This window comes from Gavia stellata, chromosome Z (genome assembly GCF_030936135.1).
Source record: "Gavia stellata isolate bGavSte3 chromosome Z, bGavSte3.hap2, whole genome shotgun sequence".
Lineage (NCBI taxonomy): Eukaryota > Metazoa > Chordata > Aves > Gaviiformes > Gaviidae > Gavia > Gavia stellata.
This window is the reverse complement of record NC_082637.1, coordinates 84,693,275-84,765,363: the sequence shown is the minus strand read 5'-3', so window position 1 is coordinate 84,765,363 and position 72,089 is coordinate 84,693,275. Positions and strand designations below refer to the sequence as shown.

The 72,089-nt window shown below is 39.6% G+C and overlaps 1 protein-coding gene across 1 annotated transcript; it reads left to right on the top strand.

The window, feature by feature from the left end:
• The first annotated feature begins 18,710 nt into the window (after nucleotides 1-18,710).
• Nucleotides 18,711-61,795, top strand: TMEM161B (transmembrane protein 161B). Its single transcript, XM_059833702.1, has 12 exons — nucleotides 18,711-18,722; nucleotides 31,078-31,181; nucleotides 37,238-37,318; nucleotides 41,998-42,095; nucleotides 43,838-43,994; nucleotides 50,556-50,707; nucleotides 51,235-51,295; nucleotides 52,971-53,111; nucleotides 56,448-56,561; nucleotides 57,685-57,859; nucleotides 60,083-60,179; nucleotides 61,052-61,795. The coding sequence occupies exons 1-12, from the start codon at nucleotides 18,720-18,722 to the stop codon at nucleotides 61,327-61,329; spliced, it is 1,461 nt and encodes a 486-aa protein (XP_059689685.1). The 5' UTR covers nucleotides 18,711-18,719; the 3' UTR covers nucleotides 61,330-61,795.
• The last annotated feature ends 10,294 nt before the right edge of the window (nucleotides 61,796-72,089 follow it).

The following is a 72,089-nucleotide window of genomic DNA, read 5'->3' as shown; positions in this document are numbered from 1 at the left end:
GCGCGGACAAACGATGCTTTTTGCCCGTTCCTGTACTGATACAGACTGGACGCTGCTTTATTTCGGGGGCGGGGGGGGGGGGAGCTGATAATGGTTTTCCTCCTAATCAGCATTTATTTCCCTGTTTAGAAATGGATCTCACCAATTGTCGCCTATAAAGCTTGTAGAAAAATTCCGCGAAAACAGGAGAAACAGAAGTTGGGCTTATGCTGTTTTGCAAGAGGATAAAGAAGATGGGATTTTTCCTTCCTTTTTTTTTTTTTTTTTGTGTGTGTGTGTGTGTGCGCGCGTGGGAGCGGATGCATGTATGGGGGTTATTATTCCGAGACACTAGAGTCACGAATTATCCGCGTCCTCAGCATCATTAATAACGCTCAGCACTTCCAACGCGCTCTGCATCGACAAAGAGCTGACGAAACGCACCCTAATTAGTGCTGCGATTTTATTTTGCATTTCGAGACTCCTTTTTTCTAAGGGCGAAAAGCTTTGCATTTTTTCCCGCAAGTTTTCAAACAGATTAAAACCCGCTACGTTCAAGTTACTGTTGAAAGTTTGTTAGTAAATTGCCATAGTGGCATAATCAATAACGTCTCTAACAGCTAATCCTGAACCGAACAATCTGCATGTTAATGATGGGGTTGCTGACGGCATTAATTTAATTGACAAATAGCTTCACAGCCTTATTCTCACGTTTTTGGTGGTAGAGTTTTGAACTTCGGAATTTAGCTTTCCTTCTCTAAAAAAGCTGTAAGAAGGCAGGAACTGTATAATGCTCGTTGGTGCAATTATTAAGTTACAGTAAGCAGACTGGGTTTTTTAGGGACATTTTATTTTTGACCCGATAGCTTTAAACTATACAATGCTTTTAGCACAAAGTTAAGAATTGCGCTAAGTATTTCTCTTGTTGAAATACGATCGACATAATGCAATAGAATCGACGTTAACAGGAACAAAAGCTATTTCCACGGAGATAATGTGAACGATTAAAACCGTAAACAGGTCTTTCAATAGATATCAGCAATATTAGCCAGAGCGAAGTTAATTTGGGAGAGGGAGCGTCCGGGAGATTTCCTATTTCATCATTCCTGAATGGTATACCAGCACGTTAGCGTGCAGACAAATTAATCTCGTTCGCAAGAGTAATATTTCGCTTACGTATTTGCTTTTTGTACACACATTGCCACCAAGAGCCACAGGACGCAAAAATTACGTTTCATTCATATGTATGAGTAAAGATACAGGCAGACGCAGTTTCCCTGTAACCACCAGACAGCGATTGCCTGAAGTGCCAAAGGGGAACGCAACTTTTCTGTAGTATAGGGAATGATGAAAATATCTTTTTGCCTATCAAGTACCATTCCCGAGGCTAATTAGGGTGAAAGGCAGTAAGACAGCAACGAGAAAGACTGGGTGGAAAAGAGCCAAGGAGGAAAAGTGCACTATGACACCCGCAAGATGGCTGCCGCCTATTCTTTATGATTACAGCCCAATTTCTGTAGGAAAAATTGATGGAAAACGTTCCTGAGCAGATCAGCCAGAGGAACTACAGTTGCGTTCTCTTATCGCGTAGGCAAACAGTAACAAACCCTATTAAAGGCAGTTAAGCTTAAGGAAACAGAGCAGAACATCATCTATGTCCGTCTGGAGGTGCCAGCCACCGCACTAATATCTACAGGTTTGGGTGCCTGAGAGGGACAGCAAGGTGCAGGCCAGTGTGTAAGATAAAAGGGGCCGCTTCAATATGAAGGGGGCAATTAGAGTAGACGTACGCAACAGCTACGTCGTTTTAGCAGATGAGAAAATGCAGCGCTTACTTGCAAGGAATACTTAAAGCATCTGTAGGCTTCCTTTAGGGAAGCTTCTCAAATTCGGGCAAAAAAAATATGCCTTTGTTTGAGCGCATTAACTCCTCTCCTCTTGGCCGAAACCTGCAGTTATTAAAAATTATGGCAATGAAATAAAGAGAACTTTCAACGTTGGACCAGGAGCTTAATAAAAAAAAGACCAAACTACATGACAAAACACGAGATACAATCCAACGATTTTAGACAAAAATAAGGCTTCCTGTGGACTGTAAATAGTTTGGATTTTAGTCCATTCAGCAAAAACTGTTAGGTTACAAGGTTACTATGTGGGCTGAGCACTACAGACGAAGAACAAAGCAAATGGTTCAGTTTCAATAGGAAATATAATAAAACCCCCTTTATCTAAAAGCCATCAGGGACAAGCACTCAATACAAGTTAACAAGCAGGAACTGATAAGATAACATTTATATGAGGTCAGAAGTCAAATGCCAGTCAAAGGCTTTTAACCTCTTGGGTCATAAACAGGAATAGTTAAAACACATAGCTAGTTATTTATCGGATTTTAAAGGTATCTGGTCATTGTGAGTGAATACCGCGATGATTTAACCAATTGGGATTTATAGAAGAGGAACTTTGTCGCCGTTAACATAAAATGCAAAGCTTCCAACCTACAGTTCTTAATTTTTTTTTTTATTTTTAAAATTCGCCTTTCTGTCTCTCGTAAATCTATAGACCAAAGCAGACAGGCGACCGATACGACAAACATCGTCTTAAAACAGGCGCGTACTCGGTCAGTGCCTGGATTGATCTGTGCAATCCAAGGCTTGTCTGGGGCTTCAATAGGCTAAATATTTACAGTCAACATACATAAAAGAACAATAACCACCCTCCCTATTGTGGTGTTAATGCTACTGGAGTTTTGTTTTGTTGCTTTTCTTCGAGTCCACTAAAGTAAAAAGAAATCTCGTTCCACAGTAAAAATGAAGGGATTTCCCTTCATAACCCCCCCAGCATCTGATATCAAAAAATTACCTAATTTTAAGTGCATAAATATTGCGGGTGGATTTATAAGAGCTTTCCTCACACTTCTAACCTAGCCGGGAACAGTAATTTCTCCTTTAAGTAGTTTTTATTTCCTCTTGCAGACTGGGTCTCCAAATTCTGCAACTTGCCTACATTTCTGTCCAAACGTGCGTTTTGAAGGTACTGCTAAAAAATTACCAAATACAATACAGTATCCACCCTCCTAGAGAGAAACAGGGATTGATAGAAGGCCTTTCTAGGCCCACTGTTTCTTTAAACAGAGTTCACAATACACTAGGCGAGCATTGTGGATTTAAAACGCTTTTAAATATTTATCAGAAGCATTTTATCACATATTCAAATGACACCTGGGGTGCACTCACCTTTATTGACAATCTCTGTTCTGAAAGTCCATTCGCTTCACGGAAGCCCCGCAAGCAGAACAACGAGGACTAACCGTTTTCATTCAGTTAATGTTTAGTAAAAAACCAAGCAACCTTAATCAGCATGCTGATTGCATCGTCAACTAACAAATAATTTACTACTCTGAGCATTGCATTCCATTAAAAGCTCATTAAATTTTCTGTTCTCCAATGGGAGCTTTAGCTTTTGAACTGCACGCTTTTGCTCCGAATTATGACTTTTTTTTTTTTTTTTTTCATTTTTTCCCCCAAAGCATAGGTGAGAATTTCAGTATCGAGATACACGAAAGCCACGGGAAAATAGATCTCAAATTTTGATTTCTGTTGTAAATTCAAGATCCTTGGGTGTGGGGAGCAGAGAGAAACTACTTTGCTAGATTCTCACTCGAGCAGTTTAACTTCGGTGAAACACCCCACTTCCACGGAGAGGAACGGTGCGTGATTTAGGTGTGGGTATACTTTGAACAATTGCGGGAGGGGGGAATATAACACGGTAACATTCTGTCCTGTAAGTTGGAAGCGATCGCTTAACGAAAAAGGAGAGGAAAAAAGGAAAAAAAAAAAAAAACCCAAGCCCCTTCTATTTTATTCGTGTAAACAATGAACAAAGAAAAAAACCCCACCCTTTGGGTTACGGAGTACAAAAGTTCTTGACTGTCCTAAATATCAGGGACTGTAGTTAGAATGCTCTGGGGGGCTCACAGGGGGAAGTAAAAAGCTCATCTTCCTCAGCCTTGCATACTAGGCTGCACATAATCGTTATATTTAATAAGTAAAACGCAAGAAAATGTCAGCCCCTAAATTAACATGCATCTTTGGATTGCTAATTGCTCTCATCGCAAATTTGGGTCATTTTGCATGAGTGACTCTGATGCAGGGCTGAGATTGCCATATAGCGCGGCGGATTCCTGATTCCCTGTGCTAATCCCGAACTCGGTGATTGTGTCAGGTGCAGTTCTGTATGCTCCAGCAGCTGGTTCATCCTCATCAATGCAAATGAGGCAACTCCTACAATCAAAGCCTCCCGAGTCTGAAGCCTGATTGCTGAGGGCAGGCTAAAGCGCTGCACAGGCTCGCTTTCAAATCACGCTAACTGACAAGACAACTGTAATGTCCCTCCGGTTCAAAACCAGCCTTTTTTTTTTTTTTCCCCAAACAAAACAAACCAAGAGCAGAAAAATAAATAAATAAAAAACACAGGGACACGCATCAGCTTGGGGGTGTACGGAATGGGTTTTCCGTGGTAGGTGGGTGAAATAAAATACATGTACGCACCCTCTGAACTTGAATAAAAGTCTGCAGTGGCGATAATTAACGCGATATTTGAATCCTTACGAGGAAGACGGGCAGCCAGGGATTATATGTAAAGGGCGGGCCGCCTCTTTTCCCAAGGACGTTTCCTCAGGACTCCCCCAAAGCGCCCGGGGCGCAGGGGGAAAACCCGGGCAAAACGCCCGTCCAGGGGCTGTAGCCCCCCGGCCCCCGCCCCGCCGCCGACCCCAAGGGGGGGCCGGGTTTGGGGTGTCCCTCACCTGCCGGCTCTCGGGGAAACCCTAAGGAGACCCCCCCACTACTGAAATGTCCCCTCTCCCTGCCCCCAAACTTCGGGTGCTCTCCCAGCTGCCTTTCCAGAAAGCCCTCAAACGTGAGCAAAAGGTGGCTTGAAAACGATTTAAGGGCGTGATAGAGACTGTAAAAACCCAAAGGCCACTCCAGCGGATCCGCGTCGACGTATATAATACGTGCATATACTATAACTATAATACATACAATGGTGTAAAGAGAAAACAGTGGTTTTTTTGCAGCAGGAGGTTACAAACCCTCATGGACAGGGGAAAGCGGAGACCTGCAGCCCCAGCAGCACCGCCCCGGGGCTGGAAATCCGTCGCAGGCAATATTTGGTGCTGGAAAGCCGCCCCAGGCAGCGGGAGCCGCGCAGCATCCCTCCCTCCTGCCCGCAGACTGGCATCAAGCGGGGATGCGGGGTTGCGGGGATGCAGGCGTCCGAGCCGAACCCCGGACAGGGAAGAGGGGGAAAACAAACGTCCCCTGCAAAATTTGAGGAAGAAAACACCAAATTTCCCTTTCCCCTTGCCCCTTCTCTCCGTGCCTCACCCCTCCTGCCGCACCCGTTCACAGGGTTTGGGGGGGGGGGGGGGGGGGGGGGGGGAGGGTAGCGCCAAAAGGTGCGACAAGTCAACCCGACCCCAAAATCCCGGATTTCCACGCCGGCTGCAGCTCCCGGTTCGCGCCCACTTGCGCCTCTCCCCCTCTCTTCCCCTAACAGGATTAACAGACATTTTCCTAAAAGCAAATCAGAATTTGTCAAATCGTGTGTGACAGTCGATTTGCTCACAATATCCACTTTCCTCCGGAACGCAGACAGCACCGTCCTCGGACAGTTTAATCCCGGTTGACACCGGGCATCTTTCAGGAAAACGTTTGCCTTGGCAAAGCACCCACACCCTCCTGAATTCTTCCCATCTCCTCCGAGCACCCCCGAGGGGGGGGTCCCGGAGCCTCGGGGACCCTGGCACCCTGATGATGCAACCCGTGCCCAGGATTATTGCCGTGAAAGGATCCCTCATGTTTTTTTGTAATCTGCTTTCTGCTCTGTCCCAGGTTCGATAATCCCTTTTGGGCTCCCCGACCCGTGCCGGCGGTGCCGGGGGGGTGTTCCTGGGGCGGCCCCCCGCCCATCCCCTCCCCAAAGACCCTCACACCCTATTGCACCGGTTTTCAGACACCGGTGCCACCGGCACACGCTGGAGGAGGAAAGCCCGTGTTCTGTTCTGCCCACCCAGAACGGGACATAATCCTACAAATTAAGTCCGGTTTTCAGGTGGTGCCCGCTCGAAATGCGGGGCAGCTGCCCCCTCCCCGGCCCTGGGCTAGCGATGGGGCTGCTCGGCTCGCCAAGGGCGCTGCCGGAGCCCGGCGGGCTCGGGGGAGATGCTCGGCTTCCTCCGGGTGCTGCAGCTAGGTCTCCGTCCTCTTGCAGGGGTCTTAAAAAGAAAAGCCCTCCTCCACTCCGAAATTCCCTTCACCTTAGGGGTTTCGGGTTTGTTTCTTTGATTTTTTTTTTTTTTGGTGGGTTTTTTATTATTCTTCTCCACCCGCCCCGATCAGGAAGACTTTCTGGCTCTCTTTTGGTAAATAGGTGCAGTTAGGCAGAAGGGAACCCCCAAAGACGTCTCTCTTACACAGAAGCCCACAAAAAGTCTCTTACCGCAGTTAACACTTACAGATAAAGTTTCTTAGGTTGTTCTGAGCTCTGATTTTGCTACAGGTGGTGAGGACAGAATGAGGAGTCTGCGATTATTTGACTTCCGATAACTATACATCTGTACCTCTATAATTTTGTGCTGTTTTCTCTGTTCTTTGCAGGTGAGGACATCAGATTTGAATCACAGGTTACTTGACTTTTCAGTAAGCTTCTTATTAACTAATTAGAACTGGGTGAAAATAACAGTCAAAATTATTTTAAAAGATAATTACTTTAAATTTTCCACCAGTCATACTCTATTCTAATGTCATTCTCCCTCCTGCTTTTAAAAGCATTTCCTTTATTTTCAACTGATAATCTTTGAAGAGTTGGGGGGATGACACACGTTACCAAAATGATACACTAACTTGTGAAACTTAAAAAAATAGTGAGCCACATACCCTCAATAATTCAGGGTGAGCTGATGGAGCAGTAGCTCCACAGTTAGCAGGTGTGAAGAACATGGCACAAAGGCTTTAACTGCGTAGAAAAAGAGGGAACAACCCTGCAGACGCAAATAATCTTTACAGCAAGGGAGTCCTCAGCCAGCAGCAACCTCCTAAATCCATTTGACCAGATACATAGGCAACTCTTCCCAACATAACCTGAGAGCTCTTTGGCTAACAAGCTTACCAGGACTAATCAACAGATTGCAAATTAGATAAATTCCTCCCCTTTTAGGAAGACTAAAAGCTACCTTACACTCATTTCTACAAGCCTTTGGGTGGGCTTGATAAGCTCATTGCAGCTTGAGCTGGCCTCCTGTCTTCTTCCTGACTAGAGCAGAAATAGAGATATGGAACCTTCCCTGTTTTTTTTTTTATAATATCAGCTAAGGATTTCTGACTTGTCCCACAGTAAGGGCCATATATTTCTTATTCATTGAGGGAAAAATTGTGGCAGAGGCTCATGCCCATTATAAACACACAAAAATACTTCAAGAGCCTGCTCCTGATCAGTGACTGTCCTTGAAAAGGTTATTTAGGTATCTACTGTTAACTGACCTATTTTAATACGACTCAGCCTTTGCTCACACTCCTTAGAGCCACCCTGTGTGGGTGATTCTGTAGCAAACGCTCACTGTGTATTACTGTGTTCTTATACTCCATGAGTTATTGGAGCCATTACATTTTAAGGGTCAGGATGTCCATCCAGTACAGGCTGAACAAACAAACAAGGTAGGCGAATAAAAAAAGCAACGTTGCTAAAAAAAGCTAATAATGAATACATGAAAATGATCTGATGTTGAAATGGCTCACTAAACCACACAATTTCCAGATAACAATTGCATATTCCATGGTAAGAGTCGCAGTTTTGGTCAACACAGGCAATTGACCCGACAGTGCCTGGAGTGAAACATCAGTCCTTAAGCTAAATCTAAGAAGTCATCTGCCATGGACAGAAATTGTACCAAACTCAGTTTTTCTTGTGGGTCAAGTGCAGAGAGGGATAGGTACCAGGGTACAAAGAAAGACATGGGTTGCAAGACAGCAGGGGAAAGAGAGAATGACCCGGGCTAGCAAGCAGGTGAGGAACCTCCCAGCAGAGCTGGTGGGGATAGGTGTGTAGGAGGGGATGCAAAGCTCGGTGCCAAGGGCTGCCTAAAAGCCTGTGTACGCCACACCATCTCTCAGCTAGCCACAAAAAATTCAGCCCTGTACAAAACAAGAGGGGAAAAAAGGGATGCCACAACGTAAGGTCGTTTTAGGTACATGCTGTAATCGTCAGCATTTATAATTTTATCTTTATTCTGGGTACCAACCTTAGTTTGAAAGCACAGCCATGACCCTTACTCATTCGCGCAACTATTGCGCTGTTCCAGGACATGTTCTCTACTGTCTTCAATTTATCTCGTTTCTACACCAAAATGCCTTAGCCAAAGTTCATATAAAAACTGGAAAATGATCATATAATTTTTAAAATGCCAACTCTGATCACTATGACAATACCCAAGATAGTCTGCTGGTAAACAAAGAGGAACAATTCTTGCTATGAAGGAGCAATGTGTCAAATCAGAGCTATCAAATCAATTTCATTTTCCATTATTTCCTGATTTTCTGCTCTTTCATTGCACAGACAACTAGTGAGTATTTAAAAGAACATGAGAGGGTGGAGCTGGTTGTAACGTGTTTACCCAAGTAAGTACTTGGGTGTAGTAATGAGTTTGTTTTAAAATATTCATATTATACAAATGTTAGTTGAAGTTGACAGTAAATATTGAACAGACATATCAAAAGGGCAGCATGTCATATTCACTTCTCCTATGTTGTCTAACATTCAGGCAGCTGTTTGCTCTGTTTGTATCCATTTTCTTGTGGAAAATTAATTTTTAAAAATTATAGCAAAATGATGATTGAGTACGACAGAAGAAGAAAGAAGGAGGGAGTTTAAAGATTGTGCTGCCCACAAGAGATTATGACCAAATTCCCAGGACTGCTGTTTGATTTGTATCAATAATTAGTACTTAGTTAATAGGTCTCTTTTTCAGGACATTAGAATGAAAGACACGTGGAAGAGTGAGGTCTAAAGCTATTGTAATTTTTCAGCACCAGGAAAGCATCAGGAAAGTGATCTTACTAAAAAAAACTTCTATCAGTTTTTTCTAAGAGATGCATGACAAATAAGTGTTTCATAAGCATTCAGGCAGATATGGCAAAGATCAAAAACACTCCCGAGACAGGGACAGAAAGAAGAAAATAGGACTAAAAGTGGTGTGAGAGAGTGTCTCAGCTACATGTTCCCCATCATGTCTAAAGGCAAAATGCTCCGATTCCCTCCTGCCTTTTACAATACGGTTTCTAAATATGGCATTACTTACCAAGAGAACTGATAGTGTTTACACCCTTTTTAAGCTAAAAAAATTCTCCCATGCCCAAAAGACCTCAGCCTAAATGTCTCCACAACACTTAAGCTCCTAAAGATGCTATGTACAAGAGTCTGAAACGCAGGATGGGTCTGCTGGACTCAAAATACTGCTTGTGTGATGTGAACAGAGATTTGAAGAGGGAAGAGGTAGCGCGATCTAATTCCCTCCTAATATAATATTGTCATAATCCTGTCTGCTACTTGTGGGTTACTGGGGGTGGAGGTCACATTCCTCGTGTCCCCTACAATCCTTCAGAATTTATATGGGTAGACTGTGATAAGCACGTGTAAATGCAAATGTATTCACAATTACGCTTCTTTGCTTTCATGACTAAAATATTTTTTGCTGTCTTTTGGGCTTGTTCGCACTTGCATATAACTCGTGTTACTATTTGCAAAGCACTTCTGAACCAATATCCCATTACGAATGCTTCCTTGTTCGGCAGCCAGGCTGAATTCATATATTTTTGCAGAGAACTTAGGTTTTGCGTTTTTTTTCTTTTTTTTTTTTCCTCCATAGACAACCAAACCAAAATGGTCTGAAATATTTATAAAACACCCACAAAGGGGGGAAAAAGCCTCAAATGGTTGCAGTGAACACAGAAGCATTTTGAAAGCCAAGGGGCTATTTAAGCATTGTCTTAGCTCTTCTTTTTCCCCTCACAGTCAGCAAAGTCTTTCTGCAGGAAAAAAAACTATCAGAAAGAAGCCTTCCCTGTTAAGCTGCCATGTGCAGTTTTGGTTAGAGAATCACTATTGTTTTTCAACAGTCTTACAGCAACAGAGGATGTAGATGCATGTAAGTGCCAGGAAATGGAGACACATGAAGCAAAAATTATTCTTCTTGGGAGGCTTTTGCTACCAGCATTTTCATAAGTTTGAAGTCTCAGATTTAACTTTCTCATTTGACATAGACATTCACAGCCTTTGGGCTGTAATTGAGAAAACACACTTTCTTTTGCAAGTGCTTTCATGCCACAGGTATGCTGGACTCATCTCTCCCAGCTTACATAAAGGTCCACTCCTCTACCTACCTGGAGTAGAGGAGGTGGAAGGGAAGGAGAGGGAAGGGAAGCACTTGCCTGATGCAATCCTTCTGCCTGAAGACCAATATTTGCACAAGAGCTACATAAACTCATTTTGATACATCCATTTCTTGGTCACCTAAGTGGCTCATTTTTCAAAGATACAACTCAGCAATATTCACTGGAGTCTAAGTGCAAAGTCCTAAATTGAGACGCCTATTCTCAAAATATTAACTAAGAAGGTGGTGACAGCATTTTGTCTTGTTTTCTGTAAATATAAACATATATTGTGTATAGAGACACACATATGTGTACATAAAGACACACATGGATATGTATCAGAGCTTTTCACACATACATATATATACACACACATACTTACATAGTATTTCTATCTCTATCTGTATATATGCACTTCTGAGTACCCGTAACGCCAGGTGCAGACATCCCTTTAAGATTTGTGAAGAACACTTCACAGGTTATTGCATAAAAGACAGTGCATGAATTCTAAAAAAGACTTTAAAACAGACAACTTTCTTTTCCAGGGTGCTATTAAATGACAGAATCAGGTTTGCCCGAGTACAAATATCACATCAGCGGTGGAGCTAATGAAGCCTGCTCTCCTTTGTATTTGTGTCTTGCGCTTGGATCTGCTAATGCCTGAATAAGATATGAGGGCCAGCTGATGCTTTGCCTGAATTTAGCATGCTCTTCCATGTAGATTTTAATAAGGGGTGAGTTCATGTTGTAGCGTTGCCCTTGCTGGTAGCAATACTGAGGGTCTCCTCTTGGCACGGGCTTCACATTTTCATCAGTCTTGGAAGAACTTAGCATCTTTCAGGCAGGTTTGGCAGGATTTGGATGACAAGCTCTAAAGTATCCAGATGAAATGATAACGAAACCATCATGTACACACTCACACACAAACACAGAGTGATCACAAACAGTTTAATTCCTTAGGAAACAGGCTGAAATGTTTAAGAATGAAAAATATGCTTACTTCCAGTATGTTTGAGTTTTTCCGTGCGCCATGGCATTACAGGCTGTTAAGAGAACCGTTTTAGAGGAGGTACCTCTGTAGCAGAGAGTTTGCCAGCAGAACTATTTTTATTTTTTGTAAATATTTTTCAACTGTTATTTTATTATTCCCTTTTAATCTCAGTGAACTAAAAGGGCGTGATTGAAAACATTCAGTTTTCTCAAACATGTCCCAAAACTCAAGGGTCCCGGCATTCAGAACTGTATAGTCCTGGTTAACACCGAAACACTGACTGTTTCAGCATCATTTACCTGAAGCCAGTTTATAAAACTCATTGATATCTCCTCTGCATACCGGAGAACGAATGCTAGCTCTGCCTCTGTGACACTTCACGTTACAGAAGGATGGCAGAGCTCCTCACATTTTTACCTCAGGGCAACGTTGGAATCACAATGAGGTGCACGAGGGCACAGCTGAAAGCACTCAACAGATGTGTTGTTCTGTTCCACTTTTTAATTCCAGCCTTGTATCTCAACTACATTTATTTTAGACATTTTTGACCCAGATCCATCCTTAGTGTAGCCGTGCTGAAATAAATGGATTTACATTGGGAATTAATCCAGCCCGTCATGCTAACATCCCTATTTATTTATAATCAGCCTGTATCAAGATGTTTTCAAGGCTTCCTTTATTTTAAACTGAGTGAAGAATCGCTCCTACAAATAACACTCTGATAGAGTTAGGGAGAGAGAGAGGAAAGAGAGAAAAAAATTACAGAGATGAATAAGTACAGGCAACAAATCTCCTTGATGGCTATTATTCTGTGATCACAGAGCATCATTTCCAGCTCATGCTACCTGAGCAACGCCAAGACTTTACTATTGGGTATGAACGACAAGTAATGAGCATCTATGGGACACTGGATAACTCCCATTAGTGAGGGAAGATCTTCATAACTCACATGTTGTTTTACCACTTCATTTTATTATCTCTCACTCATTAGATGGCAACGGTGCTTTCGGCTACGATGACAGCTAACTTCTTCAGGGCTCGCTGTGTGACGGGTTTCCTGGCGTTGGCCTTTTAGGGATTTTTCCGAAGAGAGAATCGCACACGTGATTTGCTTGGGTGTTGTTGGAAAGGTAGCCAGAGCCAACAGATCAAAAGAAGGGACTGTGTGGTTTTCCGTGCATGCGGCCCTTGCCGCTCTGTACACAGTCGACTGAGCCAGCCCCGTCTCCTTCCCAGCACAGACAAAGCAGAAAATTCATCACTGACCTTGATCTTCTCTTCTAGCAGAGGGACTGGGACGGGGGAAATCTTGTTGCCTGACCCTTGTCTCCCCTTCGAGAGCATGGGACTAGAACAAGGACATGTCATTGCCTGATCCTCACCCACTTGCGGTCCTTCTCCCTTCACGGTTTGGAGCTCTACAAATCATTGTTCTTGTGAGGAGCGCAGAGGCATGTGCTCGGAGTATCAACAGGACTCTCAGTCCCCAGCCTTGCAACCACTGCTTATTTCATCTGATTCATAGCAGTAAAGGAGAAGAATATTCTTGGAGCGTCAAGTTTTTGTTTACTTCTTTTTTCATTTTACAAACTGAATCAGCTGAAGCCTCATCATAGGGGGCCCAAGGAACGGAGATGCTGCATAGAGGCCCATGACACTTTCATCCAGTGTTTGAAGAATGCTCCTGTTCAGGTTGCTAAGTTGCTCCCAAGCCGCCAAACGTACCAGAGTTACTTTGTTCATTACACTGCTTCCCCGTGAAGCAAAGGATTGATTTTAAAATTCTCTTTCTGACCTGCAAGACTTCCAGCGGTCCAGTTCCTGCAAACCGGCACAAGCTCTTTTCCCCACTTGCACTGTGGGTTTGAGTGCGCTGTTCATCATCTGCTGCTAGCTCCAATACCAAAATACCAAAGAACTTCATTCACCTTGTTTTGCATGACACATCTGGAACACTTTGCCAATTCATAGTCTGCTCACTCATGGTTAAGATTTTTTACACACGAATGCTACTCCAGGAAACTGTGGCATATACGGGTCCATAGCTGATAGAATTACATTCTGACTGCTGCTGTTATGACTTCATTTTTCAAACACTTCAGTGTATATTAAAACAATGTAAATGAAACCTTAAGGTACAGTACAAAGAAGAAAACACCAAAACGCCTCAGTGCTTTTTAAAAGGAAATACTACTGTCAGAGACGTTTATTTTTAAATTCTTTTAACATGTAATGGTTAAGTGAAGTCACAACACACCACAGACCTTTCTAGCTCTACTGGACTGCTCCGCAAGAAGGCACCTGCTGCTCAGTAACTTGATTTTTTAGGAAAAAAAGGAAATGTGTGCTCACTATCAGAAAGTACACTTCAAGTTAGCTTAATCAAACAGAAGAGCAACCACTTCAGAAGTGACACACAGTAGATAAAATAAGTTTTTTGTTTTAAGCGGCAAATTTGGAGCCTACAGTTTGATTAGTCTGTTGCCCATTGCGTTCCCATTTGGAAGAGCATGTGTTTTAGATAACACAAGTTTTCTATACATATAAATATACAGATGTGTGTGAATGTGTGTGTACATGGCACAGCCATGGGAAACAATATAAAAAAGATGTACTTTCATACATAGTTAAAATAATTTGCTTGTAATTCCAAAAAAGAAACTAATGAGCCCTCTCTGGAAGAGGTTTTGATGGTTTTGCCACCGTTTTTCTTTAAGATCCTCTCATGTGTCGAGGCTTTAAGCGAGTGTCTTAATAGCTTTCACCTTACAAAAATGGAAAGTATCCTGAAAAATGGAAAGTTAAGAATAAATTGGAACACATTGCAGTGACATGTGTTCTCATTGTTCCCTTCATAAGTAACTCTGTATTCACATAGAACTGTAAATTTTCATGTATTTGCAGGGATCAATTCATCTATAGAGAAACCCAGTGATTTTAAAAGAACATAACATAACGGCCAGCCCTGGCTTTATCTCAGATTCCTGTTCACAAAACAATAGCAACTTCCCCTACCTGGTGGGTAAACTCTAATGCCAAATACGTGAGAGGTCCCCATGCTATGGTACTAGTAAAGGAGTGTAGCGCCTAATGGTGCATTCAGGGCCTTGACAGGACCAGGGAAAACAAGGGAAATTTTTCAGGTGGCCAAAATTGCACACAAGTTTCAGTGGGTGAGTAGGGGGCAGTCTGTTCAGTATCCGATTCAGATCTCTGACTGACTATCAGAGACAGTTAAACCTCTTCAATAATTAGCCAAGGAGACTCAGGAGGTATCTAGCCCATCCAAATGTGAAGCACAAGATTTATGGATATACTGTAAGTGATAAACCTGCTGTTACATTTCATACTAACTTTTATAAGTCTTACAGATGGCTCTGCTTCACTGTGTGGAACAAATTCTTCAGAGCAAGCAAAGATGCTCTTTAATTTTTCTCATAGATCCAACGAGAGGCAGAACTTCCACAACTCTAGGAACATAGACAGGAACAGTAATTTCTTCAAGCAGCTCTCGTTCATCCTTTGTGGAATAACAATGGTGCAGCTGGCAAAGGAGGTTCCTTAAATATGTCTCTGTGCTCGATTCAGAAGAACACAGGAAATTTCTGGTATGTTTTATGTTTTGGCTTATGCTAGACAACTCAAATCCCAGCATATCGTAGGAAGTGCAACTCTTATTCTTTCCTGCAACTTGCTCTAAAATGTTACTAAGTAACTGCATTCTGTGGTTTTTTTTTAATTTTATTAGGGGACTTGGCCTTTGTTGATCTAAACTTACCTTTTGCTTACCGTCCTGTCATTTAGGGACTGTAGATGGTATTATAATAAACTAAATATTCTCTTTTAAATTTTGTTTCAGCAGTTTGGTTGCCTCGTTTTAACATTACATTGCAGACTTCTCAAGTGTCTGAAAACATTTCAACTCATTCCAGGCTCGTTTTCCAGAGGAAGATTTCTTGGGCTTTTTGCCATGTGGGAAGCTGTGAGATAAAATGCATCTTCAAAAACGTTTATAACATTTTATCACTTTCAAATGATGAGGATCAGATGGAAGTCACTGAACACCCCCAACTCCTGACAGCAAAGTGCTGTCCCACAGAGAACCATGAGATTAGATCTCCTTAGCACTCGGCTTGAAAAAAGGGAATCTCCTTGATAGAAGTTTTCCTCCTCTCCATTTCCTTGAGATTCTGCCTTTGTCTGGAGCAAGACTGCTGCTGTATCAGAGAGTGTGAAGTTATTTCATAATGTAGTTGTGTTGGAGATCACAAACAGTTGCGCCACAGCCCTGTAACAGCTTCCTTTATAGCCCCAATGATGTAAAGATCTGCTGGATACAAAAATGAGGACAATCCTCGACAAGACGACAACTGCGACATCAGAGGAACTTCAAAGGCGGAGGACCCTGTTTAGATATTTTCTCACTAAATCTGATTAAGATGATGTCTCCCTCACTCTCTTTGCTGGAAGTCATTACCTGTGTGGCCACGGGAGCAGAATAAGACCCGTGGCACAGCCTTACTCTGGTCACACACACTTAAACCACTAACGAAACAGCTCGTCTTGAATCACAGCAGTGGAAATGCTCTTCATAAAGAAGGTGGGACAGTGATCAGCTCTAATATCAAGCTTAAGAAAGGAGCCCATAGAGATTGTAACAAAAACGTTCTTAGAGCTCATCAGCGTTGTGAGTCCTGCTCCTTCCCATGTGATAAATTTTTCTGAGCTCCCAATAACATGATCTCAGCATACATTTGGCAAAACTGGCAAGCTTACGTCTGCTTGGACCTAAAGTAGAGTTTAAATCATGCTAGTTGCCATATAACACGTAGCATGTTATGCAAAAAATGGATTTTTTCCCGTGGAGGTTAAAGAATACTTGGTGTGGGGGAGGAAATGGTGACCTGGAGGAAAAGGGAGTTTAACGATGTGGAATAAAGAGATTGGAGAGGCTGCCGAGACCACATTTGATAGTCTAGAAATAGCTAGGTATTTTGGGGGGAGCCTTGGCCGTTTCCTGAAGGATGAGGCATTTGTGTTCTGCTTAAGCCAGCCTTGTATCCAGGCGGCATGGGCAGCAAGGCTGTGTCTGCTCCAACAGGTTTCTTAACACTTGCCCGCTGTGCGAAACGGAGGGTCTAGGAGAGCACCAGCACAGGTGAGATGGTCTTTCTATCAGCAGCACAGGACAATCTTCTTTAGCTGGCTCACTGCAAAGGTCTAGCTCAGCCCAAAGAAACCCTTTCAAAAATCCATTTTCGCATAGTGATTACAACTGTGGCCTCGTTGTTGTGTGAATATTGCTTGGTTTTTTTAAACACCCTTTACACAATACTAGAATTAAAATACTAGTGCTCTGAAGTCACGCTTGTTAGAAGTGCAAGCCAACCAATACGTAATCCTTGTTTCAGTTAATGAAATAGCTCTGTTTGTTAATGATTTCGATTGCTTATCTTTCATAAAATGCCACCAAATTCTTATCAGCAATGAAATCTCATGCCAAAGAGTTCCACAGGGAAGTTATGAATTTCCTTTAAAAGACACACACTTTTGAGACTTACTTTTAGAAGTGTTAAACGTGTCTGAAATCGGTTGCTCTCCAAACACATCTGATCTCTTACTATTCCTACACCAACAACATCAATGCTTTTAACTTTGCTTTTTTAAGAACTTACTGGTTTTCTTCAGTATTCTTTATGCCAGGAACACGATTAATGGTGTGAACAGAATGCCTTGAGACTTTGTTGTTTTCTTAACCTGACAGTGCTCTTCTCTACCATGCTACATTTGCCACAAGCGCCACCAAATTAGCATTAATAAATTGGGAGGCCCAGGACTTGTTGACTAAATTGGAATGGTTTGAATTGGTCAAAACCATCATGTCTTTGTCCTTGGTAATATGAACTCTGCTATCTGAGAGGATTTCTTTTGAAGTCTGTTTACTCTATTCTTTTATTATTGAGTGGGTTTTGTTGGGTTTTTCTTTTAGCCACCACGTATTTCAAAGGAAGAATTAAAAATGTCAGAATGTCAGAGTGTCTAAGTCTCCGTGACAGTTGTTAAGATGTTACTGAATTATCTTTTCCCAAGTGTTTGTGTGTGAAGGGAGATTTAGATCCACCGTGAATCCCCCTCTTGGGATTCTCTGAAAGGCAGATGAAGTTCGTCAAAATACCAACAGATGTAGGTAAAATTTTCTATATAAATACTATTTATCCATTCAAGCACAATGCTTGCGCTTCAGTTTCCAGTTCACGCACAGAGGACCGCGGCGGTACATTTAAAGCAGCAGGATTTATGAGAAAGCTGTTTTGCTATTTCAGGCCCTCTTATGACAAGAACTACCCGGTAAGCGGACCAGATCAAAGGGCAGATATGGTTTTGCCTTGGAAGAGGTGCGGGAAGGCAGGCACACGATACATTTTCCTCAGGTCAAACGGCTCCGCGCTTCTTCCCGCCTCCGCAACACATCGCCGGGCCCGTGAGGCGGCGGTGGGCCCCACTCTCCTGAAAATCGCTTGCGGGTCCCTCCAGGCGGGCAGGACTTTTCGGAAAGCCTCACTACGGCCTCCCACCCCTCAGGGATCACCGTTAACCGCCGCTCTCTCCCGGCGCAGAGCCACCATCACGGGGAAGGGCGGGAGCGGCCCCGCCCCACTTCCGGCTTCGGGCTCCAGTTCTGCGCATGCGCCTTGGCGCTGCCAGCCCGGATGGGGGGAAACGACCAGGGCGCATGCGCGGATGCACTGCCGTACTCCCCCCCCCCCCCCCCGCTCTTCGCACCACAGCTGAATCTCCTTCTTCCCCCTCCCCGCCCTGTGCCCGCGTCGCCGTTTCTCTCCCGGTGGACACCGATTGCGCCGCCCCGCGGGGCCGAGTAGGGAAGTCCCCGCTCGGGAGACCTCCCGCGTCACGTGGTCAGGGTCGCGCCGGTGCCCTGCCTGGGGCCGGCTGCCCACGCAGCGCCTGACGGGCCTCACGCAACGGGACCGGCGGGTATTGTGCCCCGGCGGGCGCCTCCCCTCGCCGCCTTTACCTCCGCCCGTGGGGGCGGAACGGCAGGCGCGGGGTTGGCCGCTGAGGCGCGGTCTCCTCTCGCCGCGGCGCCGTCCGCGCAGGCAATTGGTTTGGACAGCTCAGGCGGGCCTCGGGCTGGCGGGGTCCTGGTGTGACCTCCGCGGCGAGGCGTGCGCCGGGAGGGAGCCGGCGCGGCGGGGCCTGGCGGGGCGGCGGGAGCGGCGCGGCGGATTTATGTGCTGGGAGCGGGGCCGGGCCGGGCGGCTGGAGCGGCGGCGGCGGCGGGCGGGGCCGGCTCGAGCACCATGGTGAGCGGGGCGGCGCGGGGGGTTCGGCGGCGGGACGGGACGGGACGGGGCGGCGGGGGGGCTGCGGGGTGAGGCCGCCCGTGCTGAGGCTGAGGGCCAGGGCTCGCTGCTCTCCGCTGGTGTGCTGCGGCTCGGGGCTGAGCTCCTGCCGCCCGCGGCCTGCCTCGGCTGCAGGAAGAGCTCGCGGGTTTGGGGACGTCTGGAGCGGGGGGGGAGACCCGTTGATCTCTGTTATTAGTACCCATTAGGGAAATAGCGTGCCGTTTGCTTCCCCACCGCGGCCTTACACCGACACGTTTTTACTTCCCGGTGGTTATTTCTCTCTTTGCTGCTTTTCCGCTGAGAAGTAGAGTGAGCCGCTACGCTTTATGGTCCGCATCAGGTTTAAGATGCGTTTCTATAGGTGTGTACAACAATCTAGTAACATTTCCTGTAGACCCTCTGTAAATAGATGAGTTAATTAGCTGTGATCCTGAATGTATCTAGAAACCTTTGCCAAACACTTTGGATTTCATTACTACTAGTTCATTTTCAGTGCTCTGGGTTACATCGCAGCTGTAGTACATACTGTGATAGCAGGCAAGTACATGGGGTTTATGAAAAATCCTGCCTCAGATTGCTTTTATCAACAGATGTTTTAGCGCAGACACAACTTACTGCACTCAGCATAATGCACAGTAAATGAACTTCTTGTAATACAGACACTAGCAGAAGAGCAAAGTTTGGCTGGTGTAATTGCTGCTGAAGACATAAGCCTGTTGGATATATGTAGTTTAATAGTGGAGGCAGAGTATTTCATGGCTGGACCTCCTTCACTATAAAGGTATGCCGAATTTTATATTTAGGCCTTAGCTACCATTTAAAACACCGGAGTTGATTGGTTCTGCTTTTAATATACTTATTTTACAGATAAGAGATATATGGAGCACTGTAGGGATATGTGAGTGCAGGTATAAAAACATATTTTGTACGTCCCATGAATACATATGTTTCTTTTCCATATGGATATGAATGCCAATATGTCATTTTAACTACGGCAACATAGTGTTTGTTCAAATGATGGAAGCCTTCCTTAGGGAATACACTTTAGAGTTATACTTTCAGTAAAACCTGACTTCTAACTGTTCTAATACTTAAAGGTTTAATCACCTGATTCTGCTAAGGTGTTTTTTAATTATGTATGTTTTGAAACCTGAAAAGAACTCTGTAGGTTTTCTTCTCGTTCTGTCTTTTCCTCCATTTCTTTTTCTTTTTATTATCTGTAGAGGTTAGAATATTTAATCAAAAGGTCTTGAGAGCCTCCTGTCTGCAGGAGTGCATGAGTAGCTGTTGTCTAGATCTGTATTTGAAGTGTAGGTCCTTATGTAAATAAACTGAGTGTTTGCTTCTGTGGCCTGATGGGCTTGAAAAATCAGGTCCAATTTTCTTTGCTACTTGCTGGCAGTGTGGACAAATAAGCTTTGTGTGTGATTCCATGACATAAGCAAAGTGAAAAGATCACAGTTCACTTTTACGCTGTTTGGAAGCTGTGTTCTCCAGTTCCAAAGCAAGAGGAGAATGAAATGTTCATCAGTTTATTTTGCATCAAGGGACTTATAAATCAAATCATCAAAACAATTTACTGGCAGCGCTCTGCCAAGTTGGGACCGCCAGAACTCATCTATGTAGTTGTGACGCCAGTTACGCTCACAACTTTAAACTCTGCACAAGTATCTTAATACTGTGTAAGGCTGTGGTGTTTTAGACTGGTCAGCAGAGACATTAAAGACTTCAATTTTTATACTTGGAGTGATTTCTGTAATGGCAAAGCCTGCTTAAAAAGCAAATGTTCTGGAGAGTGAGGCCTTCCATCGTTCCTACTTGTGTTAATTGGGGAAGTATGGGTAAACTAGATTTTAAATATCTTTGAATAGTAATAATAGAACATAACCTTGTTTTTTCCTTTGTAGTAGATCAGTTCTCTGAACTAGTTTTACTTGTAATTTAATAATACATTGGATATGTATTGGCATTCTGCACAACAGACATTCTGTATTGTTTTTTTCAGTAATAATGATAATTCTGTGATTTTATAAATGCCCTTGTTCTGTTCATGAGATTTCTATAGCAATAACCTGATTTTCCTAGTGATCACTAGTTCTGTTATCTTGGTGCTTAGAGACCCTCAGTGGAAAAAGAAGCAAGACTGTCAGGTAAAATGCAGTTCAGTCGGCTGACTGGAACGTAGTTTTGTTTTTAAACAAAACAGCTTGTTTCAAAGGGAATCATGCTGCTGGTGACTGCTTCTGTCCAGCAGTTTATGGCTCTCCTTTGAATATGTGGAAGGACACTGGTCAAGAATGAAGTGACCTTTTGGGTGGGAAAGACGCGCGAAGGTGAGCAGTGTCGTGGTAGTCCCAAATTCCTTGTATGTTCTTCATGCCACTTCATGCATCTTTTGTTCATCTCTGCTGTGTTATAAACAGTGGTAGGTGTAGGAAGATACGAATTCAGGGAAAACTTGGCCATGAAAAAAAGAAAAAAAAAAAACCAACCCCAAATTTTGAAGAGGTGTCTTGGCATAGATTTCTTTCCCAAAATTAGCTTTACGAATGTCTGATTTCTAGAAATGGTAAGATTTGAACTGCCTCAGATTGACGACTGTACAGGATATCATTCTGACGATAGGTATTTTGTGAAAGTAGTCTTTTTCACAGAAAGCATTCATTTTAAGACTTCGTACAGTGAGCTCACTTTTCTTTGGCCATCCCATATAATGTTTTCTACTGTTTAGCAAACAATTTTGAATTGCATTTATGTTTCAGTAGAGCACTGCCTTGCTTTTGTAAGCTGCAGCTTGAGCATGCATGTATACGTGTGGAGGAAATTTTGCATATGGAAAAGTCCCATCTAATACCAAAAGCAATAATGTGTCATCGATTAAATGGCATTTCAAATAGGTTGTATCGATTTCATTTCTAGGCTTCACAAATACCATTGCATTTCTGGAACTACAGAAGATAAGAGTATTTGTTATATCCTAGAGTTCTTGCTGCTCACTACTAACGTAAAAGCTTTTCTCCTTCTTACTTGAAAATTCACAACCTTGTTAGTATGTTTGTGTGCTACTGTTGAAAGAGTTTGATATGCCCTGAATTAACATCTGTAGAATACTCCAGTGCATTTGGTGTAAAAATCTTGTTTTTACAAGACTTGCCACTTCAGAAAGTAAGTAGCTGGCTTTGCATTTCTGAAGGTGAAGTCGTGAATTGGATTCTACTAGTTGCTTTTTCAGGCATGCAGCTGTATTGCTACTGCAGTCCTGGCGCATACGGCAGTTGGCTTCAGCTCAAGGCCCTTGTCTTGTGATGGAGGAGATAGTTATTGTTAAAGAATAAGTAGTTTCAAAGTCCTGTGCAAACCTAGGTGTTTGAATTATTCATAGTATCTAGGTATGTGGTAAGGGAAAAGAGAGGGGAAAAAACCTGACCTACAGGTGTGGGAGAATAACCTTGGGCAAGGTCAAAATGAGGAGACTGGGGTGGTGTTTTGGCATAAAACTATTAACCTTGGCAATCTTTGCTCTGCATGTTCTGTAAATCAATTCATGATGAAAAGAAAAATGTCCTTTAGGCAGAAGTACTTTTAAAAATTTGTTTGGGTTTTTTTTGGTTACTATTCTGAGATAGCTGTCGGTGTATGATAAGTACACTTAACTTGTAGATAAGAGTATTGTAACTTTATCTTAATTGCTTATTCTTACTTTTTGTTCTCCTAATTATCAGCAACTATGTCTCCAGGCGTGTAGTCTGAAAGATACAGGCTGTGAAAACCAAAGTCTAGGTTATACTTTATTCAACCTTATACTGTTGCCTTTTGGACCTGTCATCTTTTTTTCATGATTTCAAGAAATCTGGCAGTCTTCCCTTTAATGTAGCTGCTAACACTTCTCTTGTAGACCACATACGCATTCTTTGCTATGTTTTAATAAAGCTTTCTTGTAAAACATGTGTTGTACAAGCCAAAGTAAGAATGCCATACTTACTGAAGGTCCTGGAACTGAGCACAGTGCTCCAGACTTTTAAGACACATCTAGCCAAAGACCTTCCTCTGTCACAGAAACACAGCCAGGCTGCAGTTTATTAGGCAGTGTGTTTTCAGTCTCATCTTGGACCAGGAGGTTGCTTGCCAGCCTTTGTTTTGTAGAGAAACTGACTTAACTGTCTTATGTAGTCGTCTTTTCTTTGGGTTGAGTGCTTCTCGGTGTTATACAGATTGACAGAAATGTCTCTGACCAGCAAGATACTGACTTCTGTCTCCAGCGTCTTGAATTCAGATTTCAAATTCCAAGCTGCGAAGCTGAAGCATGATAGGCACATGGATGTACGTGGTATCAGAGAGTGCTGAAGATCTTATGAAATGGATTTAAATAATGTCATTTTCCATGAACTGTTCTGTAACTGCAGACACTTTATTTAATCTGTGCGGCAGTTCCTCATCTCCAAGAGGTGAATAATGCTTCTATTACTTTTGAGTCAAGCCTGTCAATGGTTGTGTGCTCTGTTACTTTATCACAGATCACATGGGTTGATGGGTTTCAGGTTTTGTTCACCAGAGGCCCTCAGAACCCCCATGTGATTGTGGACCTTGCCCTCCAGCATCTTCTCCCTCAAACATGTTATGCTCTATTAAGCAGGGCTAGATTTTTGTGTTTAAGTTGTGGATTTCTGGCTAAATCTAAATTCTGTGTCCTCTCATTTAGAGTATGGCAAGTAGAGGATATAAGATGTTCGTGGGAACCAACATCTAATCTTGATTCATGTTCCTGAAACGAGTGGTTTTGAATTTGAACTGATATTAGTGGTAATGGGAAGGCTTAAGTATGTGGGAGACATGATCTAGACAGAGCCTGAATTGGAATGAACCCTGTTTTTTGTTGTTTTGTGTGTGTGAAGATGTGTTCTAGTGTTGTAACATGAGATAGTTCAGGATGTTGTAGATTTTTCTAGGGTGTATTATGGTTGGACTTGATGATCTTACAGGTCTTTTCCAACATTAATGATTCTGTGATTCTGTAATGAACATATAAGTAGTGTGTAACCACGTACAGGCAAAAGAGTAGAGCTGGCAAAATGTTGTGCTCTGCACATAGCGTGTTATTTTGAATGGGCATATCACCTGCTGTATTCCTGTAATGTGTTCTTGGCTGATTGCTAGAAGATTAATGCAGTGGAATTTTTTAATTTCATGTCACAGCTTTACTCTGTTAACATACTGCTTGTGGTTCATTGCTAACCTTCATGAATCAAGAGAAAAATGCCCTGATCAAGTGAGTGGGTATATCCATTTTTTTAATTGCTTGTAGAAAAAGACCAGAAGGATATTTCTACCACAAGTCAGTTTTAAAATTAGTATTAGGGATATTATAATTAGTTTTTTTTTAATTTAATGGCTTAAAATTTGCTAGTTTGTTTTCAGTTGTAGCCTGAAATATTTTTGTAGGTATTTCTATTTTCAAGAAATACAGCAGTAACCTTTATGGGAGTGAGTACAGTGAACTTGTGCTGAAAGGGGGTGGGGAGGACGCAGAGCGACATTCAGTGGCTTAAGAAGAAATTATCTTCTTGCAGCCTTCACTTGAGTAAGGAAATGGATTTCTGCAGGTACATTTCTCAACAGTCTGAATTTTAGGTATTTTAGCTCAGCTAGCAGACCTGCTACCCTGAATAAAAAAGTAACTGCCTTGATTTGCATCATTTTCCTTCCTGTTATCTTGAGTTGAAGAGGCATTTTCTTTCCCTTACAAACAGGAAGCCCGAGGAGTAATTGAAGAGATACACTGGCATCTGATTAGGCAGTCCTCCTAATTAATATTTCTCTAGACTAAAGTTCATATGTGACTTTATATGAGATAGTGAACTCTGAGGATCATGGCTTAATAGGCAGGCTAGATGGAGGGACAGTAGTTTCTCTCTTACATTGTGTGGAAGTGGTTTAGGCTTATTAATGAGGTGGTCAGAATAAACATTTGATTTTAAAATGTCTGGTTTGTCTTGTAAACAAAGAGCATATACTTCCTGAGCAATTTAGTAATTTAAATATTTCAAATACATTATGCAGGCAGCTTGTTTTAATAACACTTCCTTTCATTTTAAGTCCACTTCCCTTCAGCTAGGGAATTGGTTTGAGTAATCTTATGCATGGGACTCCAAGATACAAAGAATCCCTAGTAAAGGTAGGATGTTTAAAATAATATATCACACAGCTTTCAATCCTGATCTTGATCCCTGGTCTTGGTGATAAAGGAGCATAAGCAAAAGTGAGGTCTTACTTTTTGAGGTAGCTCAAAGAACTGATGGCAGCAATAAAAAGGAGCGGTGGAAATTTCAAGGACAGAGGAGGGGTTAGCAAAGAGAGGCTTGAGTACTAAAGAAACTTCATGATATTTAAAAAAAAAAAACCCCAAAGGTGTTATTTCAAGTTATAAAAAAGTAACAAGTACTTCTGAATGAAGTTCTGAATGAAGCTGGTTGCATAGCGGGTGTTGACACCAGGGAATTGGCTTGTATGACCATAAGACCCTCTCTGGCGTTCGAGGACTGCTAGGAAGGGACAGCATCCACCTGACTGAGTGGGGCAAAAGCATCTTTGCCAACAGGCTGGCCAAACTGGTATGGAGAGCTTTGGACTAGGACTGTGAGAGGAAGGTGGTGATGACTCGTAAATGGAGAGGAAAAAGTGGTGGGCTGGGTTGGTAAGCAAAGGATGCAGGGCAATGTGGAGAGGAGTCCTTGAAAACAACTAACCGGGGCAGAAGGGGGCCCACACAAGTATATAAACAAACAAGGAAATACCTGTACACAGATAATGAGGCCAGCATTATGGGGGAGAATCTTTTATACCTCTTCTGGGAAACTGGCCCACTTGTGTGCATCTCTGACCTGCCTGTACACTAATGCATGCAGCATGAGGAGAAAATGGGAAAGTAGCTGGCTGTATGAAGTTGCAGAGCTACAATTTCATTTGGCTAACAAAGATGTGATAGGGTGGCTGATATGATTGAAGTGCTGCCATGGATGGATGCAGGCCCTCTAGAAGGACTGGCTGGGATAGTGAGGAGGGGGACTTGCTCTTAAGTGAAAGAGCAGTAGGGATGCATGGAGGTCTGCCATGGGATGAATAATGAACCATCTGAGAACTTACGGGTATGGATGAGAGGCAGAGCAACATAGGTGATGTTGTTGTAGGTGTCTGCTGTAGATAGCCTTAATCATGAAGAAATAGAAGATAAGGCCTTCTTCAGACAATGGGAAGAATCTTCAGGTTTCCAGGTGCTGGAGCTATAGGGTACTTCAGCTACCCCTGTATCTTCTGAAGAGACAACACAGCATGGCACAAGCAATCCAGGAGATTTTTTTGGTGTGCTTTGATGGCAGTTTCCTAACACATATGATTGAGGAGCTGATGAGGACAGGTCCTCTGCTGGACCTCAGACTTGCAAACAAGGAAGAACTGATTGGTGATTTGAAGGTCGTGCAGCCTTTGCTGTAGTGACCGTCAGACGGTAGAGTTCAGGATCCTGAGAGAAGGAAATGAGGCAAGTAGCAGGTTCACAATCCTAGACTACAGGAGAGCAAACTTCGACCTGATCAGGCCTCAGCTTGGAAGAATTCTATGGCATATGGTCTTGGAGAGAAGAGGGGTCTGGGAAAGCTGGTTGACTTTCAAGCTCAAGAACAATCCAACCTGACATACATGGATGAACACGGATCTCATGACTAAGCTCAAACATGGAAAGGAAGTATGCAAGAGGTGGCAGCAGGGTCAGGTCACCCAGGAAGAATATGGAGAAACTGTCTGAGCATGCAGGCGTGGGGTTAGGAAAGCCAAGGCCCACCTGGAGTTGAGTTTAGTGTGGAACATGAATGGCAACAAGAAGACCTTCTACAAGTATATCAAGAGCAAATTTATTATGACGGAAAACATGCGCCTGCTGCTGACTGGGACAGGAGACTTCATGGCAAAGGACATGTGAAAGGCCAAGATACTAATGCTGCCTTTGCCTTGGTCTTCACTGCTAAAGATTGTCTTCAGAAATCCCAGGCTCCTGAGACTGGTAGGAGAGTCTGGAACAACGAAGGCTTACCCTCCACGGAAGACTATCACGTTAGGGAACATTTAAACAAACTGTAGATACACAAGTCCATGGGTCCTGATGTTATGCACCCACCAGTGCTGAGGGAGCGGCCAATGTTGTTGTGAGGTCACTCTGTTTGGCCGCCCTCGCTCTTATCTTTGAAAGGTTGTGGCAATCAAGGGAGGTTGCTGAGGACTTCAGAAGTCAAGAGTTACTTCTGTCTTCAAGAGGTGACAATATGGGAACTAAAGGCTGGTCAACCTCCCCTTGATCCCTGAGGAGGTAATAAAGCAAATAAACCTGGAAACTAAATCCAAATGTATTAAAGACAAGATGGGTTTGGGAGTAGTCAGCTTGGATCTATGAAGGGAGGGTCATGTTTGACCAACTTGATAGCATTCTACAATGAAATGACTAGCTTGGTGGACAAGGGGAAGAGCGGACAATATTTATCTTCATTTTAGCAAGGCTTTCAGCACTGCCTGCCATAACATCCTCGTAGATAAATTGATTAAGTATGGACTAGGTAAGTGAGCAGTGAGGTGGACTAAAAACTGGCTGAGGTGCTGAGCTGTATTGGGTTTGCGTGGCAGCGCTTTGGTAGCAGGGGGGGCTACAGGGGTGGCTTCTGCGAGAAGCTGCTAGAAGCTTCTCCTATGTCTGATAGAGCCAATGCCAGCCGACTCCAAGACGGATCTGCCACTGGCTAAGGCTGAGCTAATCAGCAACAGTGGTAGCGCCTCTGTGATAACATATTTAAGAAGGGGGGAAAAACTGGGAAGAGGCAGCCAGAGAAGAGAGGAGTGAGAATATGTGAGAGAAACAACTCTGCAGACCCCAAGGTCAGTGAAGAAGGAGGGGGAGGAGAGGCTCCAGGCGCCGGAGCAGAGATTTCCCTGCAGCCTGTGGTGAAGACCATGGTGAAGCAGGTTGTCCCCCTGCAGCCCGTGGAGGTCTACGGTGGAGCAGATACTTACCTGCAGCCCGTGGAGGACCCCACGCTGGAGCAGGTGGATGCCTGAAGGAGGCTGTGATCCTGTGGGAAGCCCATGCTGGAGCAGGCTCCTGGCAGAACCTGTGGAGCCGTGGAGAGAGGAGCCCACGCTGGAGCAGGTTTTCTGGCAGGACTTGCGATCCCGAGGGGGACCCACGCTGGAGCAGTCTGTTCCTGAAGGACTGCACCCCGTGGGAAGGACCCATGCTGGAGCAGTTCGTGAAGAACTGCAGCCCGTGGGAAGAACCCACGTTGGAGAAGTTCGTGGAGAACTGTCTCCCGTGGGAGGGACCCCACGCTGGAGCAGGGGAAGAGTGTGAGGAGGAAGGAGCGGCAGAAACAACGTGTGATGAACTGACCGCAACCCCCATTCCCCATCCCCCTGTGCCGCTCGGGGGGGGGAAGAGGTTTGGGAGTGAAGTTGAGCCCGGGAAGAAGGGAGGGGTGGGGGGAAGGTGTTGTTTTTTTTAAGATTTGGTTTTACTTCTCATTATCCTACTCTGATTTTGATTGGTAATAAATTAAACTAATTTCCCCAAGTTAAGTCTGTTTTGCCCATGATGGTAATTGGTGAGTGATCTCCCTATGTCCTTATCTCGACCTACGAGCCTTTTCCTCATATTTTCTCTCTCCTGTCCAGCTGAGGAAGGGGAGTGAGTGAGCAGCTGTGTGGTGATTAGTCCGGCTGGGCTTAAACCACGACATGAGCTCAAAGTGTTGTGATTAGTGGCATGAAGTCCAGCTGGAGGCCGGTCACTAGTGATGTGTCTCAGGAGTTGATGCTGCTGCCAGTGTTATTTAGCATCTTCATTAATGACCTGGAAGACAGGAGAGAGTGCACCCTCAGCAGGCTTGCAGGTGGTACAAAACTTGGAGTGGCTGCTGTGTCAGGTAGTTGTGTTGCCATTCAGAGGGACCTCTACAGGTTGGAGAAACGGGTCAACAGGAATCTCATGCAGCTCAGCAAAGGGAAATGCCGATATTCCTGAGGAGGAATAAGCCCAGGCACCAGTACATGCTGGGGGCTGTCCACCTGGAAAACAGTTTGGCAGAAAAGAACCTGGGGGTCCTGGAGGTTGTTGAGTTGACCATAAGCCAGCAGTGAGCCCTTGTGGCAAAGATGGCCAACAGCAAGCTGGGCTGCATTATTCTGAGAATCACCAGCAGATTGACAAAGGTGCTGCATCTGGGTTTGGGTTCCCCAGTACGAGAGAGACATGGGCTTACTGGAGAGAGTGCAGCGCAGGGCCACAAATATGGTGAAGAAACTGGACTGCCTGTTGTAGGAGGAGAGGTTGAGAGAGCTGGGGCTGTTATGCCTAGAGAAGGTTCAGGAGGCATCTTATCTATGTGTATAAATACCTGATGGGGAGGAATAAAGATGGAAAAAGCAAGACCCCTCTCAGTGGTGCCTGGTGAAAGAACAAGAGGCAGTGGGCACAATACAGAATATTTTGTTTAAACATAAGAAAGAGAAAAAATTATTTAAGGTGAGGGTGGTCAAATGCTGGCATGGGTTACCCAGAGTGGTTATGGATTCTCTGTCCTCGGAGACATTCAAAACATGACTGAACACTCGGCTCTGAGCAGCCTGCTCTAGTTGACCCTGTTCTTAGCAGGGGAGGTTGGACTAGCTGATCTTCACAGGTCCTTTCCAACCTTGGCTGATTCACCATTCTGTAAGAATTGCTCTTTCCTTTCCCAGATTATCTTTACGTTGAGAAAAATTTCTGGTAAAAAGAACGTGGGGTTCAATTTCCTCCAAGAGAACAGGTATGCGAGGTGGGAGAGGTTGTGTTGAGTAATGGCAGTACTGCATGCTGTGCTGCTAGTGAGGTGTTCATGTTCTTGAGGGACAGATCTTCTTGCTTTGGGGAATTTTGGAGAAAAGGTTTCTCAAATGTATGAGCTAATCTGTGTTTTAGTTGCCAGTGGTTAATTGTGTACTGCTTCCTTGTGTAGAAATACTTTTGCCTCCTGACCTTCTATCACACATTGCATCAAGTCAAAGCTAGTGAGGTGTAATTCCCAACTTCTACAACTATAGAAGGAAATATTTTATCTTCAAAATACTCTTAGTAACTAGCAATATCCAAAAGTTGATATCTAAGAATGGAAGTGAATATGAACTTTCATGTGCCACCACTTAAATGTGGCATTTTGTGTGCTGATTGAAAAAAGTGCTGGTATTCCTTTAATTGAAAAAGTATTCTGAAAAATAGTTTAAAAGAGTGGAAATAGCTTATTTGGTTCATTCTTAGCATCTTTTCCCTTGCATGTTTTTGTAAATTTCCCTTGCATATCTGTGTTTGATACTTCTTACTATTGCTTGTGATGCTTTAAACATGAAAATATTGCATGTGCATAGGGGAAATATGGTGTACATGCTTCATGCTGGTTTTTAACATGGTGTTAGTATTAGTTGAAAGAATTTCATGTGCAGGATAATGCAATGATACGTAATAATAAACAACGATATGTAATAAAAAACAAACTTATCATTGCAGTAATACCATGCAACATTTCACCCATTGTTATTTAGCTTTAGAAGTTTAAAGTTGCATTATTAAAAAAAAACAAACAGCAAAACCAACAACCAGTAGTCTGAATTAAAACTTGCTGAGTGACTGGGAATGAGATTACTGCTGGCTCTGAAGTGCTAAATCCTGATCAAGAGTTGGACGTTAAACTGAAGCTATGCTGATGCCTGTGCACCCTCCCCTCCCTTCCCTACCTGTGCCTGGACTTCAGCGAGGAGCAAATGCACTGCACTAATCGAAGGCTGAAATTTCACTACGTGGGTGTTGTAAATTATTGTTAATTCCGGTGGGTTTATGTGGTGTCAGCTGTTAAATCGTGTCAGAACTGAAGAGACCACAAAAACCAAGATTGTAATCAGTGGTGTAGTTTTACGCCATAATGTCTTGTGAAATGCTGCATCCACATGTGGCCTTACAATCTGTGAAATGGGGTATGTAGTGTTACCAGCCTCGTGACCTGGCAATGTGTTTTCCCTTTGGTGAAGTATGTTACTGATTATAGCAAGTTTCAGGGGATTTCTTGAAAACTGATACGGTATGGTTTTTTTTTTCCCCCTCTAGTTTAAAAAAAAAAAAACCAACCACAAAAACCAAAAAATGTTATCTCTACCATACAAGGTGTTTTTAATTTTTTTATTTTTTTAAAGGTACTTCAGCACTTTTCTAAAACACATATTGACTTTTTATTAACTTATTCCTCTACAGGGTGTGATAGGCGTACAGTTGGTGGTTACCATGGTAATGGCTAGTGTCATACAGAAGATCATACCTCACTATTCTCTTGCTCGTTGGCTTCTCTGTAGTGGCAGGTAAGATAAGAAACAGTTGCTATACGGTGTGTGAATATGGTAATGCAATTATGCATTAGAGTAGTAACAGTAAAACATACTAATTTAGGTTGTTTTCTTGAAAAATAAATAATCTGCTGTTCTTAAATTTATTACCATAGCATTGTGACACCTGACTTACAGGCTCAAGGTATAAAGACAGTGTTACTGTAAAAGAAAAGACTTGTTTCTTGTATCAGTCATAAAGTTAGCTGTTGTCCAGCTGTTGTATGATTAAAGGGACAAGCTACACACTTTAATATTAAAAAGCTAAACTGAATACAAGACATTGAGGAATGGAAGGATTTTTTTCGCTGCACTGCCTCAGTGTTCTTGATAATCCACCTGCTGATTAGCCTTGCATATAAAGAGTGCTTAGGTATTTATTAAAAATTCTATTTTTTTAATACTTCATAGGATAGGATTAGTATAAATTTCAATACACTACTTCCTCATAACAATAGATCAAACAGACATAATGAGTTGCAAGGGGAGCATTCCCTGTGTGGCTGTATCCATAATAACAACGAAAGCCAGCAGCTGTTTTGAATATAAATCAGTATCTTAAATATTAAAAGAATCATAGACACTGTGTTTTTTCATTTGGGAAGAAAACCACTTTGTATGGTTAGAAGGTAGTGTGCTGTCTTTTGTAATTGTTAAAATTTTGAGAATACCAAATCTCTGCTGCCTGATTTCTGAAGGAGCATCCTTGAATAATAATGTGCTCCACAGGAGTCTTAACCAGTCTCGTATAATTTTCCATTGCCTTTTTTCCTCTGCATCTTAGAATTACCAACTGTTTTTCTTAATTTTCCCCATTTCATCACCCAAAGAGTTGCTAATGAAAAGTGACTTTAAATGTTGTTTACATGTGTGTTAGGTATCACTGGTTAGGTATAATGGAAAACAGTAATTGTCAGATGAATAATATGAACAGGAATTGTACTCTTAATTGTTGTGTGAAGTTTTGTTGTTGACCACATCTGCAGGGTATTAATCACCTTTTGCATCCTCTAAAAAGAGTATTACGTTAATAAATAAGAAATTGCATACCATATATTTTTAAGGTGTATTACTACCATAGTGTTATTATTGGCAATTATTCAAATGACATTTTCTACTCATAATATCCTATTTAAAAGATTTATTTAAATGTTTATTTCAAAATTTAAATATTTAATTGCTCTTTTTAAAGAATTGCTCAATATTATGTCCATATTCTTGGTTCTTGTGAGGTTTTCACTTTCTGTATCCTTGTTCTAAGGCATGCCTTGTGCCAGTGATAGGGAGGGGTTTGTTCACATATTTTTTTCATAATCTTTTTCTTTTATCTTTGCACACCTGCAGATTGATAAATGCATAAAGCAGGGTTTCTGCACTTGTGCTTATGGAATTCTGCTCCCGCTGAAGTCAATGGGAGTCTTATTAGTGCCTTTCATGTTAGTAGCCTTGAAAATCTCATTATTGCTTTTCAGTGTCCTTCTATTTATCTAGTAACTATTCTAGTGCATTGTAATTTCAGTCATGGTGAATAACCTCCTGAATACAACAATTTTGTAAAGAGCTAGGAATAATGCTGTGTTCCAGAAAGAAAAACAAGTCAGAAGCTTCACTGCCACAAGAATCTCAATTTTAGTGGCAGAAAGAAAAACAGTTCTCTTCTTAGTTTAGGTGACAAACTATCTTTTATGTTAACCTGTTTTCCTTAGTGCTGTCTTTTTGCCAACAGTGTTTTCTTTCACAGACCTGTGTGAGTGGGGTGGTGAAGGGTTATATACACACATAAGAGCATGTCTGCCTGTGCCTGTATACTTAAGCAGTCCAGCTTTCCTAGGAAAAGTTACCACCTGCTCCCCCTTCCCTTTGTCAGTATACTTCAACTAGTCTTTGGTGCCCAAAAGTGGTTTCTAAGTTATTTGGCTTAAGTGTCTTTCTTCCAAAGGGTTGGGAGGCTTTTCTAAGCAAGATAGACTGAAATGTCTACGGATAGTCCTTGCCAAGTGGGAGAGAGGATGAACATGTTACCAGGCAAGCCAGAAGCTCTTAAGTGACCGGTTGGTTTCCAGATGCCTGTATGTGTATGTTCAGAGTTCATTAAAAGGAAACACAGACGCTTCAAAATTTAAAAGAACTGTTAGAATAGATAGATGTAAGATAATTATTCGTTTACAGAATGAACAGCTGTCATTGACTGTTGGAAAAACAATTACTTAAATTACAGACTTTTTCAATCAATGCTGTTTTCAGAGCTTGAACAGAATTTGAATATTCGTATTTATTGAAGTCAATGAATTGGCAGCCTAAGTAGCTGCATAGGCCTTTGCATTTTTAATTAAAAAAACATTGTCTACCAAAATGTTGCTTTTAAGTTGCTCAACAACATTGTATTTTCAGGCCATTTCGGGAAGACAGGAGAAAACGGATGTTTTGTCGTGCATTCATTAATGACCTTAATTCAAATTAATTGGGGCATATCTGTGCTGCTGTTGCTATTCAGACTAACTTGGATATGTTAAAGCTACAGAGTAGTAAGTTGTGGGATCTCTGTTTTAAACATATATAAGCTAAAGCAGATACGAACTACTTTTTTTTAGCTCTATGTTTATGAAAATGTTTGTTCAGATCTCTTGGTTTTGAGATTTTAAATGCCAGGTGGGCAGAGTTTATTAAGTAAAAAATCCCCAAACTCTTGCATCCTATTAGCTGTAATTATGAATCACTTGCAGTGTAAATCTGTAGTGTAATTAAGAGCAAATTGTGGTTTATGTATTTGATTTGTTACACAGAACAATGATTTTGTGCGTTCTGCTCTAGTAGGTACTCTTTCTCTATCTGTGCAGGAAAGATTGTGAAAAATTAGCTTTCAACAGGTGATTTTCATCATTACAGAGCAACTGGTGGTACTCTCAGCATGCCAAGTTCAGGTCTGGGAGATGGTGAATGACAAAGCAGAAGACTATTTCCATGCTTTCCCCCACTAGGTCGTGTGAAAGATAGGAAGAAGTTAGTATCTCCAGTGTAGTTTGTCGTCTTGGATGAAAAGGTAGATGTGTGTGTGATTCTCAGTCTCTTTTGCAGCAAAGATTGCAAGCAGCAAATTTTTCATCTGGGATCACACATGATAAAAATAAATTAATGAAATAACTTTCACTCTTACTAATGCCTCAAAAAAACCCCCACAAACAAAATTCAGCCCCTCTTCTCCCCCCTGCAAACTCCTTGTTCATGCAGTCTGTAGTAGTTGCCATTTTCAGTTTTTGAACTGGCAGTGAATTCCTTCAAGGGAATTTTGCAGCATGCAATGGTTTGGATCTCTGTGATTTATTATTGGTTGGTACTGAAGTTCTTTTGAAGAAATCCCAGCATCAGCTGATTCTTCAGGCCAGCAGTACCTACTGACACAGGCTCATGGAACCCCCTATTAACCAGATGGTATTCTTTGTAATATTGCTGGCTTGAATGAACTCTTACTTATCCATTACGCCAGTTTTTGAGTTACTTTAAGATGATGTCCATGAGCTCTGTGCAACTGCCTGTTTAATGTTTCTTTATACCAGCAATTAAACTGCTGAAACTGGGAGCTCTTCCTGAGATGTGTTGTATTTTTGTCACACCATTTTTCTTCATTCCCAGTTCCCTGTCCTGAGCCAGGTTTAGTGTAGTGTCAAGGACAGTATCAGGACAGAGGGGCTATGTCTCCTGTTTAAGATCTGCCAGGCAGGCATGCGCTCAGTGATACATATTTTTTGTTAAAATTATACCCATTCTTTCTCGTAGTCTTTATCCAGTGTCTCTTGCAGCACAAAGTGTCCATGCCATCATAAGGAAGGTAGAAGGTGTAGAATATTGCTTGTTGTGGCTGCTTGCATTTAGGACTGTTTCTGCTTTTAGCAGGAGCCTTGTAGCAGTGGACCTCCCTCAGCATTTGTTAAGTAGACAGTGTTCCATGAAGAATGACATTTATTATATTTACATAAAGGGCCGTATTCTGCAAATATAAAGATGGGTGGGCCAGACTTCCGCTTGGGACAGAAAGCCTTTCTAAAACAGAGCTGGTGATCGAGTGTTATTAAGTGGCTTGAGGTTATTTGGGTTTAATGCTTGTTTTCCAAATTTGCCTTGCTACCTTTTTGAAATGAGATGTAGCATAATCTCTAATTCACCAATGTGGATTTGAATGAGCCTACTTGATGAGGTTTTCTTAATGTGAGAAGTACTGATGGTTGTGGATTCCATTATCATCTCTAACTATTACCCTGTGTTAACCCATATCACCAGTTAGTGGCCTCCTACTCCAGAAAAGTACTTCCACATAAATACTAATAAAATTCCCAAGTTTGTTCCCATTAACACTTGGGCATCAGCATTTCAGAATGGAGATTGGAATGACATCCTTCCTGCATCTGGACAGTAATCCTCCCTTGTAGAATGTGGAAAAGGCCTTGTTTCACGTACTAAGGTTCTTGACATGCTTCGAGATTAAGGTAAAATGTACCGTCTCAGAGACTTAACCATCTCTGTATTTCCTCTTCAAAATTTCCTTGCCACTACTTGCCTTTTAAATAAATGAGCAATGGATGGTGCATTGGCTTGTGAAAGTGGAAAAACTTGCAGCTCAGCTACATGTAAATTAGATTTTTTTTAGTAGCACTTTTATAGTAGGAGTTAGGGATATCACTGAGGAGATGTTTAGGAAAGGAATGTTGATGTTACGGTCTGTTCTGCCTAAGAAAAAAGACTGGTAGTGGTTATTTGATAATAGCTATTCTGAATTCTGGAAAATTACTGTTTTTTTTGAGCAGCATAATTATAAAATCGTTTAGCATATGGTTCTGATGGATAATTGTAGTGGTATAATTATTCTAGTGAACTTTTTCCAGTATCGGTATAACCTTGTGTGCTATATTTGATGATAACATGAAAATTTGGTGTTTTGAGGAGTGAAGGACTTTCACTTAAATGACAAGTGGCAAAGCTTTCTGATTACAAAAAAGCATCTCGTATGCTGAAGAGAACTGAAGTTTAGCTGCGGTTGTTCAGTTCAGGCAGGGTGGGTACTTGCACACAAGGGTGTTTTCACAGAATACCAGGTTGGAAGGGACCTCAAGGATCATCTGGTCCAACCTTTCTTGTCAAAAGCATGGTCTAGACAAGATGGCCCAGCACCCTGTCCAGACGAATCTTAAAAGTAGCCAATATTGGGGAATCCACCACTTCCCTGGGGAGATTATTCCAGTGGCTGATTGTTCTCATTGTGAAGAATTCTCCTCTTGTGTCCAGTCGGAATCTCCCCAGGAGTAACTTGTACCCATTAACTCTGATCTTTTCCATGGGACTCCTTGTAAAAAAAGGAGTCTTCATCTTCTTTGTAGCCACCCTTTAAATACTGGCACATGGTGATAAGGTCTCCCCTAAGCTGCCTTTTCTCAAGGCTGAACAAACCCATTTCTCTCAGCCTTTCCTCATATTGCAGGCTTCCCAGGCCTTTGTGGCCCTTCTCTGGACCCTCTCCAGCCTGTCCACATCTTTTTTTGCATAGCGGGGACCAAAACTGCACACAGTATTCCAGGTGTGGCCTGACAAGTGCTGAGTGGGATAATGGCTTCACTGTCTCTGCGGGTGATGCCCTTGTTGATGCAACCCAGCATCCTGTTGGCTTTCCCTGCCACCACAGCACACTGTTCACTCATATTGAGCTTGTTGTCCCCCAGGTCCCTTTCTGCAGAGCTGCTTCCCAGCCGGATAGATCCCAGCCTGTACTGCACTCTTGGATTATGTTTTCCCAGGTGCAAGACCTTACATTTGTCTTTGTCGATCTTCATAAGATTCTTGTTAGCCCGCTCTTCCAGCCTAGCCAGGTCTTCCTGCAGGGTGGCTCTCCCTTCTGAAGGGTGAGCAATTCCTTTGCTTAGGTATTGCAAACGACCAGTGCTTTAATATGCATATAGATCTGTGTTGATATATAGTTTTTTTTTTAAAAAAAACCCACTAAATTGCTCTGATATTGCTTTACTTGAGATTTTCTTTTTCTTTAGTTTACGGTGGTATCAGCATCCTACTGAAGAAGAACTACGGATTCTTGCAGGGAAACAAAGAGGGAAGAGCAAAAAAGATAGGTAAATACTTGTTTTAAGATTTTTTTTCTTTTTTCTTTTCCCAGCGTGATTCCTGTAATAACTTTGCCAGCCAACTTTTGTTTTTGTGTAAGCTAAAACCTGCTAGTTGCATATGACTGCCCTGCTTGCGTTAATTGTCACAGCTCTGTACTGAAATGTGTTCTTTCAGTTTAAGAGAGTTGAATATGCCCAAACTGTGCAGGACTGGACGATTTCCAGTCCACAAAAACGGTCTGTGAAATTGCTAATTTGGTGGCAAGGAGTTTTTTTTTAGTGAATGTATTCATTTGGGTGAAAACTGAGGAAAGCAAATCTTCTATAGGATGGAAGCTCTTCATCTTGAAGCAAGAGAAGAAAGATTCGAGTATATTAGTTCAACATAGGATTACTATGAGCCACCACTCTTACACAGCTGTGAAAAAGGTAAATGTGCTCCTAGGATGTATTAGGTGAGGTATTTGTAGTAGAAGAGATAGGGAAGTACCAGTCCTCTTGGACAAGGCACCAGTGTAGAACTTTATTTGGATTGCTGTGTACAGTTCTGATCACTCATGTTCAAGAAAAACGCATTTGTACGTGAACAGGTGAACAGAGGGCTGCTAGGATCATCCAGGAAGCAGAAAGTCTGTCTTAAAAGAGGGCACTAAAAGAGCTTGGCTTGTTTAACTTAGTGAAAAGACAACTGAGTGGGATGGGATAGCTGTCTATCAGCTTAAGTTGGAAACAAATTTCTGATGTTCACACATGAAGTTCTGGAACAAGCCTTCCAGAAGTACAGCTGCAGCAAGAGCCAAGATATCTTGATGTGTTAGAGCTGCTATGTTGGTGCAAGATTTCTGAATTGGCTATCTTTAAAACAAACAAACTAAGCCCTCTGGCCTTCTTTTTGGTGACATAGGAGCTTTCCTTCAGCCCTTTTTCTTTTATTCCAGTATGAACTCTCTTATAATCCACAAACTGCACATATAATCTGTTCATTGTAATGTGATTTTTTTTTTTTCTGTTTCATAGTTCTTAAGCTACATGGTTAGCAACCTTATTTGCCACATTTTGGGGTAAAGAATTAAGTTGTTCCTATAATATTAAATAACTTGTTTGTTGCAATATTCTTTCAAATTCAGAAACTCATTTTATCTAACTTTCCTGTAACAAATTGAGGCAAAGTAATTGTGAACAGCATTACAATTAATAACTGTCCATTTAACCAGTAATATTTATTAATATATAAAATGAACTTTAATTATGTGAAATTTAGTAGGAACCTGTATCACAAGTCATCTATATATGCATTAAGTCATTTTTCAGTTACTAAATTTTTACGTTTAATGTTTTAAATGTGATGCTATGTTTTCATTTCTGCGCAGTCATATTTTGTTGGTATGATTTAATTATTATAAGATTGATAAAATTATCTTACAATATTAACATGTAACCAAGAGAATAAAAAATCGTAATAGTTGTATGTAGTTGTTTGTACAGGGGGATATGAAACTTCAAAGAAACCAGGATGGTAATGTGGAGGCTTAAATGATGCTTTGCTGTTGTAACAACAGAATGAATAATATACTTACTTTTAAGTCAATAAATATACCTCTGTGTCCTCTAAAGAAGTGGGTGTTGTTGGAGGAGAACCGTAGTTTAAAGCAGGAATTGTTCCTTTTGAGTTGGTTTGGATGTACTGTTTTAGGTTGCACAAAACAGAACGCAGTGTTCCTTTGAGCCAAGGAGATGTGAAACAGGTGGCGTAGGAGAAATAAGGACGCATTTACTTGATTTTCCCCATGTCTTTTCAAGAGAGAGAATTTGCTGTGTCAAACCCATAGTCTTGCAAAACGTGGTACCCACTCCTTAAATGCTTTTCCAATTTGAACTAATTAAAAGAGAAATGGTGAAAGAAGATCCGAGGAACTTGCTTGAAAATGAGGCTTAGAAAGAGCTGTAGTGTGAACTTGTAGTCCATTTCATTCAATGCATATTACACTTCAGTATATTATGCTGTAGGTTATAGTAGCACATGAATATTAGGCAGATTTTTCTATTTCAGGATCGTTTGTGTTATATTAAATTGTTAGGCTAATGAAAAGGTCCTCAGCTACTATGAATTACTTTGAATTAAAGCCGTCGATGATCCTGGGTGTGTTCTGACTGTGTCTCTCAGATTATGGGTCCCCTGGGATAATTAAAGTGTAGGAAACACCAAATTTTGTTGAGCTGAAATGGCTTCAGTTATCAAAACGCTCATCTCACTCAAGATGATGGTACTCCTGGGTGCACGCAGTAGGAAGACATCAAGAGTACATCTGGGGGCAGGGAAGCACGCAGAAGCTTGCAGATATCCAAGTGCCTGGGCAGTGTTTGGGACTTCTTGTTTAGACTTGAGTACCTGAATTTTTTGAGTAATGCTTTAGATTCCTATCCTCAGTTTTCAGTTTGCCCATTAAAATTCTCGTGCTTCGGATGGTGCTAAGAATTAATTTCACCTAAAAAAAAAGTTATTAATGCTTTCTGCTTGTATTCTCATCTCGCACATTAGCTGAGAGGACATAATTCCTTAAAAATAAGTTCATGATTGATTGAATTTCTTTTTAACACTTATGTCCCCGTAACTTGTCTTTCTATGGAAAATCCACCTCTCCTTTTCAAATTTCAGAGGTACTATTCTAAAATCTGGCAGAGTTTACTGTTTCCTTCTAGCCATTTAGGGGTTTTAAGTTTTGGTTTTAATTTTTTTTAACCTAACAAAACATTTTCTGATCTGCTTTAATGTTTTTTTTAAATAGTGATGAGGTAAGTTTTACCCTAGTTAGTAATGGTAATCTCAGCCCAATTTCGTGTAACTTGACTTTGTTCAGGTTCTTCTAAGAGCATCCTGTTTTCTTCAATTTAAAGTCTAGTAGTGTGGCTCATTTTCAGGAAAGTGAAGATCATGATATTGGTATAGTTTCAGAGCTCCAGATGAAAAGGCACCTTTTACTCTAAATATGTCATCTTTCATGGTCTTTACATGTATCTCTGCTGTGAAAAATGATTCCTTAAAGATGTGTTAGTTCTAACCAACAATTTGGAAAATGTAGTTTAACTTCATATTATACATGTAAGACATACTTTTGTTTAGACTGTATTTCAAAGATGATTCAGTAGAACTGGAAAAGGGGAGTAATGGTGGCTAGAAAGGCTTCCACACAAGGAGGAGAAGCATAAGGCTTACTAGTTTGGGAACTGGCTGAGGGAGGGTTTTGCAACAGGTACGTATCCAGTGTGCACAGAGGATGGGTAGGGAGTGGTAAACTTACTACTGTGTCATACAAGGAGGAACTGAATGATGTTAGTTAGTAGTGTAGATGCAAGCATTTCTTAATTTGGGACACACAACGTGGAACTTGGTGCCGCAAGACACTACGCAGCTTAACAAATTTCAGACTAGTTCAGAAAGGGATTAGGCAAATTCATGTAAGTTTTGAAAAATGATGATTTCAGAAGATGCAAACCCTGGCTCAGATAATCCTCAAGTTGCTTAATGCTGGAAGCCAGGATGTGTTTAGCAGTGTGAGAATCAACCTTTGCTTGCCTTATTCCTTCCATTTGTATGAGCAAGTAGTCACCTGTATGATAGGAACAAATAAATCTGTGTGTGACTCTTTATGAAGCCCTTTGTACCACTGTCATGCTCTGCAGCAGTGGCTGAAACCTGGAACCAGCTTTGAACTCTGGTGCTGTATTGTGATGTCCTTAGCCTTGTCTGTCTCCCCAAAGACAGCACGATGGATTATTTCTTTTAAAGATGTACTGGATCTCCAGGTTTGCTAGTTATACTGCAATAAATATTTTTTTTTGCTTATTTTTGTAAGCAGGGTATGAAATGAAACAAATCTATAGTGTTTCTACACATACCCTTTTAGATTAGAAAACAATCTTAAAATTGTCTTTGCTTGATGGCTAGTAGGGTGGATCTTTTAACGGTCTAGGTTAGCCCAGCTCACGTGACATACTTGCTAAGCATCCTGTTGTGACAAAAAGGCCTAGTGCTTTTTTTTGAAATTTGTTTATTTATTTTTTTCCTTATCAGCTATCTTCCGAGATAGATTACTGCTTGTTGTTATTTCCAGTGAATGTTCGATAAATTGACACTGCCAAGTACGTCTGTCTTTTTACTTACTTTCAATCCAAAAACTGTAACGCCTCCTGTCTTCCAGCATCCTGGTCTAGAACTCAATTAAAAAGTCTCAGTTTAGCTTTGATTTTCTTCGGGGTATCTGTATGGTAGGGTGGATGTATTCTGCTCTGTACCTGTACTCGTATCACTAACCTTTTGAGACTGTGGGAACTTGTTAGAACACACTGTAGCTCCCTGAACAGAGAAAATCAGTGGGCTGAAGTAAATACCAGCCACTGGATCTTGCCCTCATACATGCTCAAGATGCAGCATATAGAAGCCATTTAAACCCGTACCACAGTAGTATGTCAGAGCCTTGCAAGATAAAACTAGGAATCATTGACATATATGGTTGTTTCTCAAGATTTGAACTTGTATTAATGCTTTTTAGCTAGCTAGATAAAAATGTTTGCATTTGGCAAAAAAGTGGTCTGCACTTTTCTTAAATTTGGAATGCCATTATATATTGAAAAGGTTGTATTTTGTCGTATCTATGTGTGTATTATCTATTTATTTATTTTTACAGAAAATACAATGGTCATATTGAAAACAAACCCCTGACCATTCCAAAAGACATCGATCTTCACCTGGAAACAAAATCTGTGACTGAAAGGGACACTATCGGTAAGAATAAGTGGATGGAGATGATAATATATTGTTTCAAACATATCCTGATTCTTTCTATCAAGTGTTTATTTGCAAAGAATGCTGGAATATCTTTTTTTTATAGACAATGAATGAATGGAAATACAACTGATAATAAAGTTAAGCGAGAAGGCAAGAATTAGGGCTAAGTCTCCTTTGTTGTTCCATGGCTGACGTCTTAATAGCAGTGTTATGGAAAAGGATGAGTAGGTGAAATCCAGCATAAAGCACATCTATTGTTGTATCAGGCATCGATAGCAATGTGAGACAACACCAAAAGGATCGCATCATAGTCTGTTTGAAACAGAGATCATAGTTTTGTACAAGAAAATGACAATTGGCAGATGTCAGAACATAAACTTTCTGCTCATCTAAAATAGGATGTGTGCTGTAGCGTTGAGACCTAGACCTTTCAACCACGCATCTGAAACGTTGAGGTAAAATGCTTAGAAACCAAAAGCGACAGTGCGGAAATAACCAGCATTAAGTGTTCTGGAAGTTGCTATTTTTTTTTAAATAGTAATTTTTCATTCCTTAATAAAAAACAGCCATTCTGTTACAGGAAACTCATATACGGATATATATGCATGTATGTGCGATACGTATTTTCTTCCTATCTACATTTTTATATGCATGTGTTCTGTGCACAAATATAGAAAGAAAGGAAGCATAGTCCTATGCAGCAGATTTCTCAGCTTAAATTACTGGAGACAGTGTAGAAAATACCTTTAACAGAAATGCAGAGTTTTTTGAAGCTGGCATATAAATAAACAAAGCATTCACAAGTTTCAATTAGTGTTATTTGCTTGAAATTATAGCATTTAACTGTCTCCCTGAGTATTTACGGATACTGATACAGTGTAGGGTTTAACTGTGTTTAAAAAGTTATGTTTACAAACTTGTGTTGAATCTAACCAAATAGTTATTTCAAAATAAGTATAGGACTTGGAAATACCTGACTTAGGCCAATTTCATGTGTTGAACATCAGGTAACTTGTAGTCAACAGACAAATAGGCGGTAATGTTTTGTGACTTTGTAACTGTGTAGGGAAGGTGTTTGGGAGGGACAGGCTGCACTTCATTGTCACAAATTGTTCTTTGCAGTTCCCAGCACCTATGGGAGCTCTCTCTTTGTAAATCACCCAGCCTGCATGCAACGCAGTATGATCCCCAGAATTTTTACAGTGGAATTTAGACAATGATTTATTGCTGTACGGGTGATACTAACAAAATCTGGAAGGACAAACCATCAGTATCTTAGGTTTTGTTTTTTTTAAAGAAAAAGAGGAAATGTTTATATGTAGTATTTTAAATGATTGCCAATGACCTTTTAATCTTTAACAGAGTCAGAAAAACTCTTGCCTGGAATTGCAGCTAGACTCAAATGGAGAACCATTTTCTGTTGTGTTGTTAAGATAGAAACTAAGTATGCTTTTTGTATGTTAATGTATAAAAGCTGAGATGATAAAATAGTAAACTCTTGTAGCCTTATAAATTTGAATAGTAATCAAGTATTGAATACCAGAAGTAAAGAGTGAAGTTCAGGTTGTTGAGTGGCAAAAATGTGGCTTTTTTGCTGTTGTTGCTCTTTACTTGGATGATCTGGGTCTACCTAGACCTCAGTTAATTTAAAACATTTTTTAATTGTCACTCCATTCTATATATGTCAGTAACTGCTTAAAATATCATACCTTTAACATTTGCAAACTTGTATTTTTCAGCATTGCATTATTTTCCGGAATATCAGTGGTTGGTGGATTTCACTGTTGCAGCTACAGTTGTGTATGTGGTGACAGAAGCCTATTACAGTATTGTGAAGCCCTCACAAGAAATGAATATCAGCGTAGTGTGGTGTCTGCTTGTCTTGGCTTTTGCAGTGTATCCTTTTCTGTTTTCTTAAATCACTCTTACCTGTTCCAAATAGTTTACATCATTCTGCCATTTATGTAAAGCTCTGTATTGTTGATTGACGGGATACACAAATATTTAGCATTTGGAAAAAGGATCATGTAAGCTAGTCCCATTGTTGGGTAATGTATATGCTGTACATCCTCTTTGTACATGCTGATAGCAATAGCTTCTTAACATGAATAACAAACCATTTATGGAAAAAATACATGTATGTGAACATACAGTTAGTGCTCCTCTGTAGCATGTAGTGGTTCTAAACTAATTTGGTTTTGCCCAGTTTGGCAATCAGAAATAGATTTCTGTACATAAAGTATTTACAACTTTTGGAGAAGTGTGCAATTTACTGCACACCTTTGTTTTCAGTATATTTAATCTGATACTTCCTGAACAAAAAAGTACAGTAATGTGTATACTAATTTATTGCAAAGATACATGCATGAATTCATAATTTTAAAATACATTCAAAGACACTCTTAGGAAGCTTACAGAAAATAAAATGTATAGACAGTTGTAGGAGTTCAGGTGGTATGTTTTCAAAGCTCTGTGAAAAACTGAACTCCCCTCTGAAACGGAGGGAAACAAAAGCTGAGAATTTAGGAAACAGGCAATATCAAACCATAAAAAGAAGCAGATGTTATGTTTGTTTTTACTGGAGAAGGCAGTATCAGACATGGATGCTTGCAGGGTAATTAACTGCTTTCCACATACCAATCCAGACATACACTTTAGGGAGGAAAGTTGCCTTTTAAAGACGTGATAGGTGATAAAGCAGTGGAATTGAATAAAGGCCTGCAAGAGTGCAAGTTGTGGAAAGGTGAGTTAGAAAATGAACTCCTCTGCTAACTCAACATCTGACAAACAGATAAAGTGCTAAGTTAGGGTCGATATACCATTTGAATATTCAAAATTGATTCCTCTGTATAAATGCCTGTTCTTCAATAGAGAGTCTTACTGTGTTGTGGTGTTTTTTTTTTTTGTTTTTTTGATGGGGTTTTTTTGGTGTTAGCAATAGCTGGTGGTGTTATGAAAAACCCTTGAACTCTAATGTTTGGTTATATTTGGCTAACAGTTCTGGATATACTTAATGCTTGTCTGTACCTGATAAATATGAAAATGTGTGCTGCCTTTATGATAAGGACAGGAATTCTTCAGGCTACTTAGAAAAAGTATAAGTGATATCCAGAATTTTCCTTTTAATGAGTAAGAACTTGTTAGAGGGCATTAACTCACGTTATGAAAACAGAAGACTGCCAGTAGCTTGCTTCCAGACCAGGTATTTCTCCTTTGACTTGTCAGTGGACGGTTCCACAGTCCATAAAGTGTTTTTTCTAGTCTGCTAGGTAGTGACAGGAGAGTCGGTGCCTGGCTCTTGTGCACCTTTTAGTGATATTATAGCTATGTTACTGCACAGCCTTTATTTTATTTGTTCGGGTGAAATCAGGAATTCTAGTTTAATCTTGGCAGAGGCAAGGAGAGAGAGGCAGCTACTGCTTAAGAAATCAGAAATGAAAGCCAACACCTTTGACTCCCATTTTGAGGATGAGGGAGAGGTTAATAGAACTAATGGAAAAACAAGCTTCCAATACTAAAGCCACAATGCACTCTTAAATTTATTGGTGGCAACACCCCATTTGCTTAATCTTTCAAATCTTGGGTGTAGCCAACTTAAATAATACTACAGTGATTGCAACTCTAGGTGGAAGAGAGCTGTGAATTATATATTGTAGGAAAATCCACTGCAATAATTCTTTCTTGCAGTGGTATTTAAATACAATCCTAATCACTGCTTTCATTTGGTCATCCATTCAAGGCAAAACCAAATGCAGAAATTAAAGATTAAGTTGGCTGGCAGTGCAAGCTTTCTGTCTCAGTAGTGTGAACATGCAAGTAGCCATTAGGGTCTTTTTTTGATTGTTTCTTTCTCACCTGCCATTTTTACACGAAATGAGCCTAAATCAACATTTCCAGTTTTATCCTTATCTAGCTGAAGCGCTTGAGATCTAATTGCACATTTGGACCTGGAGGAAATTGAAACAGATCCAGTATTCCCTGCATGTTAGAAGCACGTTAGCTATATTTTCTCACTAGCCTTCCTACATGACTGAAAGGGAAGTAAGATCAGGTAGAATAGTATTAAAAGCATCATGTGCTGAAAGCTGAATTTTATTTAACAAGCGGTGAACAGTTAATTGCATGCTTTAGCATTTTTGTACCTAGGCACGTATTGTCTAAGGGACCAGTATTGTTTTGAGTTTTTGGTAATAGGCAGTATACTTTAGAGAGAAAGTTCTTAAGGACTTCTGTCAGTTTATTGGGGTAAGAGAAAGGTTAGAGAAGTTAAACTTTAAAATTCATGTGGCACTTCTAAAATCATATGCAAATTCGGGAAGACGTCAAAGTGATATTTCAAGAATTAATTCTAAAACAACTTTGTGCTTTGGTGACAGGTGTTTCTTCTGTTTCATGGCTGTGTGTTAAGAGGTGATAGGTTGTACTAAGGATTTGGCTGACAGAATGAGCAAAAAAACCTTAGGGAAGTTGGAGGTGATGATTGGAATTTTTTTCAGCTGTGTCTTCCAGAAATGGATGTTTTGATTCAGTGCACTAACCCACTATTAGCATTTTTAATGTTCGTAGTGTAGATATTCAGAAAAATTCCAGAAATTAATCTAGTCTCTACATCTGTGTTTTAACAGAAGTTTAGTCTAAAAGGAGTAGTATATAAATTTAGTATTTTGAGTTACAGTGTTGGAGTATGTTGGCATTACATTGATGGTAGTTGCGCTAGGCACCACTAAGCTAGCTTTAAGCATGTTTCATGTGCTGAAATGTTTGTGCAGCTGCATTAGCAGGTACCTCAGTGAAAGATGCCAGATTCCCCTGCCAGACTGGGTAGATGCTCAAGTGGCAGCTCATGCTCAGCTTACGCACTGTAAAGCTAGGGCGAGAATGTCTGCGCGTCTCCCTTGTAACGCTGTACGGCAGCGTGAACACTACCAACCTCACAGCTGGTAGTGTGGGTTAATAGTTCCAGGATAGGGAACTGTCTTATTTTTAGCAGAACAGAAAAATAAATCTTTAAATGGCTAGGTAGTTTCAGGAAGACTCAAAGATGTTTCTTGGAGGCAGCAAGCATTTAGAAGACCTGGTGTACCACCTGCTCAGTGTTTAATATTTTGGAAAGGCTGCAGGATGCTGTGTTGGTTGACCGCTTTTCATGCTGATAGCCTGCACTCACTGAACAATTTCCAGTACCTGAAGGGGAGTAATGAAGGATTTTGCAAAACAAAGATGTTGAGGTTTTTTTTTAAGACAGTTTATTGATCTTGACTTGCTGATTGTGAATTATGGCTTAAAAATGAGTTTTTTCAATGTTTCTTGCAAAAGTAATGTTTGTGAAAACTCATTGTGGTGTACGCCACAATGTTTGAATTACTGATTTTGTTTATTATTATTCTTTATTTGCAGTTTGTTGCAGATAGTAACCACTCACAGATTGATGATTTCTGTTATTTTGAAATTTGGAAAGGTGGCTTCTGTCAGAACATATATTCAAAATTAGCAAACTGAATTATTGATCGCTATCTTAAATGTAGCAGTTGTGGCCAGCTTACTCGCAAAAGACTGGGTTTGTAAAATAACAAAATGCTTTATTGGTGGGAGGAAGAATGTGCATGAGGATAGAGTAATACGGACAACACTGAGAGATGACCCATCCTAATCGTAGTGTGCACCTAATTTAAATTACTATACTTATACAGCTGTCTAAAATTTGTCACTAAAAAAGCCTGAATAAGTCAGCTTACTTAACTTTTTGTCTATAAACCTTCAAACAGTGTTACACCCAATCATTTCTGTTGTAAAGGCAAGGTATTTAGGAAAATGAATGTGGTATAGCAAAAGTTAAGGTATTTCTCAGCTGGGAAGCTGTCTGTTACCTGAAAAGGTTTAATTAACCTGATTTCATTGGTAGGTTGGTAAATTTCACTGGCTACTTTTGGAAAACATATCAATGGCATAGCAAAGGAAAGTGACAGTCTTTTCTGAACTTGCCTGAAGGTTGGTCTAGGCAAAGTCAGTCATCAAATCCCTTAAAATAACCTCTAAGCCTTAAAACTGTATTTTTTTTTTTCCTACATACATGCAATTAAAAATAATACAGAGGAGTTTCTTTGGTTTTCAATTGGGAATCCCAAAGTGTTGTGTATTTTAATAGAAACAGAAGATGGATCTTCTCTTCAACCATGTGCATAAATACCAGTGGACTGTATCATTCAAAATTTCCATAATTGCAGCAATTTAAAAGATAAAATTATTTTTGTAAGTGTATGCTACAAATTCTACAGGCATATTACCTTTTGTGACAAAAAAAAAAAAGGTGGGGGGGATCAGGTCGGGAGTCTAGTAACTTGGAGCTGTATACTCCCAAATTATTTCTTCAGTAAGTCCTGAAACGTAGGCCAAGCAGTGAAAGGAAGTGATGAAGCGAGCCCTAATGCTTCGATTTTCTCCATCCCTAAAATAGGTAGAAGTGGTGGTTATTCAACTGACAGAGGGTTGCAGACACATATAATCATTAATTTATATATTGGGTTCTGAATCTGCGCTATAATTGGAATTTACTGTCAGTATGTTTTCTCTTCCCTGGTTGCATTTTCTACATCCTTTAGGCACAATTCGTAGTTGAAAACATGAAGTATCTAGAGGGTTGTAACTCTGTTTATAGGTTAGGACTATTGATCACAAACTGTTATGAAGTCGTTTGTATAACTTCAAGATTTGAAATTAATGTGTTTTCCATTTGTGATCAATGCCTCAAGCTGTAAAAAGACACTTAATTTAAGAATGTATTATTAGAGAAACAGAGCTTTCCAGAACACAGCCTATATGACCTATTATGTACCTCTTAGGATGAGGTAAGTCTTCCTTTAGATATATCAGTTCTTTCTGTGAAGTATGAAGGGAGCTTAAGTTGATTACTGTGAACTTAAGAGTTATTAGATGCTGTGCTTAGGCCACTTTATTGTGTGCATATGAGTATCTCTCTGCATATACATGAAATACAGCAAGTAATGTGTATGTTAAATATGTGCTGCCTAATGAAGTATGATATTGCATAATCATATAGTTTCTTGAGATTAACTGATGACTGATCAAATGTTTTACTGAATAGATGCTCTAAAACAGGTTTTCCTGTAATTTACATCTTAAAATACTTCCAGTATTAAAAAAGTGCAAATATGAATAAATATGTTATTGCATAGTGGAAAAAAATGGTACAATTCACACTTAAAACCTTCTTTTTCCTTTTTCTCTTTGGTTTTTCAAAGCAGGTAATGTCTGGAGTGATCTCCAGGTACTTTATTTAAATATGGACTTGATAGTGCCTGCCATTTGGAAAAAAAAATAAATCAAGTAAAACAGGCTGCAGTTCATAGTTATAAGAGTTGACAATATATAATGAAAAATTTGTCCTAATCTACTGTTTAACTTTGGAGCTAATAATGTTTAGAAATGTGTTAAAAAGGAGAGTATTCAATAAACATTTTAAAAGCAGCTTGATAACAGAGCAGGTGATGTCTTAGATGTTTGTATTTGTGGCTCTGGGGTTAGATGAAAGGAGCTAATATATCATACCAGACTACATAGGGTTTTTTTAAGGTTGGTTTTTTTTTTCCAAAATGAGCATGGGATAGATTTTTCTTTCCTAGATAGTACTAAACACGCTGTTGTTTTACTGTCTTCGATAGCTGAGAAATCTCAAACATGTGCATGTGAAAGCAGAGAAATATATTTCATCTTTTTGTATCTTTTCTGTTTAGTAAACAGACACATAATAATCTAAGCAACATTCCCATGCCATTTGTCACAATTTCTTGTAAGGCAGGTCTACGTTCCCTGTGCGCAGAAATTCTCATAGTTGAGAAATTTTATCCCATTATTGATAGAAGTGCTTGTTGGAGCATCCTGTTCTTTCTGTTTGTATGTATGCCTTAGGGTTGTGCATCCAGGAAGAACACGTATAGCTCCTCTGTGGTTAAAAATGTGTTTATTCACTTCCCTGCCATCACAGTTGTTGCATTCAAAAGTAATATTTTGGTTTTTGAAATTAAGATATGTTAAAAATTGAGTTACATAGTTTGGTGGAATATTTTTCATTTCGCTCGCTATTTTGCATTGAAGATACAATTGTCTTTTTGATATAACTTACTATTATGTAATAATTTATATTTAAACTGTGGTTTAATTCTCCTAGGTTGATAGTGGATAGTGCTGCAATTGACTGTAAGTAAGTCTAAATCAAAACTATACTCCAGAGTACTGTATTCCTGGCTACCCATTACATGATTATTATGTTTTACAGTATTCTGTAATTTTAACCTGAAATTGACCGAACACATATCACTTTTTTTTAAAAAATTGCACATCATAGAACAGCCCTAGTGCAGATGACCAAAATACAGCTTTATAATTCTTAAATGTAGTTATTTTACAAACTTAATTTTCCTTGACATTTTTCTTGTGTAGTAAGGTACTGTTTTCATTGACTACGCATTATTTCAAAGTAGAGGATGGAGGTGAAAGATCAGTTTGTGTCACCTTTGGTTTTTTCTTCTTCGTGAAAGCAATGGCAATTCTCATTGTGACAGAAAACTACCTAGAGTTTGGACTAGAATCAGGTAACTCCTTTCTTCAGTATTTGCAACAGCTGTAGTGTTTGCATGACTTTTAGGCGTTTTTGAGAATATCTGCGTTAAAATTAACTCTATATGTCATACATTTGTAAGATATTTTGCTTTGGAATGCAGATTCTGAAGGATATCCTGTCTATTTTCCCTGATTTCTTCTAAATGTGTAATCTTTGCCTAGGTTGTTTCTTTTGTTAATCATATTTGCCTTCCAGTTTTACATTTAACCCATTTTGCTTTACATAGTGAAGTAAAGCTCCTTTACTGAAAAAAAAACCCCAAAAAACTTACGTTTCTAAAAAATAATGTTAATTTTGTTCATGTTCCTATACAAATATCAAAGATGTTAATAATCAAGTTTTATTGCATGATGCCATACTAATTAGCACATGAAAGAGCTGTGCTAGACATGTGAAAATGTGTTTAAAAGATGACCTGTTACCTAGCATTTTATTTCAAAAAAAGGGCTTCTGCAATTATACTGTAATAAAATACATATAATATTTGTGTCTCTGCAGGGTTCTCGAATTTCTCAGAAAGTGCTATGCAGTTTCTTGAAAAGCAGGGTTTAGATTCCCAGTAAGTTTCTGGAAATACATTTGTCTGTTTTATGTGTGCATTTATAACCGAACCACTTGGATTTTCTTAGCAAGCATTTGTCTTCCATGTTTTGCTCTTGTACATGCTTATAATGTGAAGAGGTGGGCTAATGAAAATAATTAATCAGTACTTACAAGTAACTTAAGTTGCATTTGTGTTTTCTCTTTTTAATTTGGAGATAGTTTCTACCCTGACACTTTGGTTGTAGTTCATAAAATACAGTTTACAACTATAAACTTTTTTCATGGTAATTCCCTTCAGCTTTGCAAGGTTTGCTTAAAACAGGTGCTAAGTATTTTTTGCCATTCCTGTAGGCAAGAGGATGTGTGTGCAAAAGCTACAGATGGACCTTGTGATAAAGTTGGCACTAGGAGTAAATTTTGGTGTTCAGTCCTGGTTTTAGGTTGTAATAGTGTTTTCCTATTATGCAAAAACATCTGCTTGCTACAGGACATCCAAGTTTTGTATAGACTGTCAAAGGAACATGCCATAGCTTGTGATGTTACATAAATACACAATTGTTGTAGGTAGCCTTTGTATATTGTAAAATGGATTTCTGTTACAATTCTTTCCTTATGCACATGCTTTAAAATGCATTTATGGGGTATGTCATCACTGTGGGAGTGCAACTTTGAATTTCTTGCTTGGAAGTTCTCAAATATCGTGCAGAAGCTATGGAATATCTTTATTTTTGAGGAATGGAAGTTTCTTCAAACCAGATTAATGTGTCATTTATGAATAAACTCATGGGAAATCCTTAACTGAATCCCATGTGTTTCTTAGACTTTCTTACTCTGCTTTTCCAAAGCTATTGCAAGTTTACTAACTTCTGTATTAATTTTCCTGTTAAGTGTTTATTTTTGAACTTTTGCAGTGTTTTGGCTGTTTGCAGCAGCAGTTGAGTTGATGATGGTGTCTCTTGGTGGTTTAAATGATGTAGATTAAGAAAGAATCTGAAACTCATGTGCATCAGCAGATTTGGTTTTGTTCCTCTTTAATCTGTGTTAGTTACATGTCACTTGGGGTTTTTTGTGTAATCCAGTGTTTGTTCATGCCATAATTCAGTTGATCCTGGATATTTTTTTCTGTAACTTTTTTATATACTCCATACTTCATTAAAACAAACTATATTAATCTCTTGGAAGAGATACATTAATTTGCCACATGTATGCTTTAGATAAATCTGTGAAAAAACTGCAGTAATAACAGTTTGATAGAGCTTTGTAATGGATAAAGGTAGAATGGAAGTAGTATAAGTTAAATATTCATTTTCTCTTTGACCAGTTAAACTTATGATGCATCTGTTCCTCTTTTAAAAACATAATCATTAAATTCATTTTATTAGCTATTTCTATTATATAATTTGTTGTTAATTACAACATGAAATTATTCCTTTTTTGTTCTTCTCTGCTAACAAACTTAACATCTTATAGGCAGTAGTTTAGGTTTTCTGGTTTTCTAGGAAGTAAATAGGTGACTTGTTTTTTAACTCATGATTGGTTTGTAATAATGGTGGTATTCCAGGGTAAAACTATAGAATACTGTTTGCTTTTTAAATTAAATGTTAGATACTGTTGACTTGAAAGTAGTCTCTGATACCCCACCCCCCAACTTCCTCCCCAAGAAAATGCTTATTTCCTTTCTTTTCTTTTAGGGGTCCTGTGTCTAAACTAACCTTCAAATTGTTCCTGGCTGTTCTGTGTTCACTTATTGGTGCTTTTTTGACATTCCCTGGCTTGCGACTGGCTCAAATGCATCTGGATGCTCTGAATTTAGCAACAGAAAAAATAACACAGTAAGAGAAAATATATGCACATAGGTATATGCTACTCAGTCTTAAATCTTTAATGTCTGTAAATAAACAAAACAAACTATTCCAACAAGAAGGCAGTAACTAAGACTTCTGTTGCTGCCTGCTTTTCCTATCTTGAGCAGACTTGCCACCTGCCTCTTTCTGCTCAACCTGTGCTCTGCCAGTCTGTTACATTCTTTGCCTTGTAATTATGAGTCCCAGTTAAAGGAGCTTTCCTTTCCTCCTGCAAGAGCTCCACCATCAGTGTTTCTGCTTACTGCTTCCTTTCCCCCATCATATCTTTTTGTAAGTTAAGACAACTTTCAGGAAGTAGAGGTGCAACCACAAACTTTTTTTTCTCACACCTACCTCCAGGTGGGCATCACGCCTTTAATAAATTTAGGGTAAGATACAAAGAAAAGATGACCCAGGATATTTAAGGGTCAGATGTTAATAGCAGTTTAAAGGAATATTGAATATTTACTTTTCAGCCATCCTCGAGTTTGGCAGTAAAATGTTTTGTCCAATTTAACTGTTTCTCTTCAGTGTTCTCTGGTTGAGGGAGAAACTCCAAATGTCTTTCATAGATCTTGACTTCTGATGTTTAATACGTGTTAATGACAGATTCTGCAGCATAAACCATTGTGATAATTTAGTCTGCTCACTTTCCTAAGAGAACCATTATGTTTTCTGATATGAAAATGATTTATCTTCAAACTGCATTTTTTTTTTTCTTTTCCCCCAAAAATGCCCAGCTTAAAAATTAATCTGTGTTTAAAATGGGTCTTTTACTCTTGGTAAATCTATAACCAAGTACTCTGCATTACACTTGTACTCATTGTAGTTAAATGCATCCAGGTACAGCTGCAAGCTGTTGGCTTGTATCTGCTGTTAAGTTTCTGCCTATGTGTAGACTGTGACTGAATCACTTCCTAATCTCTTCTTTCCAGCTAAATAAGGTAAACTGCTTAGTTTTTCATTTTTACGGTTCTCAATAATTTAAAATTTCTCATGCCTTTTGTGTAAATATCCTTTCCAACATCTTCCTTGATCTGTTGACATGAGATCCTAGGCAGAAATATAAAATCTCTGAAACAGAAGTTCATTAATCAAGGACTAACAGGGTTATTAATATACACTAGAATGGGGTTATGAAAAATAAATTTTCTCTGACTTAGTGTTTAGAGGATATTGGAACTGGTTGTTGAAGATAACTTTGTACAACACCAAGGAAATTGTTTTCAAAAGTCTTCCAATGCTTTGACTACTCAAATGGAACAATATAAAAATACGTTAAATGGATTAAAACTTGGTCAGATATCAGTGGAATTAGGTAATGCAATTATAAACAAAGAATCTTTGTCAAGTGATAGGTTCTAATTGGCCTGAAGAGATCGGTATTTGCCCTTAGTGAGGGGTTTTTATCAGTGAGTAGATCATTGGCTGTTTGCAGTTGTTTGACAGTGACTAAAGGGGATTAATAAGTGAGGATGACATGTCACTGATACGAAGCTCTCTAATTTGAGTGCAGGAAAACAATGCTTTTCTCTGCAGTCAAACACATGGTCTACTTTTGGGAAAAAATACCCAAACAACAAAAACCCAAAATCAAAACAAACCCCCCCCAAAGCTGCCCAAAAAAACCCACTGGCCCCCAAGCTCCCCCAAAAACAAACAACAAAAAAACCCCACGAAAAAACCCAGCAAAACACAAAGAAAAAAGAGGGGACAAGCTCCCTTTCCCATTCCATTACAGAATGGGAGACTTAACTTACAAGGAACACTGATTAAAAAAAAAAGTAAAGGTGACTGATTAACTAACACTTCTCTAATATGTTCAAAATGTTCAATATGGTTCTTTTATGTATATAGGGAGTAAGGTTTTTTTTGGGTAAACAGAATAAAAATAATCTGCTGTCCCTTTTGGTTTTGATAGCTGGTTTGATTTTTTTTTTTTCCTTTAGCAGCAGTATCCTTCCCTGCATTTATTTTGGAGTCTTCTTAATTAGTTTGTACCATTTTCGTATACATTCCCTCATTTTCCAGAGCCTGCTTCAAGAGTCTTTCAGCCTTTCTCCCTGTACTCAAAATAAACAGAAAGGGATTCTTGCCACCCTTTGGCATGTTCCAGTCCATTAACTCAGTAGGATGTCTTAAATACGTAGAAGCTCAGGTAAATAGCTTTCACAAGTCACTGAAATGCTTTGGACTGTTCTCTGATGCTGTTGTGTTCTCTAGCAACACTGAATGATTAGCACTGCTGATTTCTTCATCTGAAACCGGTGATTTAAATGTGTGTGTGATGACATCTTCTGAAACATGCAAACATTTTAATGGTTTTAGGAAGCTTGATGGTTTGAAATCAGTAAGGTCTTGTGTTGTTTAGAATAACTTTTGATTACCTCATTTCTTCTATAGTGTAGAAGCACTCTGGTTGGAGATGGAAGTATAGACAAGCTGATTCTGTTAGTGAGGAAGCATTGCACTAGCAAAACGACCACATCTACAGCACTGAAGTCTTCAACTGTTTTCATTTCAGTAACGAAAAATTATTGGGATATGGGGTTCAGAAATGAAGAAGGATATTAGTTTTCTGAAGTTTTTCCTGAAATTATCTCCTCTTTCTAAATTCTGCTGTCTCTTTTGTAGTCAAAGATTACGAAAGAGTACTACTTTTACATTAACTGTGCAGTTTCGTACAATGCTTTTAAAATGGAATAGCTGTGCTGGCTTTTGTTTTTTTTCATCCAAGTAACTTTAATTGAATGTAAGTACCAAGTTTCATTTAGTCAAGGTTCCTAAGTAAAAATCTTCATTAAACTGGGAAATCTGACCTCTGAGAACTGTTTCCCCTGGTCTGTATAGATAATGGAAATTAATCTGAGTACATTTTTAATTAACAAAAAAATAGTAATACATCAGCATATTTCCCGTAATTATCCCTCTGAGATGCTGACTTCCTAGTTTAAAACTGTAACAGCTAATGCAGTTTCGTGTTAATGCCATTTTATTGAAATTTTCCACAACTGTCTTTTACTATAGTGTGGCATAATGCAGGTAGCTCCTTTGGTTAGATTGTTGGGAATAAATCAAGTTTTCAGGTATTCTAAGAGCACTTTTTTTAAGCCACAACCAGTGTGTTGTCACAGTGTGCAATACTACTGTTTCGTTGAAACATAAGTCATACCTAAAAAATAGGGAAGTAATTTTCTGATTTACCTTTCTCCCAATTATTTTAAAATTTGGATTTCTCCTATTGAATCTGTACCCACAGTTTCAACAGTATGGTAATTATTTGTATTTAATAACTCCCCCCCCTTTTTTTTTTTCTTCTTTCAGAACATTGCTACATATAAACTTCTTGGCACCTTTATTTATGGTTCTGCTGTGGGTAAAACCAATCACTAAGGACTACATTATGAACCCACCTTTGGGCAAAGAGAGCATCCCTTTGTAAGATTCCCGTTAAAAATTCTTTCTGGGTTATTGAGAACAAAACCGTAAGTCTAGGTAGTGCCCTGTGAAAGTCATAGAAATGTGAAAGACTTAAAATTTAATAGCCTCTGCTGTCAAAGGTATTGTGGAAGTTGCAGCTGAGCTCTAAAGAGCTTCTGTGGTTTTGGAAGAACGAGAATTAGTCGCAGAGTGTTGAATGTTAAGGTGGTGGTTCCCAAAAAGCTGCTATCTTTTGGCACCTCTTTGGCAGCGATGGGTTATTCTTCCTTGGGGTGGAATACCACCTCACTGCCACCTTCTGGAACTTTGTATCTTACATACTGGTGGAGGAGAGGAGTGGTTTCACTGAAGAGAGTCGAGATACGTTGTCATGAGAACTGACCTATGCGATTTGTCTTAAGATCTATGTGTAGATGAAGTGCATATAGAATTGATAGCTAAAATATTTAAAATGCAAAAAGGGGAAGAATTTTCAGGAAGAGCAGTGTCTGAAATAAATACTGTATAAGTAGCATAGGTGATTGTCATTGTCACTGTTAGCATAGATAATTCGAAATAGTAGTATTCAAATAGACTTGAAACAGATATGATTGGCTGACACTTACCGCTTTCAAGGTCTAAGTTATGCTTCTAAGGTGATTCTGCGACCACTGAACTATTACATAAAACATTGCAAATACACAGATTTTGTGCTTCCATTTTGTTCCTCAGTATATCTTAAAATGAGGGTTGTGCTCTAACAGGGTGTCTAGAGCAACTGAAGTACACATTTGCTATCTAGAACTGTGTGTCTCAAAACCTGTAATTGTCTGAGCGAGCTTGTTTTTTAGTGTCCTGTCTTCATTACTTAGAATTTAAGCATTTAGGGGCTGTTCTTGTTTACAGACAAATGGATTCTGATTTGGATCTAATGTTGTAATAGGGCTACTAAGAAGTAGCACTAGAAAGAGAAGCGGAGGGCAGAAGTGAATATTACTTGCACATGAGCTTCATAATTGTAGATTGTGCGTTAAGTATTTTTGACAATATGCTTCAAGATTTCTTTACAGATGATACAAAGAAATAACTGTGTAGCACTAGGTGACCTTTGGAAAACAGCATTACTTTTTTTTATCTACAGAATGTCAGAAGATACATTTGACACTGTGAGGTTGTGGATTATCATCCTGTTGTGTGCTCTACGGTTGGCTATGATGCGTCATCATTTACAGGCCTATCTGAATTTAGCCCAGAAAAGTGTGGACCAGATGAAAAAGGAAGCTGGCAGAATAAGTATGGTTGATTTACAGAAAATGGTGAGTATGGTGGCACTGAGGTTAGATATTTGGAGTGCTCTGTCTGTACAAATGCTTTTTTTTTTCCCAGTTTTTTGTCTTCTGTGGCACCAGAGCTGAAATCTGACTGAAGCTTCCTAAACTGTATCAACTATAGAAATAGCACCATTACAGAGAAATTATGCAAACCAAAATATGCAGAGAGGTATCATCCATATTATGCAGATGGCTTGTCTTAAGTTATTCAGAAGTTGTTATAAAAGTTCCCTTCATGAATTGTTCTTTACAAATATATACAAATCTGATGTGATTCGGTTCAGCATGAACACTGGGGAGTGCACAGGGTGAGTGGTGATCTGTATGGGATCGATATGGGAAAAAAAAAGCAGTTGAATTTAGATTGAAAGGTAAAATACTGTTACCTAATCCCAACTATGATTTTTAAATAGAGGCGAAATTTCAGATGAGGTGGTTATATTTTGGGATAAAATGAGACATATTTAATTCTGTCAGACCACTCTCAAGTGCACTAGCCTAGTTACAAAACTGTCTGCCCATCTTGCTACTGTGGCAAAGGAAAAATTTCTGTAATTTTTTTTTTTAAAGAAAAGTAATAAAACATACCATCAACAAACTGAGGAGGTAGAAATTCGTAAGCTTGTTGTGGAATGGTGTTGCGTATTGCCTGCAAAATAAACTTCTATAAATTTCTAGTGTTGCATGATAGTGCTGCCTGATGATCCTGCTGAGCTGGGGTGTATTGCAGGAGGAATGTTTAAGTATGCCATAAGACGAAGATTCCTCTCTTAGGATTGTCACTATTACTTATAATCTTGTCCTTGGCTTCACCGAGTATCTGAAGATTGCAATTGGACTATGCAGTAGTTATTTACCAAGTGGCTAGCAATTTGCTTCACAAAAAAGGTTAGGAAATACAGGTAGCAGCAACTGGTTAGGACAGAACTGTGCTGACTGTTGTGAATTTTAATTCTGGGAGCTTTCATCCGATCTATAAAACAATAATGTCTTCTCTGTATGGTGTTTCTTAAATCTGTTTATCCAGTATCTCTGTATCTTCCCTTTGAGAAGGCCGTAGCCACTAAATGAAGTCCTGTCTTGTTTTACTAACCATGTCTGCTTTATCTTCTTCTGGAACTTCTGCCACTAAAGTCTTTCCTATCTGTCATCCTACAGTGGTCATTACTTTTTAATTTGTTCTTTTTATCATATTCCGTCCATTAGCTTGCAATATTTTTTTCTCATGCTTTTTCTTCTGTCAGTGTCTTAGTACTTTTTCTTCACATGTTAGTATTTTTGATGCTTGCTCATCACAAAAACCTTTGAGGTTTTAGAGGTATTTCCAAAAATGTCATGTCTGCCTTCATCTTTTTTGCCACCCTGTGCTCTTTTATTTTCTAACATTCAGTTAGTTTTATTTCATTGCTTGCTTGCTATTGATTTTATGACTTTTTTTGTTCTTTATTTGGTCTAGTCTTTTAGGTCGGTAGCTTATATAAAATATGTAATGTAACAATCTTGAGAAAGATGGAACAGATTGGGAACAGGGGGAGGGATAAATCTGAGTGGATTTCGATGAACCATAATGTATACCTGAAATAAAGACCATTTACATGCTGTTACTGATCAACTATTAATGAACAATCACCTTGTAATTGTTTTTAAAATACTGATGTTTCACAGTTGGAAATCTTAAAAATATCTCGCTTTTGAAAAGGGACTGCAATATTATCCAGACTTTCATTTACTTTTTATGAGGCTTTGGACTGTGACTACTACTTCATTTCTGAAATGAGATTTAGTTGGTGAATCACTGGGGACTTCAAAAATTAGACGTATATTTAGCTTTGATTCTGCTGTATTGAAATAGGAATCTTTAAGTGATGACATGCAGCTTGCGGAAGTAAAATTGAAATTAAATTGAATTTAAAAATTGAATTTAAAAAAAAAGTTTGTTTTAACGGCACTGATAATTTTAATTATTTCCTTTCAGCACTTCCTCTCAGATTTGTAAATGTCCTGAAACTAGACTTCATTATAGGGATTTCTTCATTAGGTCTTTTGAAGACAATATATCACATGCCAAGATGTGCTAGAAAACTTTTAAAACGGCTTTAATACATAAGTTCTGTTTTTTTAATAAATTGCTTGTTTTTCCTAGACATGTTCGTAAAGGTTTGCATTGATCAGCCAGAACTCATGAATTACTCTCTTCTGTTTTCCCAGGTGGCTCGGGTATTCTATTATCTTTGTGTAATTGCACTGCAGTATGTTGCACCATTGGTAATGCTCCTTCACACAACTCTGCTCTTGAAAACACTAGGTAGGCAAAATTGGATCAACAGAAATGTGTTCTGTTCTACCCAGGGCTTTTATATTTTCAGCTTACTAAAGAGACTTAGAATGTACGGGTACTTGCAATACAGAAATACTTTGTCGTTTCCTGCAATTTGAAACATGCTGGTTTGCGGCTTTTAAGTAGTCCTCTTCTGTTGCTGTTTTTGACATCTTTCAATTATATGTTAATTTGTTTGCTTTATTTCTGAGAAATTGAGTAATACAACTAATTAAGCTGTTTACTTCTCTTGAAATATTTGTCTTTTAAAAAGTATTTTAAAAGTGAACTGTATAAAGCACTGTTGATTTAACCTTATGAGCATCTGTTAAAGGAATTTTTTTCAGCATTTCAATCTTAAGTAGGCGTTTTGGACAGAAATGGTGAGATACAAGGTTCATCTCATGATTGGGAGATCTGATGTCACTCTGTTTTTTTGTTTTTCTTTCTTTCTTGTGAGGGATGTCTTTCACAGCCTGTCATGCAGTCGTGGCGTCCTTTTTGCAAAATGTCAACAGAAAGAGATAGGCTTTATTAGGCTGTGATTCATCCCATTCTGAAGTAGACATCTACATCTGGTGAGATGAATCATACCCAGCACTGACAGGGGTCCCAAGGCAACTGTATCACATGTAGATGTTAAGATGTCAAAAGGTAAGACGAATCCTACCCTAATAGCTTACTAGTATGATCAGGAAGCCATGCAGGTGAATACAATTAGTATTTACTAAGTTATAAAAATGTCGTGGGGTTTTTTTTGTGTGTGTGAAAAATACATGTAAGATGATCTATAGAGTGATAGAAATAACAGAACTTGAATTGAATTCTACAAAAATCTGTTACTTGTTTCTCTTTAACAGGTAATTATTCTTGGGGCATCTATCCGGAATTGAATTCTGACACTCCAGTAGAAAACAGTCTGCTTCCCAGTTCAGTTTATTCTGAGTCTCCACCTGCTGATGGAAAGATGAAAGTAACTGTAGTACAAATAACAATGGCTTTGGGAAGCCTAAAGAATATTTTCACTCCTCTCCTGTTCCGAGGACTCCTGTCTTTCCTCACCTGGTGGATTGCTGCTTGCCTTTTTTCTACAAGCCTTTTTGGGCTTTTCTATCACCAGTACCTGACTGTGGCGTGAACAGGTCAACTGACAAAGCAAGTGTGAGGTCAAATACTAGATACAAACCCAGGTACCCAAGAGGAGATGAAGAGAAAACAAGAAAACTATATATGAAGAGAAAACATATCAGAATTTTTTTAAATACTTCCTCTGTGTTCTCAGGGTGAATATTCTTAAAATGTTTAAAATCGCAACTGGGTTTGTTATTTTTGTTACCCAAATGGTAGGTAACTAATGGAATTATAGTATCGGGACTCACTGATGTTACTGTGTGGCAGGTGGTGGTGAGTGTGCTGAAAAGATAACGACCTCTGAGTATCTTGGTTTCCATAAACAGCAAGCCAACCTCAAAACTTTGTGTTTTAAGCATCAACAGTCAGTGACTGAACTGTGTTAGAAGGATACTGGTTATAGTGATGGTGGCTGCCTATCAATTAAATCTTGAAACTGAGCCATACAGTGGAAGGAGAGAGGGGATTTAAAAAAAAAAATTCTGTTGGATAGCTATCGATCACTTTTCTCCATGAAAAATGAAATAATCCAACAGGACAAAAGAGATACTGTATATTACAGTACGGAAAGTTGTATAAAATTTAAATTTAACAGGGATAGATGTATGGACCTGACAGGTATTGCTGCCTAAATATTTTGCAGGAATGCTTGTGCAGTAAGAGGAGAGTTATAAAAAAATATATTATTTTAGTCCCTGCAGTCATTTTGAAGTAATGGCCATCTGTATTGGTGCTAATATTGATCCACAGATTCCATTTGGATCTTTTAAATTTCTTCTTTTCAGGTAATATATAAATTCCATTGAAATCACAAAATAGTAGAAGTAATTAGTGACATCAATCAAACATTTGAAGACAAAACAGTTTAATCCTGCTGACTGAGAGTGTATGTATCTATGTAATGTACATATAAATATATATTATATATTAAATATATAATATATATGAAGTTATAAAGTATGGAAACTTTATTTTAAATTACTGAATGTATCTTACAGGACCGTGGGAGAGGGATGTATGTGTATCTAGTAATTTCAAGATCCCTTTTGAAATGAAAATTAAATTTTTTTGAAAGTTCAGTTGAAAGGGCTATTTGTTTTTGGTGCCTCCTCAAAGGTACTTAGCTATACTAAAGAAGAAAAGATCTACTTAAACTGTTAATCTTGAAATTTCTGCTCTGTCAGATCATCTTTTGCCACTCTAATCGGTGTTAACTTGGCCATATGGTAACAACTAATATCTCTTGGCTTCAGAAATAGATTTTCTGTATTATAAAACAGCTATAATACAAGTTTGGCTTAACTGGAGGGATAGATTCCAAGTATAAAACCATTGCAAAACAAAGTAGAATAACAGTTTTTCAGATGTTTTGTGTAATTGCAAAACAGGAATGGAAATTTATACGCAGTAGCATTTTTAACAAGTCAATATTACACTTTGCAGAGGTCAGTGGGTTTTTTAACTAATACGAGCTGGTTTTATGTTACTGTTCTTCTCTTGAACTTCTGTACAGCTTTGGCATATAAGAAGCATTTATAAATGGAAAAGCTTAACTAAATAATTAATATGTAGCAAACCTACCATATGGGAAAACGAACTGTCAGTGACTGCAGAAAATCAAGAACTTAAGCTGGTGATAAACTGTCTTACTGTGTTGAATGCCTTTTAAGTTATTTATTAGTTTATTAAATTGCATTTACTGATACTAGGGAAAGATTTATGTACACCAGCTAGTACTTACCGCATGCATTTGGGATGTTTGAGAACACCTGGCATGATTCTACCGGTTTCATTGCAGTATAGTATTTCAGTGCTACTGGTGCTGCAAGCTTTGTTTTTTCACACCAACTTTTCATAACTAACGGGAACAAAGGCTTAACTGTGTGAATTGGCTTGAAGAAAAATATTTGACTTCATAGATTCAGATCTTGAAACATTCCTAGGAAATCTTTCAGATTAATAGATTGACAAAATATGACAGGGCCAGCAATACTGGACCCACTGTCTATTAGTTCGAGATGTATCATTACTAATAGTATTAACATGGCTGGCTTTTAAGTTATAGTTAAGTATCCAATGTTAATGTTTTATTCAAGAAAATAAAACAATATAGTCCAGTTTGATTCTGATGGTGAACTTGGCCGAAGAAGCTCACTCTATAGGAGTTGTAACCTATTGTTGTAATCTGAAGGATAGGAATAAACTTTGGATACTGGAGAAGACTTCAAATAATGTTAAGTAACACAGTTACTGTTGGCATAGGTATTTATTCTGAAAACTTGTAGGTAAAAGTGAGCTGTAGTTATAGAATATTGCATTCAGCAAAAGTAATTGATTGTGCGTGTAGCAGAGCTTCACAGAGCTTTTGGTAAGAGCTCACTGTGTCTTACTCTTCAGATGTCACACTGATCACAGTGAAAAATAGGCACCAGGACGTTGCTGTTTCATTGTTCCGGAGGACTGAATAGTTGATTTTCTGGTCAGCAGTCTGATCTGAGTGGGAGACGGTCTTTCTCTGGCTCCATTTAATGCTTACATGAGTCTAAGAGGCTTATTAAAAAATGAAAATACGGTCATAAACGCCTTTGAAATGTGAGGTGATGGTGAAACTAGAGGTAGCATATTGCTGTGGTTGTGAGCAAGGCTTCCTACAACTACGTGATACGCTCAAGAGTGACATTTAAAGTAAAATAGCAACCCTGGTAGTCCTGACTTCCTTGTGTATTACGTAAGCTTCAAATGAGTATCTGCTCACTTCTTTAGTAAGTTGCTTTAAAACTGCAGCTGGCAAATGCTTTTTTTTTTTTCATGGAGAGCTTTATCAGCACCTGGGGTGAAAAAAAAAAAAGGCATTTCTTTCCAGAAATGGAAAAGCAGGTAAACATGACTGAAAGGTTAGTGGTTTTTATTCAGGATTCTTAAACATTTTGTCTTGCTTTTTGCCCACTAACTACTTATTTTCTGAGATATTTTAGAAGGGCAGGTGCCTTTGACAAAGAAGCAATGTTTCTTTCTTCCTTAATTCAGATGTCCCTTTCTTACTCCAGTAATGTGACTTGTTAGTTTGACTTCTTTTTCCTGTCTGCAGCTTTTTCCCTACATTCCCTATGCAGAACTGACTGTGCTAAATTAATTCAGGATTGTATTTTGATTTTTATTGTTTTGGTTTAAATTAATTTATTTTTGACGTTTTAGTTCCTTTAAGTAGTTTAACTTTGAATTCCAGCTGAAATTGTTACAATTGTTAACAATTGTTTAAACACTGCACTTTTGTTATGGGAGTCCCTTTAGACAAAGTATTAAGATAGTGATAAATCCACGTCTTCCAGGAAGTTCAGGGAAGTCCACTTGGGCTGTTTCTGAGCTTAGAGAAGTTGATTAGGAGAAGGACAATAGATTATAATAAGCATGTTCTTCCGCTTTGCAGGTGATGTTCTCAGGCACACTTGTTCACTTGATACCTTCTCAAGCTATAGGATTTGCCAGGTTTTGAGGTATTTCTAGCTGCACAGTTTTTTCCTCTTCCAGACTTCTCCTGCATAAGAATCAACAGATAAAATAACGGGGGAAAACCAGGTAGTATTGGTACAAGAGAACATCCTTGTACAGCCAGACATGCTTTAGAAAATTTGTTTCTGTGGCAGTTGTTCTTCTCCTCCTTTGAGTCACAGGTACTGGAAGAGTCATGAATAGAGATTTGTGCTTACCTGGGCTGTAAAGTCAAACTCACCTACGAATGAAAATGCCACCAAGGTACATCAATACAACAGTTAGGTAGCATAACCTCAGTCTATAAAATGATTAGAAATTTAAATTAACTTCAGGGGAACAATTAAAAATTTTGTACTTTGTCACAGTAACTACAGCTAAGTGGTAACAGAGGTCTTGGATGTACTGCATAGAAAATTTAAAGTACCTGATCTTAAAGCTGTTGGAAGGCTCTACAAGGTAAAAGGCCTTATGCCTCTTTATTCTCAAAGGCCTATGTTTTCCTTTTGAACATTATCTTGTTTCTCCAGAGAAGATTTTGAAGTTTTTAAATGCTGTGCTTCATGCTTTCTCACATGACACAATTTGTGCATTTATTTGTTGGCCACAAAACCCCCAGACTTAACCTCACAGTTCATTTTGTCACTACGTAATTACTAGAAGGTTTTAGTTAAGACCGAAGAATTAAATGCACGATGAAAATGGAAACGTTGAATGAAAATGAGGCCAAAGAAAATTGTGTGTTCTCTTGGAGAAATCTTTCTGTTATGGCTGAGCAAAATCTTAGTAGAGGAAGGCAGCAGTAGGTCAGTTGTATCCTAGATCAAATCCTAAATGTGAATGTTTACCATTATGAGTAAACAAGACTGTTACTTTCAGCATCTGCAGCCTAAGTCCTAAATCCCAAATGGTAGACTAAGAACAATATTTTGACCTCACTGATACTTACTCTAAAGAGCATCTAGGCAACAAGTATTGAAGCCGAATGTCTGATGTAGTTAAGCAAGCGGATGCAGAGTAGTCAGTCTGTGCTTCGGGGTGATTTTTGTGCAGCTTCTTGAGGAAGGTCTGCCATGCTTTGCGGCTTTGGCAGTGCATGCACTGAAACGAATGGCATGGCTGATCTCCACTCCTAATGGTAGACTGAAAGGTCTTCCTTCCTCCTCTGTGAGAGAGATCGTGAGGCCAAGATGTTGTTTCAAGGCTGCTTTTACTGACATCTGTCTATGCTGCACTTAACTTTTTCAAGTCTCTCACTGTGGACTGCCAGAAGAGTACTGCTGCACTGGACATTGTTTTGCATGCCAGTGTATATGTATTTTTATAACTTTGATTTCAGTGGCATTTTTAATGGCAATTATTTTTAATCCTGATACCGTGGATCATCATTGATTTTTTTTTTTTTAATTAATATCAGTGCCTGCAACTAGAAGTCAAATACTTCTACACTAAATTTTTTTTTAAAACTTGATGTCCAGACTGAGGTATTAACAAGTATGCAGTTTTATACTGGAGTGTGAAGTCCACCTGTAAATACCAAGCTTTTTTTCCGTACGTGATCACACATCAGTCAAGAATCCTTATTCAGATTTGCAGCATTTCTCTCAACAACATGCTATCTGTATGACTGCTATTTATAAAACAAACACCTCAGTAGAGTTTTGAGAGTAGCTTTGTACAAATGCCTTAGTAGTAGGCCATTTCTATTTATTTTATGATGCTGCTAAGTATTTTTTAAAACCTGGCTTAAAATACCTTGTGCTTAAAGTCAACCTTGTTCTCTTTTCCTCTGTTCTTTGTAACTCTGCTTCCCATATATGTTCTAAGCTTCAAGAATGCATATTTACAGTATTTTTGATAAAAACCTAGGACAAAGAAAAAATGCACCAAAAATTTTATTTCATAAGTACAGTTCATACCCATGTCATGATGTGCCAACAAACAGTTTTTGTTTTTCCTGTCTTCAGTCGTTCCTTTGTCCCATTGTTAACAACCTTGCACATTTTCAGTATGAAAGGTTTTTCTGTGAAGAATACATGTGGGAAAATACTCTGTAATAGCAATCACAGGAAACTTTGTCTAATGTTTCAGTCTTCCCATTTATGTGAGCAAATATTAATGTAAAGTTGCTATTAAATAATTTAACCCTAAAATTTCTCATAAGGTAGACTTGTTACAAATTGCACAGGGAACATCCTCCAAGTTGTAAATATTTTGCTTTAAATATGTCTCTTTGGGAACACAGATAAATTCAGTGTTGTTGTTCTGTTAATAGTCTTTTTTTTTGGTCTTTTTAATTGAAAAGCACATAATACTTCCTACTCTAGAACAAACCTAAGAACAAAAAACTCCCCTCCCTTCTCTTCAGTATTTTCCAAATGGGAAAGACTCTGATGTTATTTATGTAAATTCTAGCTTCCTTTTATTGCTAAATTACTGTTAAAATAAGATTTTTATAGATACAGCTTTACAAGGATTAAGACTGTCATGCTTCGCAGTGAAGATGGTGTCAAATGGTTGTTGCGTTATATTGACTTGTCCTGACTGGTGTTGCATTACCTGCTGTTTCAAAACAAATTGTCTCGTTTGCTTTATGCTTTAGAGGTTCATCGGGATCTGTGAAGAGGAGAGCGCAGCACCTTGGAAAAGTTGGAGAGTTGCTCTGTTTTGGGTTGGGGTTTTGTGGGCTTTTATTGGTTGGCTTATTTTTGTTTTCTTTTTTTTTTTAAGTTGGTGTGGATTATACTTGGGTACAATTACTACAAATAATAAACAACCTACAGTAACATTGCATTCTTTTTGTACACTGTTGACTAAAGTGCCTAAATGTGGGTGATCTCTAGAAGACATGCTTTGAATTTCTTGTATGTACCTTTGTAGGTATTTTGCTACATAATAGGAAGTTAACTTTTGGAAAGAAAATGCAAGGACTGCTAGCCCTTAAAGTGGGGTTTGCTATGAAACTATTGTTCCCTTACAGTTTTTGGCATATAGAATATGCCCATGTGTGTTTATGGCTTATTACGCTTTGGAGGCAAATAAGATTTTGAAGAAATCTTTTCCATGATAATCTTAACAGCTTTGCTACCTGACTGGTAACGTTACACCCCACTGCCACCTATGCATTTGGTTTTCTTTTTTTGTGACTGAGGGAAAGGACTTGCACAATTCTGAAAGGGTTGACTTCAACAGCGTTTTGTAGCGGCACGCTGGGTCTCACGCCCCAGTTGCGCAAGCACATGGTGACTTCAGACAGGTAAGTAGTTCTGTGTGAGCTCAGAAGGGCTGCACCGAAGTTCACAGTATCCACAGGGATTTGGTTCTCAAAGCGTATGAAAGAGCTGGATTGTAGCGTGGCTGTCTGGCAGCGAGCAAAGCAGCTCCAAAAGAAAAGGCACAAGTTACACCTTGAACCAGTTGTGTAGAATGCTCCTGGGGTATTGAATAGCGAAACCACCCTTGCCTTCCGACTACTTCCCTGGCTCCGAGAATGCCAAGAGCTGAAGGTGAAACCTGCCTGGTCTGGTTCAGTGGGGAGATTAAAAAAGGGAGGAAACAGCAGGTGCCTACTCTTGAGTTCATTACCCATTCTAAATGTGAAGTGCTTGTAAGTTGAGATGGTGTTGCTGATTCAAATCTACGAAAGGAAGCCTTCCTCCGAGGAAAGCTTATAATAGCATTTTGAGCTTTTAGCTCTAAAAAGTGGCTGTAGCGATCTGTACTGTATATGGTACGCTGTCTGGGATAACTTGCTCTGGTAAGCTTACTAAACACGTCCTTACACTATGTGTGAGAAATTACATTGCTTTTTTTACTGTAGAGCATTTAAGAAGCTGGTTTTGTCTTGCTTAATGTTACCATGTATCAGGCAGCTTTTATTAATGTGAAAATGGCAAGAATTGGTTTGTCGTCTAAATGCCTAAATTCCTTCAACGTCAGTAAATTTTGCAAAGTGAAGCAAGATTATACTTTCTTATTCCCCTTTCATTCTGTTGAAATTTTATAATTTAACTTTGTTTTTATAATACACACATTATTAAATTTATGTCTGTTAGTGGCTAGCGGTAACACCACAGCAAATCTACGAGAAATAGTGATATCTGCTGTGTATCAACTGCCCCATCAACTTGCTTGCCTTTGTAAAGTTTTGATCCATGTTAGACATTTAATGTCTACTGCAGTGATGCTCATATAGTGTTTTAGTATCCCTACATGTACTCTGCATGCCTTGCATTTGTGCACTGTAAAAGGATGGACTGTTTTACAGTACTTACTGTAGGTTTAAAAAAAGCTTCCATTATTTTATACAGTATTTCCCATATCCAAAATAGGACAATTTCTAAAGCCAAAGATCAATAAATGTTTATTGTTTATCAGTGTGGGGTTTTTTCCTATTTTGTATGATACATCTCACTTGTTACCGACTTGTGCAAAATCTCCAGGTTTGCCAAAGAACGTGTGGTAACCAGACTTTTTCTCAGTTTGCGTGCTAGCCTAAATTGTTCTATCTTTTTTAGAAATAATTGAGTAGACCATTGATCCCCTCCTTGTTTGAGGTGCAGCAGAATAAACAATTTTCTAGTGTAAATACAGATAATGTCTTACGAATAGCAGTTTAGCCACAAAGAACCACTTCAGATTAGGTATAAATGTTTTCATTTCTGAGTGTTCCAGAATTAAAATTTGCGAACAGTTTACTTCCTGGGAATAAGATCGGCTGTACACCATGGTGAGTGGAGGAAATTCTGAGTTTCCCGGTACACTCACAGGATTTATCACCTTTCTTCTTGACCGCCACCCTTCCTGATAGGAAACCACTTAAAAAGGAGTTGTATTTGCTGTCTTGAAAAGAAGTAATGTGTTTGAAAACGCGTTATGTGGTCTCTTCTATTTGTTTCATCCTAACAGCACTAAGAAGGAATATAATTAATAAGATCTTGTAAGCTTTGTTTTTTTGATTAGATTTTTGGAATATCAGATCCATGCTTCTACTTTGGATAATGTGCTTCTACTTTGGATAATGTGTTGATGCTAGTTTGCTACTTCAAAGGTCAAGTTAATCAGTGGGTGTCGACACAGTGTAGGTGCTTCTCAAGATTTTTTTCTATGCTGGGTTTCTGTGCCCTACAAAGCTTGTTGTGTTTAACCTTCAAAAGGACTTTGGCTGGAGCCATGCTGGATACAATCAGGTTACTTGGGCTGTTGACTCCTCAGCATCTTTTCTACCTGTGAAGTGTTGAAGTGATTCAGACAATCGAGCAGTTAGTTCCCTGGAAGAAGCATCCGTCCCTCTGCTAGCCGCAGCCTTGACTGCCCCAAAGGTCTGTGCTCTGTGCTTCCAGCTCTTCACATTCACCTGGTCTGCAGCAAGAAGCTGCTGTGAAAGCCTTGGCAGCGTGCTCCTGGAATGGAAGTGAGCCTTTGATTTCAAGGGTTGTGTGAAGTCTTGCTTTTGAACCCCTCAGGTTCACACTTTCAAGCCCCACTGATTTAAAAGGTATTCAGTGAGGAAAACTAGCGAAGCTGACCTCTGCTGTAAAGCACAAGCATGCATGATTCAGTGTAATAGCCCAGGGACTTATCCAACTTCTTGAAATGTTAATTTTAGCAGAGTATGGTCTGTGGTAGAGGAAGAGGAAGGCCTGGAAGTGTACTCCAGCCAAGAGGGCAAGCGCCTGGTACCTGTCCTGTGCTAGCTAGTCTGGACAGGGCTGAGAAAATAATGAAGATGTTGCTGTTTTGATTCAGATTTTATGAAGAATTTTCAAAGAAAATACAATACAATTATTGTGGCTTTCCTGCTTAATAGACAGGCTATTGACTGGTGGACTGCAAAAGGGATGCAGTGGAGACTGGGAGATCCCTCTTTTGGAGGAGTATTCAGTTTCCCTCTGAATCTACATCAAAATATAGAAAGTCGTTTGTTATACTTGTTCTGGAGTCAATCCTGCGATATTTTCTGCTTCTCATAGCTGAGTATTTAAAGATGTTTGCAAAACACTGTTTGCTGAGGGTTAGCATTTTGCTTTCCCAGGGGTGCAGCCCTGATGGGTCTGGGGGAAAGGTGGCTTCTCAGTTCATGAAGCGTAGAGCCACTTTGTAATTCTGTTTCTCATGAAAGCTGAAAGGAAAATAAAGCACCCTGCTCCCTGAGTTATGAGACTAGCAAGCTACTTTCAAGTGATTCTGGATAACCAACCCATGCCTGTGTTCTTCCCACCTGTCAAATTTGAAAGCAGTTTTTTCAATGAGTGTAGAACTTGCATGATTTCCCGAAATGCTTATTTTTATAGATGTATGGGGTATAGCGTGAACCGGTTGTGCATATGTCAGAAACTGAAAGAATACAGGCTCTTAGTTGGAGTTAGATGTATCTGATCTTTTAGCATCAAGGATGTCCAGTTGCTTCCCATTCATTTGGGTCTTGGCCTCTTCTCTGGGTGTTGGCCTCTTCTCCCAAGTGACGAGTGACAGGACAAGAGGAAATGGCCTCAAGTTGCACCAGGGGAGGTTCGGGCTGGATATTAGGAAAACTATCTTTACTGAGAGAGTGGTGAAGCACTGGAAGAGGCTGCCCAGGGAGGTGGTGGAGTCACCATCACTGGAGGTGTTCAAGGAACGTGTGGACGAGGCATTGCGGGACATGGTTTAGTGGGCATGGTGGTGTTGGGTTGATGGTTGGACTTGATGATCTTACAGGTCTTTTCCAACCATTGTGATTCTGTGATTCTGCGATTTCAGTCATATTTGGAAGAGGACATACTGGCAAGTTTTGGTCCCAAAATCCAGTTTTCTTCCTTGCGTGAGGACATGCTATTCCACGTCTACTCTTTTTCTGTATCAGCTTGAATAGAAGAGTAAAATATAAAAATCTTCAGCCCAAACTTCTGTGTCTTGTCCAGATTGCTGGTTCCCCTGTCCTCGTGTTCACAGAGTGGGAGGAAGCTGTTACTGTCATCTCCCAGGCAGCATGAGCTCACAGAAGTGGGGAGGGGGGCACAGCAGAGTCATATATCAAGGAATTTGGGCTGCAATTTACAGGATGAAAGATACAGAAAGGGGTTGATCTGAACAGGGATTTGTTGGCCACAGGAAAGCACAATGTGGTGATTCGGCCGTTCAATATACACTGCTAAAAACCATCCGGGAGGTGGGGAGTGAATGTGACTCAGATTAAAAGCCAAAAGGGGTGAGTTGGAGATTGTGTTGTGCAGCTCAGGGGGAGTGGGACCAATGCCGTAAAATTGCGGGGTGAGGTGTTGTGTGTTGTTTTTCATG

Excerpts from the sequence above, each read along its gene's own strand:
- TMEM161B (XM_059833702.1), top strand. Across the intron at positions 50,708-51,234 it reads AGAGTTTGGACTAGAATCAG|GGTTCTCGAATTTCTCAGAA; the intron begins GTAACTCCTTTC and ends GTGTCTCTGCAG. Across the intron at positions 53,112-56,447 it reads GCAACAGAAAAAATAACACA|AACATTGCTACATATAAACT; the intron begins GTAAGAGAAAAT and ends TTCTTCTTTCAG.